The sequence below is a fragment of the Mustela nivalis genome, assembly GCF_964662115.1.
Source record: "Mustela nivalis genome assembly, chromosome: X".
Lineage (NCBI taxonomy): Eukaryota > Metazoa > Chordata > Mammalia > Carnivora > Mustelidae > Mustela > Mustela nivalis.
The window spans coordinates 99,155,339-99,227,132 of record NC_139040.1 but is presented as its reverse complement, the minus strand read 5'-3'; the positions used below and the strand labels follow the sequence as shown (position 1 = coordinate 99,227,132).

The window sequence follows — 71,794 nt, the reverse complement described above, 5'->3', positions numbered from 1 at the left end:
AATACTCAGAAAATGAAATTGTGCAAACAGAAGCACTGTGTCTGGTGTGGAGAAATGAGCCATCCTCTCTCTCTCTTTCCAGGAGCCTATACTAGGGATAGAGCCCTTTCAATGTATGCCTCTCTCCCCAGTGACACTCTGAGAGTCTTTTTTTTTTTAAGATTTTTTTTTTAAATATTTTATTTATTTATTTGACAGAGAGAAATTACAAGTACACTGAGAGGCAGGCAGAGAGAGAGAGAGAAGGAAGCAGACTCCCTGCTGAGCAGAGAGCCCGATGCGGGACTCGATCCCAGGACCCTGAGATCATGACCTGAGCCGAAGGCAGCGGCTTAACCCACTGAGCCACCCAGGCACCCCTTTTTTAAGATTTTTTAAAAATATTTTATTTATTTATTTGGCAGACAGAGATCACAAGTAGGCAGAGAAGCAGGCAGAGAGAGAGGAGGAAGCAGGCTTCCTGCCGAGCAGAGAGCCCGATGCGGGGCTCGATCTCAGGGCCCTGGGATCATGACCTGAGCCGAAGGCAGAGGCTTTAACCCACTGAGCCACCCAGGCGCCCCACTCTGAGAGTCTTAAGACAGAGAATTCTGCCTGCCTCCTCTTTGTATCTCTAAGCAGCACAGATTTATGAATGGGCCACACCTGAGAACTGGGTAGCAAATTGTCTGTTATTTCAGCAAAGATACCTCATGACCGGTGCTGGGCTGGGAATGGCATACTCTGAAACACACACAGCCCTGACCTGGGAGAGAAGTCACAGCACAAGTCTCAGAAGCTGGGCCAGATCCTTTGGACCGTCCAAGCAACCAGACCAGGATGTCTTATGAGAACCTGGGAATCCTGTCTATAGCCAGAGAAACCCTTGTCCTATGTTGGCTCAGCTGTGGTCAGTGCCGGAAGGCAGGAAGGAATAAGCAGAATTCCAGAAAGCTCTTGGGATGGTGGGGACCAAGAATTTGGCAAATGGAGAGCAAATTGTGATAGGAACTAGATCATTCTGTGATCAGGTCGGGGGGTAGGGGGCAGAAGTGTCACTGGTACTGTTAAGACCTCCAACCTTGCTTTTACCATCTGTCCAGCTGCACTGGTGTGGGGGGGCCAGGGGTGGGGCCCAGAACGATCTGCCTATCCCTTAACCCTCAGAATCCAGGCATGTGAGCTTATTCGGGACAAGAATCTCTGCAGACGTAGCTAAGAATCTGGAGAGAAGGTCATCCTGGATGTTCCACGCGGCCCCTGGATCCAATGACGAGTGTCTTTGTAAGAGACACAAGGAAGGACACACATGGAGAGAAAAGGCCACATGACGTCAGAGGCCGAGATTGGAGGGACATGGCCATGAGCCAAGGAACACTGGGAAAGGAGCCACCAGAAGCCGGAAGACATGAGGAGGGATCCTCGCCTAGAACCTTCCGAAGGAGCACAGCCCTGTCTGCCACCTTGATTTCAGACCGCTGGCCTCCAAAATTGAGACACCATCTATTTCTGTCTTCCTAAGCCCCCCCCCCCCCGCCGCCAGTGTGTGGTAACTTATTACATTGGGCCCACGGAGCTCATACAACTGGTCTCATGTCCCTCAAACAAGCCCCCCCACCACACTCCCACCTCCAAGATCTTGTACCCACTGCTCCCTCCGCCTGGAACATTCTCCCAGATGCCAGTGTGGCTTGCCCTCTCACCCCCTTCAGGTCTCGCTTTCTTAGGAAAGCCCCACTGGGCAGCTCCCATCTAAAAACACTGCTCCACGCACCCCCTCCATGCTACCCATGTCCCTGCTTGGCTTAACTCTTTCCTGTTTCCGTAGTGTTTATCACCTTTCAACCTACTAGCAATGGAGCTTACCTATTTTGTTGATCGCCTGTGGTCTCGCCTTTGCAAGGATCTTTTGCTGACTATTCTGTTCACAGCCCTTTTCTGCAGCACTTAGGACAGTGTCTGGCTTGGAGTAGGCGTTCGATAAATGTTTTGCAAATAAATGACTGATCTGAGCGCATTAAGAATATTAAGGGAAATAATGATGCCTATTCCACACAGCTTTATACGGAGCTGCCTGCTTTTATCAACATTGTCTCTTTTGCTTGTCGCAGTGGCTCCGGGAGAGGACACCGAGGCTTTATCTCCCAGAGAAGGGATCTTAAAGAGGCTAAATAACCGACCCGAGGTGATGAAGGCATGGGAGGGAAACTTGACTCAGGTTTCGCCAACTCTACAGCCCTGCCTTCCTTCTAGCGCACGCACAAGCAAAGGCGTCTGCTCAGGAGTTGCCAAGAACACGGGACCTCGCATTGTGAGCAGGGCAGAGCTAATTATGAATCATGTAATACATGTTTAATGCTCAATATTGGGAGGTTGGCATCTGTGTGTGTGTGTGTATGTGCGCATGTTTGTGTGTGTGTGTGTGTGTGTATGTGTATGTGTGTGTGTGTAATTAAGATTGAGGAGGCTTGTTCCCAACGACTATGATCGTTGCCAAAGTCATTATCTCTACGCTATAAGGATGTGACGTTCAGATTCATTCATTCAACAAATGCTCATTCAGCAAACACTGGAGCACACTGACCTGCTCTCACCCCCTTGGCCCAGCCGCAAGGTCACCTGTAGCTCGGTGGATGGTTCCAAATATTCCATGGGCTTCCACTCTCAGACATCTGTCTCTCCACCTTCAGGCCACACCACAGGCAGCGGGAGGCAACACTCCAGGGAAAAGCCTCAGCCTTGAGTGGGGTGGGGAGCTGGAGTTGGTCCCTAATGACCTCAGCTTCTTTGCTCCTCTGTCGAGGACCACTCTGGCCTGTGTGTCACAGTCCTCCAAAAAGCCCCCACCTGCTTCCAGGGCTTTCCTCCCTCCTCTGTCTTGCAGATGTCCCAGATGCACGACTCGTACCCACATCTTTGTCTCAGGGTCTTCTCTGACACCAGGAGAACTAGGACACTCTTGCCATGTGCTGCAGAGCCCATTAGCAGCTGAAGAGTCAGAGCCGAGTGAGCCATGGCGAGGTGCCCAGAGTCACAGAATGATGGTCCCCACAACGGAGGAATCTGGAAAGTTGGCTCCCTCTGAAATGTGGCACTCCCTCTGGCAGTGCATATCAGCTCTGTGAACTCTGGGGACATGCCAGAGGGGTGACATATCCCTAAGTCGTTTTCCGAAAACACCTTCCAGGGCCGTTGACAAGCCAAGCAAGAAAGTCAAGCTCATCCAGCTGTTGGGCTTCTTTGCACCTCATTTTTGATCCTGGAAAGGATTTGATGGTTTCCTGAGCCCCTGGGTCTCTTCCGAGCCTGCTGCTGGGCACGGTGCCACAGTCAGGTGGATCTGGGTTCCCCAGTGTGGCCAACTTCTCACCTGGCCACCAAGGTGTGGCCCATGGGACCAGGATCTGTGGCCTCTGAAGCCACCTGAAAGCACGGGGCACGGGCCCCAAAGGCCCAGGCATGAGACGTGCCCTCAAAGTATTTTTGAGCTACAGTAGCCTGGTGATGCAGCAAATGCCCCCCCGGGGCCTCCCTCAGAGATGAGGCTCAGTAGCAAGAGGCAGTTCTAGAACACTGGGTTTTGGTTGGTTTTTTTTTTTTTTAAGATATTAGAACTTTTTTGAAGATTTCATTTATTTATTTGAAAGAGAGACAGAGATAGTGAAAAAGAGAGAACACAAGCAGGGGGAGGGATAGGCAGAGGGAGAAGCAGACTCCCCGCTGAGCAGGGACCCCCCGACGTGGGGCTCAATCCCTGGACTCGGGGATTAAGACCTGAACTGAAGACAGATGCTCAACCAACTGAGCCACCCAGGCACCCCAAGTTTTGGGGCTTTTTTAAGATTGATTGATTGAGGGACGCCTGGGTGGCTCAGTGGGTTAAGCGGCTGCCTTCAGCTCAGGTCATGATCTCAGCGTCCTGGGAACGAGTCCCACATCGGGCTCCTTGTTTGGCAAGAAGCCTGCTTCTTCCTCTGCCTCTGCCTGCCACTCTGTCTGTGCTCGCTCGCTCTCGTTCTCTCTCTCTCTCTCTCAGACAAAATAAAATAAAAAATTTTTTAAAAAACGATTGATTGATTTTTTCTTTTTTAGATAGAGAAAGAGAGAGCATAAGCAGGAGGGGCAGAGGGAGAAGGAGAGAGAATCTCGGGCAGACTCCCCATGGAGCTCAGAGCATAACTTCGGATTCGATCTCACAACCCTGAGATCATGACCTGAGCTGAAACCAAGACTTGGACACTTAACCAGATGAGCCACCCAGGCGCCCCTAGAATGCTGGGTTTTAATACTAGGTCTTACTAGCTTCAAATTATATCATTACTGATATTAAATCCAATAGAGAAAGAAAAGATGGTGAAGAAATCATCTGTTTCCCCCTGGAAGTTTCTAGAAAAAGGTAAGCCAAGAAGCAAACTGTGGTGGGCTCCTTCTGCCCGAATCCCCGGAAAGATTCCCTCTACTAGGTGCCAGGTAGCTCTGGGCTGGCTGGCTGGAAAGCCACACCTTGCTGAGGCCAGAGGTTGTGCCAGAGGCCCGGCGGACCACAAGTCCTCCTCCCAAGCTTGGCTGAGCCTCTTGGAGATAGCAGGGCCCCTCTGCCTGGCATGCAGGCCTCCTGACATTATCAACATAGAATGTAGGGAGCTCTCTGGGCCCCTGGGTTTTGAGTGAGACAACTTTAATGCCAACCTGGGGGGGGGGGTCGGCGGCCGCAAGAGTTTGTTCTGGGCTTTCCCGCTTAGCCTGCCCAGGGCTAAATGCAATTACCACCAGGAGAGCCCTGATTCTCCCTCCCCTCCTTCCCCCAAGAGGAAAGGAATTTCTGCCCCTCCTGCAGTCACTCCTCCAAAGAAGCTCTGGGGACTCCAGGGAAACGTGACCTCTGTGCCCTCTTGCCAGAAACGGTCCCCAGGAAGAGTCCACAAAGGCCTAAAGTCTCGTCTGGCTTGTTCCCGGCAGCCTGGCAGATGCCTCCCTGCTCCACTTGGACCATTTGACTATTTTCTTACAGAATCCCAAGCTCCTCTCCTTTTGTTTAATTCATCAGGAGCTGGTCGCTGGTGGAACACTCGAGAAGATCAAAGGAAGAGGAAAGGGGCTCCCCGGAAGGCGCATCAGGCCTCTTTGGGAGGGCAACATCTTCTAATCCAGGAAAGAAAAATCCTACGTTTTAGGCAGTGCTTAAAGATGGATATTCTGCATCTCCCAGGATTAGTAGGAGGAAAGTGAGAAATTATTTATTCTAAAAAATGCCACCCAGGGCAGAAAGGGGTAAGGCACACTCTGAAACTCAGTGCAAGGTCAGAGGGCCCCACGGCAGATTGGAGATTCGGGTCTCCTCTAGGGGGGCCACTCCACTACCCCATTTCCAACCCCTTGCCAGGATTTTTAGGGAGTTGGGGTTGGGGGGACAAAAATGAAATAACTCGTTCATTCCTTCATTTGACATACACTGAGCTAGAGCTACCGAGTGCCAGGCCCCAGGGAATACAGAAGCAGCCTCTGCCCTTGCGGGGTTTACCATCAAATAGGGCAGCCATGCATTCAGCAAAGTCTGCTAGATGTGGTCTGAGCTATGCTGGGAACATAGGAGGCCTCAGGAGCCCTAACAAGGAAACATGACCAGGTCTGGGAGAGCATAGGAGTTCACCGGGTACAGTGGGCATCAAGAATATTCCAGGCATACCTTGGGACCTCTGATGTCGTGGATGGAGGCAATGATCGTCCAAACAAAAGGAAAGACTTCATAAAAGGAAGAGAGCCAGCCGGACACCACGGCCCTCCCCATCAAGTTCAGTGTACCTCCGATGACCCTCTCTACCCCCACCCCAGCGCCCCTGGGCTAGATCAAGCCTCTAGCTCTAATATCCCATGGACAGGGCATTCAAGGGCTGGTGGGACGCACCATGACATGACAAAGATGGAATCAGGAAAAATCAGACGAGAATCTCTGTGAGACAAACAGCCTGGTCTTCCTCAACAAATCAGTTGCAGGAGGAAAGGACCTCTCTGTGATCCTTCTTTGGATCCCGATTCAAACAAACAATTTAAAAAATTATGACATTTATGAAGCAATTGGAAACCACATCACTTTCTGGATATTTGTTACTCACAAGAAATTGTGAAAAATCTGTTGATGTGCTAATGGGATTTCAATCCCCTTTTTTAAACGTCCCCGTCTTTTAGAGATAGATGCCATCATCTCCACAGGTAAAATGATGTAAGACTGCAATTTGTTTCAAATTAATAGGGTAGGCGGAAAAGGGCCTGGAAAAGTCCATGGCCCTCACAGATTGGTCACCGGTTGGTCATTGTTACAGCAAGCTGGTGGGTGCGTGGACATTCATTCTATGATTCTTCTCTGTTCTTGTGTGTGTGCTTGAAATTTCCATGACCAGCACTTGTTTGAGAGGCACCCCAGGGCAAATTTGACAGCATATGCAAAGGACCCCCAGCAGGAAAGAACCTGCATATTTCAGGTCCCAAGGAGGGATGGGGGGTGCGGTCATACAAGGGTGAGAGGGCAGGAATAGGAGCCAGCCACATAGTGTAGGGCCTTGGGCCCCCAACTTGCTCCTTTGGGCCTTCCAGAGACCTCCTTTGACCCTCTGGGTGAATACGTGGCCAAGAAGCTGACTGCTCTTTGCAGACCTGAGGATGGCGGAAGGAGGCAATGGACACACAGTGTAAGTACCTCTTGAATAATTAACAAAGGGGTCCCTCTGTGTTGGAGGTGGTCCAGTCACTTTAGGTGATTTCTAAGTTAAGAGGCACTTCGTAAAGCTGCATCAATCCTATGTAGTCCAGTCTTGGGAAAGGAAAGCAAAGATGCGGAAACGCATTGCTTCCTGTGGCACCTGTAAAAATTGCCATGAACTGGATGTCTTAAACAGCAGAAATTTAAAGAAAAAAAAATACTGCAGAAATGTATTCTCTCCTGGTTCTGGAGGCTAGAAATCTGAAATCCGGGTGTCAGCAGGGCCAGGATTGCTCGCTCGCTCTCTCTCTCTGAAGGCTCTGGGAAGACTTCTTCCTTGCATCTCTCCAGCTTCCGAGGTGACCAGTACTCCCTGGGGTCCCTTGGCGTGTAGACCCACTACTCCCATGTCTGCCCACGCCTTCGTGGGGCTCTCTTCTGAACGTCTCCAAATCTCTTTCTCTTTCTAAGGACACTTATCATTTGATTTAAGGGTCACCCCAATCCTGTATGACTTCATCTTACCTGGATCACATCCCTGAAGATTCTACCAGTCACATTTATAAGCGGAAGTTAGGACAACACAACTTTTGAAGGACACAATTCAACCCGCAACACACTGTCAGCCAAGTGGACCTTGGAGCTGGACGTAAAGGGGTTCATTTGGATCTGCTGCCTCCAACCCCGCAGGGGTTTCCCCCTTTCCCAAAGTCATGGGGTGCCGGGGCCCTGGAGCCCTGGAATGTTCCGCTAGACCACCTCTGTAGAATGTCTGATCCGTTCTCAGCTCCTGGGGGACGCCAAGCTCCGTTACAAACCTCATGAAAGCTGGCTATGGCTTCTCTCCCCAGGGGAAAAAAAAAATGCTTCCTTGGAGCTGCTTGTAAATGTTTGGCTAGTACTTTGGGAGGGCCAAAGAGCTATAAAGCCACAAGATCCGTGGAGCATGGGTAGGAGTTGGCAGGTTTAGTCTTTCAAATGACAAACAGGCTGCTAGACAAATAAAACAGATACCTAGGTCTCATAGCCAGCCTGGGGGAGAGCTGGAAGCTGCCTTCCGGAGAAATGGCATCATTCTGGCAAGTTCAATGCCAGCCCAGAAGTACAACGTAGGCACCAGGAGAGAGCCAGAGGGGTGGGAACGAGTCTCACAATGAGGAAGTTACCAAGAGACGGGGACTTCTCTTCATCCTGGGGGTGGGGGAAGCTGAATCATGTCGTCAAATACACTGAATGAAACCTTGCCAAGCACGGAGCCCTGCAGCCTGCTGAGGGCCAAGTGGAAGGTCAGGTTTGCTGGGCACAACAGACAGTAGCCGGCCCTCCTAAATGTCTAAGTCATTGTTTTCTCCAGAAAGAGTTTCATATAACCCAGGTTTGCCCTTGCCTCACTGGCCAGCCTGGAAATATTAAACCACCAAGCCCTCCCTTAAAACATTCAAGCATCCCAGAATGTGTGCCCGTGAGCCCATGGCACTAGTGTTACACTGTTCCTTTCAGGCTCCACAGTGACTTTCATCCCATCTTATTGCTGGGGTCCACGATCAAGGGCAAGACCTCATCCTGGGCTCGGGAGTGGCAGTTGCATCTGGTCCAAGGGACACTCCCAGATGCGACCAGCACACAAGACATGAGCATGAGTTAGCATCAAAATGTAGTTTAATTTTTCTTTCTCTCTATTGTGAGTAGAATCATGTCTCCCGCACTCTCCGAAATCTATGTGAAAGTCTAACCCAAGGTTCCTGTGAATGTGACATTATTGAGAAGTAGGGTCTTAGCCCATGTAATCAAGTGAAGATGAAGTAACACTAAATTATGGGGGAGTCCAGTGAATGCTGTCCCTATAAGAAAAGAGAAATTTAGACGCAGAATCACACAGAAGAGGCCATGTAAGGACAGAGGCAGAGAGTGGAGTGATCTGTCTACCAGCCAAGGATGGCAAGGATTGCCACCAGAAGCTGGAAGAAAGGCCTAGAACAGATTCTCCCTCAGTCTCCAGGAGGAACCAACCCTGCCCATACCTTGATTTCAGACTCCTAGCCTCTAAAACTGTGAAACGGTACATTTCTGTTGCTGCAAGCCACACAATCCATGGTGACTTGTTATAGCGGACCACAGGACCTTTGCATACCCTCATAGCCCCCTCAAAGTGATTCCAGCAGGAGGAGATATCTTGCTGCTCCCAGGACCCAAGACTTTTCTCATTCCTCTTCCACACATTTACTATAGTCACACATGTGCATGCACACACACACACACACACACACACACACGCACGCAGAGGAGTCCCACTCAGGCCCTGGAATGGCGTGATCCTTGGATGAACCAAACAGCTGGCATCCCTTGCTGTCCCACCCATGCTCCTCTCCCAGCCACTGCATGGGTAAGGGCTACCACCAGCCCTAGAGGCTTAGGAAGAGATGGCTTCTTTTTCCTTCCTGGTTAAGAGGCTTCCTCCTGTGCGAGAGGGCGGGGAGGGAGGCGGAGAAAGACATAGAACTCGTTCTGACAGAGTGGTGCCATTATGAGATGGCGTCCTGGACCTACCTGTGCTCAAAGCCTCTTGCTCTTCCATGGGAACCTGGACAGGCCCTCAGAGGCTCCGGCTGCATCTTTGGTGATGGGGCAAGGTGCCTGTCTCTGGGCAGGCACACCTGCTGCCCTCAGGCGGACCCATTCCACACAGACATTTGCTAGTGTTCCCCTCCCCTCAGGAAGAAACCCTTGCCTTAATTTGCATTCTCCCAGAAGGATACGGGGACCAGAATTCTGGGCCAAGTGATTTATTCTGGAGGGGATCCTGGGGAACGCCAGCAGGAGAGGAAGGAGAGCGCATCCTCGTAGTGGTGCCCTAAGCAGGGAACTGCTGGGGGCAACCAGGTTCATACTGCACGGTGGGGGTTGCATGCAGAGCACACATCAGAGTGTCCCCCGCAAGATTGGAAATGGGTTCCCCACCAACTCCCACCCGGTACTGGTTGAGAACTATTCCCAAGGTGCTGTGGCTCCCTAGGACTTTGGGATTGCCCAGCCAGGACCCAAGCACACTCGTAAGTTAAGAGAGTGCCCTCGGGCAGAAAGATCCAGGCATCTAAGGGCTAAGTGGCTGCGGAGGAACGGAGGCCCTGGGCTGCAGCCCTCTTAACTGAATCCCTTTTAGAGATAACCCCAGAGGAGGTCAGCAGTCCTACCCTGGTTGGGCACCCAGTGTTTGAGATGAGCAGTCCAAAATGCAGGAGCAGTTCCCTCGCTCGCTCGCTCTCTCCCTCTCTCTCTCTCTTTCTCAGTCTGCCCCCTCCACTCACCCCCTCTCCCTCAGGCAAACAGCCCTGGCCTCTGAGAGAAGAAAGCCATGCGTCAGATTCCAGTCCACAGAGCCAGATCACAACTGGGGTCAAGGGTCACGGGGCTCTCCAAATGGAGCGCATGCGTCCTTCTTGCTCGGCTCTCAGCGCCCTCCTCGCCACACACACCTGAACCTTCTTTCTTGTGGGAGGCTGTGCTCCCAGCAAGAGAACAGCTCTCTGCAAAGAAATCTGCTCACAGGAAACCCAGTGTCCCCTCTCTTCCCCCTTTCATAGGCTTCTCTGGGTTTAAAGTCCTTTAACCGGTTCTTTGATATTGCCTTTGAAAAATCTGCATTTTGGTCTCCTGTTGGAATTTCGTAGCTATTGTCTTGGGCGCCCCAGGCAAAATGTGCAGTTTCTTGGCCTCGCCCAGGGGCTCAGCCACGGGAGGTGGTGACTGGCCAGCATCCCCACTCCTGCCTCTGGAACTGGGCTCTGCGACAGGGGAGGGTGCCTGCCCTCCTTCGCACCTCAGACCCAGGTCCGACCAGGCAGCCCACTGGTGCCCCACTTGGCATCATCAAACCTTTCAGGAGAACAGCTTCCCTCCCGTCCATCTGCAACCAGTCTCTCTGTAAGCCTCAGTCCAAGTTCAAAGGGCCAACATCAAAGACTACAATGGATTGAATGGTGCCCTCCCCAAAAGGCAGACCCCCTCAGAACCTGTGAATGTGACCTTATTTGGAAAAAGGGCTTTTGCGGGATGCATCAAATTAAGGATCTCGAGGTGAGATCATCCTGGATTACAGCGGGCCTTCCGTCCAATGACGAGCATCCTTAGAAGAGAAGGGGAGAGGACGCGGAGAAGAGAAGGTGACCCAAAGGCGGAGGCAGAGATGGGAGGGATGCGTCTACAAGCCGAGGAAAGCCGAGGATCACCAGCAGCCTCCGGAAGCTAGGAAGGAGGGAGGCATGGAACACTTTCTCCCCCGAAGTCTCCAGAGGGAACCCGCCCTGGATTTCAGACGTCCAGCCTCCAGAACTGTGTGAGGGTCCTCTGAAACCACCAGCTCCTGTGACTTTGTTACAGCAGCCTGGGAAACTCACGGAAGACCAACAGGGGCTGTTTGCCCCAGCCCCTAGCCCTTTCCACCTGTGGCTGAGACAAAGCTAGGTGTTCAACAAACTCTTCTTTAGTTACCGGTTGGGTAGATAGGAATACCACATTTCCCAGAAGCCTTTGCGGGTGGGGTCAATGACGGAGTTCCGAGCAGTAAAATGGGGACAGACTGAGACCTGGTCTGTAAAACTTCCCACACAGTCCTCTGCGTTCTCTGCTGTCCCTCCTCTGCCCACTGGCTGGACGGGATCCAATGGAGGACTCCGAGGTTCTAGAAGGTAAAAGAACCAGAAGATGGGTTCCTGAATCACCTCATGGAAACTCCCTGTGAAACACACTGATATTTAAGGGTTACTTGTTAGAGCAGGCAGACTTCCCTGTGTAGTACACACTTCTGTCATCTTACTTTTACCTGGAAAGAACTATTTGAGGAAGAGCAGTGTGGACACTATTGAGTTTCCACTTTTTATTTCATGCCTGCATTCGTAATTATTAACATCCCTATCTTGGCTTTTTCACTAGGCTATAAACTCCGTGGGGGGAAAGTTACATGCCTGAGGAACTGTCATGTCCTCTGCAGGCATAACACGGTTCCATGCATGTCAGACAAGCTCCATCATCAGCTGCTGGGCGAACCCGATAATCCTCGCTGACATTTATTGAGCAAATACTATGAATTCTGTATTTCTAAAAAGCATTTAACCCACACAGTAACACCATGGAGTTGCTGTTATTAGGGACAATGTAAGAAATTAAGGATCTGGAAGGTTAACCAAGAAAGAACAGTTGGGGGATAGAAACCAAGGCTGTCTGGCTCCTCACGCCCACTGCCTCTGCCTGAACACAACCCACCCCCCGTCTCCAATTTACAGGGTCCCTAAACTAAAAGTCATCCCAACCCAAATCTCTACTGTCCATTTTCCCCGAAGAAGGCTTTGTGCTCACCCAAGCCACTGAACGCCAGGCCTCAGGGCTTTCCCTCCACGGTGGCTAAGCTTGGCACGTGGGCCTCCCACCATGCTGGGTCCCCCCCAGCCACGCAACAGCTGCAACAGGCAGCCTTCCCGGCATGCCTCATTTGGCCAGGCCGCTCCAGCTGCCTCCTGCGCCCCACAGCCAGCCACCCCAGGCCACCTCGCAACCGCAGAGGAAGGCCCACCGAGGCGCACGGGTGTGGTCCCTGGGTCCCGGTCCAACACCACCCACAGCCCTCCCAAGACCTGCTCTGCATTCTGCTATGGTGATAACAGAAACCCATCAAGAGGAAGAGCGAACATGAGACTGTGTGTGTGTGCGCGCGAGTGCCCATGCATGTGTGCACGTGCGTGTGTGCGTGTGTGCGTGTGTGTGTGTGTATGAAGAGATTTGCTTGGAAACACCAAACCCTCACCAAAGATGTTCCCAGCCCTCATTTGTACACACAGTCTTCAAACATCAAAGTGTTTGTTAAGTGTAAATATTTTTATTCGCTCCCCTCCTTCTCCTCCCTCCCCTCTTCCATCCCGGCTTCTAGCTCAGCAGATGCCAGGAGACCCCTCTGAGTCAGAGCCAGCAGGGATGGTTTGGGAAAAGGGCACTTCCCGGTCCCAGCGGGCAGCCGGCAGCTGCGCCTGACAGCCGCCCGGGACTCGGCTCCCAGCCACTGGCTCCTCTCTTGGCGCCTGTTTCCATAGGAACGGGCAGGCCCGGGATTGGCGGCCTGGGGAGCGTTACCCACGCTGGCTGCTTTGCAAGTGGTCCCTCCATGGACCTCCCCTAGCCTGCCCAGCCTGGGCCCGGGCCTGCCCTGGAAAAGGACCAGGAGCCTGGAGAAGTGTCCAAGTACAGGGGAGCTGGGGGTACCCCCCCGGAACACCCCGAAATTCCAAGGCTCGGAGAGTCTGAGACAACACCTTGCTTGGAGCCTGCCTTACCCCACAATCCCTGCCCTCCTCCACTGGATACTCAACAGAGCGCCCGGTTCAGCTTTCCCACAGGGCCCGCCAGCCAGGCAGAGGACACAGAGCTAATTCAGATAGCTCAGACGAGGCACCAGGCCACACAGGGCAGCCACTCCTTCCCCTCCAGAAAAAAAAAAAAAAAGAAAGAAAACCTTATGAAGCACCTCTCTGCTCCACGGTCTCTTGTGCCCTGCAGGTCAAACTGCGCTCTGCCTCTTAGTTTCCCTGCCAGCCCTGTGCTGTACATCTCTCATGATTAAACAGAAAGCCGACAGAGGGCCTTTCTGAGTCCCCAAAGCTAGGACCACAATGGCATTTGCGTCTTCTCTACCAAATTAAGAAAGAGGAAATGTTCTCTGATGGCCAGGACGGTCCTAGCTGTCGCCTTTGAACCCCAGTCTTGCGTCCTAGATCTTTTGCCATCATCAGGCTGGCCTGCAACCTCCTTAGGCCTCCCCACGATGGGTTCTCCTAGGGTGGGAAGCCCCCCCCCCACTCCCCAATCTGCAAAGCTCTAAGGGCGCTCAGGGAGAAGCTGGGGTTTGGCTGATGGGCTCGAGGAGTCTAAAGGCCCCTGCTCAGAGCTAGAGGTTGAAATGCCAACCCAACCCAGCGGCAGGAACTAACCAGCTCTTAAAGCAAGAGGACACTCAGGACTATTGATCAGAATGCACAGTCTACATCTATAATTAGACCCAGAAAGCTGCTTGCGCATCAGAAAGAGCGAGAAAGACATGACCGTGGCTCCGCTAAAGCCAGATACGCATCAGGATTGCACAAAACAAACAAAAACGCCACGGCTGAAAATGCCGCACGTTGTTCCTCCCTCCCTCTACAAGGTTCCCCGTGAGTCACACGTTTCAGCCCTGCAAGAGCAGCCAGATGTGATGGAGCCCCTGTACACAAGGCAGCAACAGCTGACTCTGGGGGTGGGGGGGGCATGGCAGCCAGCCCTCCCATTGCTGCTGTGGCCATGACCTCCCAGATCAGGGCAGCCAAGCACCTGGTGTCCTTGAAGCCCCGGGGAAGCAAAGTTGCCTTGGAGAAGTTTCGTTTGCTTTTTGCATTATTAAAAGTGGCAGGAAAAGGCTCAGTTTCTGGGCATTTTGTGGCGTGCGTTTGTTCTTTCGGATAATGAATCTGATTTGGGAACTGCAGCTAAAATTTGGGGGGGGGGGAGTCCATTAGAAAGAAATACTGTTTGTTGGGGCTGTGGAATGCTGGTGGCAAATTGCCCTTCCTAAGTGCTGTTTTTTTGAAAACTCATTCCTGCGGTAGGAAAATAAAGCAGATTTCAAACACTTAAGAGATCATTTTCAGAATGGTCTAGATGCACGCTGGTATGCTGGCGCATTTGCCTTTCATTGTTTTTTAATCACTATTTTGTCAAGTTTAATTGCTGCCATGCTAACAACCCAAACGGGAGCGAAACAAAATAGGGGATATCTATCATTGGTGAGAGCATTTTGATGGAATCTATATGCATTTGCATCTTCTCCACCAAATTAAGAAAGAGGAAAATAGAAAAGGTTTTTTCCGTTGCCGGTGGAAGGATCTTTTTCATCGGCCTGGGTGGGGAAGTCCCCAGAGCAGCGGGCAAACCAGGCAGCTTCCCACATACCGGCTCAGCCTCCTCTGAACTTACTCGAGCTGGGCTTTTCTTGCCTGGATTTTCCTTCTAGGGATATTGTGAATTCTCACAAGTTCTTGCTGGCCGATGGGAGCCTTGAAGGCAGAGAGAGACTTTGCCTCAAGGATGCACACCGGTCCCAAGTCTGCTTCTCTTTCTCCTCCAGGGCTCGTGGCAGACACACGGAGGCATTGCTGAGAACCTTCACGAAGGGACTCTGCCCGGCTTCCCCAGAGTGTGGTAAGCTGCCTCCAGCTGTTAGCCTTGGCAGGTTCGGCCACATCTTTGGAGCTGAGGTCACATCCATCTCCGAGTGGCCCCCACCAACAGCTGAGCAAGGTGGTGGCCCTCCGGACTGGCCCTCCACTGGGCTGGTGGAGACGGATCAGAACTGTGTGGCCTCCTGCCGCCGCCCCCTGCCCCATCCCGCCTCCCCCTTGCTTTCATGGGCTCTTCTCCTGGGTTATTATTTTAAGTCAGCTCTCAAAAATCACTAACTCTGTCTCGGCAGCTGCTCCCCGGACCACTCAACCTGAGACCACCCTTTTGGCCACAAAATGGCTTTTTCAAGCTCAACAGACCACCCTCGTGCCTATTTGGTGATTATTTAATGCAAATATATACCAGGTGCTCTGCTGAAGACCAGGAACGTCAGGGACCAGCTCTATTGAACGATTGGGGCTGAACCCCGGGGAAGGTGGGAAGCTCTTTCAAAAGGGGGTTCCTAAATGGTCAGTGCAGACATAGCATCTGGCAACTCGAAGAAGCACCTCAAGGAACCCATGGTTCCCAGATGCAGCTATTGTGGAATTAGGGGCTGTGTCCCTACAGGCCTGGGGCTTGTTACCCCGCCCTCGGCTCCCCAAGTAGACTGCCTCAGCTCCTTGAAGGCCAGGACATGCCTGTCTTACTCACCACTCTGTCGACAGACTCTAAAACTAAGCATGGCGCACGCTTACTGATCAGTGAGTGCTTGAATGAATGACTGATCGCGCCTCTTTCACGGCATTTCATTACAATTCCCCCAGGGCTCCCCCACTGCCCTGAGGACGGGGTCCAAAGCCATTCGCATGGTAGAGGAGAATATTCAAGGTCTGGCCTCCCGGAACCCTCTTTCCAGCCGAAACTCAGAGAATTAGCCAAGCCCCCACCCTCACTCAGCCTCGCTCAGCAGCGGCTGCCTCCCCTACTACTTTTTGGGCAGCCCCATGCCTACTAATGCTGAGAAGACTGCCTCATGCCTTTTCCCTCTTCCTCTGCTCTGACATCCAACTCCCGGACGACAGGACCCCCAAGGGCCATGCCGGTGTAGGACATTTGAATTACAGGGCTCCCGGCCAAAAATAGTGAACCCAATGGTCTCCTGGGCCAACTCCCAGGAAGGGGTTAGCTGAGGAAGGTCATTAGCATGAGTTCTCATGCTGCACTGAAAGGACACCTCATGTTCTAATACACAACGGGCTACATTCCAGACACCGTTCCAAACACCTCGTATGTGTGGACTACTTGGGGGCCCTGCGCCCCCTCCAACGAGGTGGGTGTTGTTCATACCTTCACTTTCCAGGTGAGGGTGCTGATGCACGAAGGGGTTCTGGAACTTGCTCAGAGTCACTACAGATGGCCGAGCTGGGATTGGCACCCAGGCAGGCCGACTCCCAATGTTATGCTACAACCAGGTACCTTGTCCCCCTGCCTGCGTGGCTTGTGGCTGTCCTCAGGCCTGGTTGTTGGAAGGGATTCTGAGCCAGCTGGGGCCGTTGGGATAAAAGCACCACTAGACCTGGGGCACCAAAGTGGCCCCTTTGGACCTCACCAACAGGAGGAATGAATAGCCTCCCCACAGCCCACCCCTCCTCCCTTATCTCCTTCGCATCCCCCTCACACCTCCCCCCACATGTCCCAATGGTCTGCCCCACCTGACCCTCTCCCAACCACCCCCAGCCCATGTCACTGCCTTTGGGAACCCTCTGCCAACTCTGGGGTCCCAGCTGGGCAGCGGCCCTGGCAGGGCTGGGTGTGGGCCAAGTTAGGGGGTGGGGGGCTCCCATGAGGGGTCTGCCCTTGTCCTGTGAATAAACTCCTCCCCAAGGGAGCGTGATGTTATGCAGCTGATGAAAATGCCGTGATGGGGGGAAGAGAGGGATGCTGTCGAAGAGAGTAAAAAAAACTGTTTTCTACTTTTGGAAGAAGGGCCCCCCATTTTCTTTTTGCAGGGTGCCTGGCAAATTATGTAGCTGGCTCTGCTCCCCCAATTCGGAAGGCCCTGAGACAGAGGAGCCCAGGGAGGCAGGCAGGGAGTTAAGCTGTTAGCATGTGAATTATGCTCCCCAGAGCAGCAGGTGAGCTCAGATATCTGGACCAGATGTGGGTGGGGCATCCACAGGGGCTGCGGCTGGGGGCCTCCCCCTTCTCGAAGCAGCTGCCTTAAACACCTTTACGCTGCCATCCCGTGGCCTGATGGGTGTTGGTTTCCACCAACCTGATTCTGAGTCCCACCGCCCATCTAAGCAGGACTTGCGATTCTCTGTGAGGCCTGAGAGTCAGAGAAGAACAGAGAGGGAAAATGCCATATAGGCCTGAGTTCATCTCCCATGACTTGGTTCTTATTAACCTCAGCCATAAGGCTCATCCCCTCTCCACTGCACAAAGCCATTGCTTATGCCTCTGTTTGATGGCGCTTTGGAAGCAGGTAACTTCATGGGCCACTGGCCAGTCTGTGACTTGGTCATCCTTGGGCAACTATCCATTCACGCCCCCCAGTCCAGTCGGTACATGCAAGGGTGACAGTATTCCGTGGCACTGGCCTGGAGACATGTCACAAGAAATGTTCTGGGACCTGGGATGCCGGATTCTCTCGGGAGAATGCCGTGGATGGGTCAGGGATTCTGAGCCTTGGTCTTGCTAGTGGTATCAACAGCTGATGTCAAAAGGATCAGAAAATGAAACATACTCTTCAAATATTGAGAAGCAGACATTTTGATGACTCAGAAGGCATTAGGAGGTAGGGCAGTAAAGTAAAGCAATTCTACAGGTACTCAGGTCTCAAACCAACCCACTGATTTAAGAAGGAATTTGCTCAGACTCTCCAGGATTAACTAAGACTTCAGCTGGCTAAACAACTCAAGAACACTAGTGGTCCTAACCCGGATCTATTGCAAAGAAATTTCAGATCCACCCAATGTGGGCTCATCCAGGTTCAAGCATTCTGCTTTACTGGGTATAATCGTCAGCTATGTCTACAATAATGCTACGTAACAAGCCATCCCCAAACTCAGTAGTTTACCAAACAAACGTTTATTTATCCTGCTGCTGGGTCTACAGGTCATGTGGGAAGTTCTGCTTCAGGCTCCTGAGTGGGTTGGGGGCCATGGGGGCCGGCACTCAATATGCTCTCACTCTCCTTGGACCCGTAGCTAGTGGGGACAGACCTGTAGACAGCAGAAGTACAAAGGTTTGAGAAGAAACACAAGACTGGCCCCCTGTCACTCCTGCCTACATACCATTGAACAAAGTAGGCCACTGGCTAAGCCCTGCATGGGCTTACCAAGACGCAGGGAAGTACGTGGCTCCCTGATCTTGTGAGGGGTACCAAAAAGTCACATGCCAGCCTCCTGCTTTGAAGAGTGATTGCCTCAACTCTTCTGACCCTTAGGATGGTAACTCACACAGTGAGTATCATATCGAGTGCCTACTTCTCATTAATTTCTTCCATCTTCACTATTTTGTTACTAAATGTAGAATTAAATAAGCGTTGAAGTGTCCTATGTATGTTTTGCTCTTGGAACACAGCGTTAAGGGCACGCTGCTTATTACTTATGAAGCGGATGAATTAGAGGGCCACACTGGAGCATAATTAATGATAAGAAAATTCCTCATTAGGTTGTGTTATAATAACTAATGACAACTACTGAGATTATTTTATCCATTTTAATAGGATTTTTGTATTGTTTTAGCCTAAGGTGGTTTTAGTTTAGGGGCTCAGGAATGCCCCCGATTTTTTTTTTCCTTTTGTAACTATGACTTAGGCTGATGAGAAGTCACCCTATGAGGTTTTCCAGGAATAGAATTCTTATATTAGGCAGAGGAAGGCAGTACAGGTGGCTGGGGGTTGAGGGGGAGGAGTAGGGGAGGAAGTCGTCTGGTAAAGGGGCAGAAGCACAGATGCTTGTCACTCCTGACATACAGACAGGCCGGTGAAAGTAAAACGAAACAGTGTTCTAAGAGGAACCTGCCCGCTCCCTAACCCGACCCTAGGCTGGATGGAAGGCATTTTGCTCCGTCTCAATCAGGAGCCCTGCCCGCCTCTTGTAAGTGTCCTACCTGCCGGCCCCCCAGTTCATGTGGATTAGAAAATAGCATCCCCACCAGCTGTCCACTTGACCAGTCTTTCTCAAGTCTGGGTGGGTGCTGGGACCTGGGGTGAGCAAACATCAGGAGTTTGGGGTCCTTAGCCACTGGGACTGTTTGGACAGACTTCATGTCGGGCAGCCACTGAGAGGCACCATGGCTTTGGAGCAGGGGAATTCAATTCCCGGCTCCTCCACTTACTAGCTGGGAATGTGAATAGTCACATTCCCATGGCAGGTTGTTGAACTCTTTGGGCCTCAGTTTCATCATCCATAGAGTGGGAATAGGATCACTATACTGTGTGCATGTGCACACATGCAGAGTTGTTGATAATATCCAATAGGATGCCCTTTAGAAAAAGGTTGGCCCTGCTCTTAGCACTTGGCTTTAACTCAAAAGATGGGAATTAATGTGGGTCCACAATCACAGGAACCAACAGGTTCAGAATTCTGAATTTGTCATTTTTTAGGAAGGTCTTATGATGCGTTCACCATATAGTACATGAAACCCCATATACCCCACACTCAAACACACTAATGTTCCTTGCAGCAAAGTGTATGAATAGTCACCTTCCCTGGGATGGAATAAGGCTCTAAACAGCCTCACGTGTGTTTGGCCCAGGTTTTGCCATCAAATGAGTTTTTGCCCAACCTTTGTGTTCAGAGCTTTGGGAACATTAGTACTGAGGATAAATGGGTATATTAGCAAGTTACAAGCATTCAGACCACAAGAGAAGAGACGGAGGCCACCGGAGTAAGAGAGGGGGTGAGGGGGACAGTGGGGGGTTGCCCAGAGGCCTCTTCCTTTTGGGGCTTAACGACCACCCTCCAGGGGCAGAGAGAGGATGAAGGCAAGTCGGAAACCGGCTGCCAGGCAGAGGATGGTGGGAAAGGAAGACAGACGGTTCCTGCATTTTGAGTAGCGTCATTTGGCTCCCCAGACGCCTAGAAAATATTCATTCCCAGACCCCCTCTCTCAGCCACTATATAGCTGAATAAAAGAATGCAAGGCAATGAATAAATAAACAAACAGAGAGGAGAGAGGACAGCGGCTGGGGTCCACACCCGAGGAGAGGTAGATGGGTCAGACACCCCTTTCTCCCAGGCATTCCAGAAGGTGCCCTTGAAGGACCACTGGTGATGTCCGGGCTGGAGGTGCCTGGTCAAGTTGAGTGTTCACCTGGCTGTCAACTGCAGGCCAGAGGGGAGCAGAGCTAGGGTGGGGTGACCCCTTTGCCAAGGACATCGGCATCTGGGGGGAGCAACCCAGCCCTTTCTCTCAGGACTTTCATAAGCCCCAGGAAGCAGATAATGTTATTATCCTGGGTTTTGTTCCCGGGTTCCTGATGGCAGCCTCTGGTGCATCGTTAGTAGCAACGCTGTGTGTGTGTGTGTGTGTGTGTGTGTGTGTGTGTGTGTGTTGCCTATGTAACAACAGAGACACACAGAGAAAACAATGGTTTTCTCTAAGCCCCAAAGGGAGCAGCCCCGGTGCTTGGGAGCTGAGCTGAGGGAGAGAGAGTTGCATGTTCTCCTCCCCGTGTCTTTTCTTATTTTGCATTTCTCATTACATCCGCATGTCACGGGGCTGCTGGCTGATTTATAATTTATTGGTTTAGTGTCTCGCGGCAGGGAAAGGATGCTACGCTATATTTTTCAGGGACACTCAATTCAACTTTGGTGAAGCAGCCAGGGCCACAGCTGTGAGGGACACAGAAGGAAGATGGGTGAGAGGAGGCAGCCAGCGAGCCCCACACGGCTCGGCCAGTCCTGGCCCAATGCCACCTGCCACACGGAGACGCTAGCCTGCTCCGGCTTTTGATTGAAGTGGGGGCTTTCTAATCCAATTTCGGAAATTCCATCTCAAGCAGGCATGTAAAATGCATCGACAAGTCGGGGCATTGGGTTCCAAGGACCTGGTGCGTTCCTGCCTTCCAGGGCCTTCCATGGCCGACCCTGGGATGACGATTCATGGGAGAGGGATTTCACGAACAAATTCCACCAGCAGAAAGGGGTAAAGGAGTCCATTCATTCGTTAGGACTGCTGTCACAAAGAACCACCCACTGAGAGGCTTAAACAACAGAAAGGCGCTGTCTCATGGTTCTGGAGGCCAGAAGTCCAAGATCAAGGTGTTGGAGGGTTGCTTCCTTCTGAGGGCCGTGAGCAGGGCAGCTGTTCCAGGCCTCTCCCCGAGCTTCTTGTGGTTTTCTGGTGGTCTTGGGTGTACTTCAGCTTGTGGCATCATCACCCCCATGTCTGCCTTCATGTCCGTGCAGTCTTCCTGAGTCCACACCTGTGTCTGAATTTTGTCTCTTTGTAAGGACTCTGGCCATATTGGACCAGGATCCCTGAAACCTGCTTACTTCTTTAAAGATCCTATATCTCTATACTTTTTCATTCTCAGGCACTGGGGTTAAGACTTCAGTGTAGGAATTTGGGGGGCAGGGGTGGTCACAGTGCAACCCCTAATGGGAGGTGGGGAAGTGAAGAAGAAAGGAAGAAGACCAAGGCAGGGTGAAGTGCCACAAGGGGTCCCCCAGCAGGGAACTTGGGCTCAACTATATAAGGCATTCCTGGGGACCAGAGAGGGAGGTCACCTTCAGACATGCCCGACCGACCAGTAGACAAAGGAGTCAGAGTATCTGTGAAAGGAAACCCCCAGAAGGCTGTTGGTTCGTAGGCACTCCCAGCCCTCCCTGAGCCCAGAGCCCAAGGATGCTGGCTGTCGGGAAGCAAGGCCCCTGGAAAGTGGGGTGCCCGGGAACAGAAGAAGGATTTCGCGGAGGCATGGGGAGCACTGGGAGCACCTGTCGTGAGCCTTCAAGTTCCTTCTCTGCCAGAAGTCACTCATCGCCTCTTTGTTGTGCTGCCTCTCGCAGATGGCGGACACATGCCCATCCACCCCAGGGCCTGAAGGGGAGACAAATCCTGAGAGATGAGAGCATTCACTCCCAGAAAAGCCTAGATCGATGCTGAAAAGCCAGTTGTGTCTGCTAGCTTTTCGCCAGCGGTGGCTTGGAGCACCAGGGAGCGGGGGTGGGGCGGGAAGGGGGGGTTAATCTACAGACAGGCAAGGGGACTGGCCGTTCTGGTGTCAAACAGGAAGAAGGAAATACACTTCGGGAAAAGTGGTAATGATCGACTCTTGGGGTTAGAATCACGGTCTTTGATTGAATAACATGGCAGGGTTCTGATTCAATAGTAATCTGATTTGGTGGCACACCAATAATAAATTCTCCAGCAAACTGAAAAATTCTGTAGGGTAATGGAAAGCATTCAAACCCCATGGTTTTCATTGAATTAAATATGAAAATGTATCATACAATCGATATTGCAATATTTGATTCAATCAGCATTTGGGGATGGGAACCGTTTTCTCCCATTTGTTCTTATGCTGTCGCAAAATATTTCAATTTGCTTCAGAATTTATTATTGACAAATCACCCTAACGGCCGTTGGGGGTTGGGGTGAGGAGCTTGTCACAGAGGATTGGCAGCTGAGAAATGTTGGGGCCAACCCTGGGCCTGGAGAAACAGCCAGGGACTGTGGAAAGCTCAGGTGAAATTCCAGAAGGGAGCTGATTATGCATGGCAAGGGGAGACAGGAGGACATTAGTCATTGGGAGACGGAGTCAGGACAGGTTGCCCGCCTTTCCTCCCAATGGGGGCTACTGTCCTGAAGCATCAGCTTGCCCTGGACCAAATTAAAAGGTAGGCAGAGGGGACACCCCACCTCCTCTGCTCTCTGAGACTCTGGCCCCTCCACCAGGAAAGGGCTTTCATCCACAAACCAGCAGTGAGTGCCTTAAAGCAGCGATGGTCCTGGTGGCCATTTCTTTAGGGCTGGACTGGAAACCGCAGATCTTGGCTAGGTTCATGAGGGCTTGTGGGGTCAAGGGTCAGCTCCAGGCTGGCTAGTCCAGAGCGGCCCTGCTGACATGTCCGAAGGCTGGCTGGCCTTGGCAATGACTGTGACAGGACTATGTATCTCTCAGCTCCCAGTGGACTCTCCCAAGCCCAGAACACAGTGGCATCCAGGTGTAGCAGGAGGACAAGCCTCAGTGTGCAAATGTCATTCGAGTTCGTGCTTGCGACACATTTGCTGAGCCCCCATCGGCCGCAGCGAGATACAAGGACAGCTCAGATTCAAGTGGTGGAGGAAAGCTTCACCTCCTGATCCGTGAATTCGCAGTGCAAGGACATAGACTCAAGGAGGGGAGGTATCTGTGGCCACTTTTGCAAATGGCCATCATTAGCATCATTTCTTTTCAGTTGCTTATCATAGCCCACCTTCTGTAAAACTAGGGACAGGAAGCTGCTCTCTCACTAGCCCAGAGCTCCTGCAGGGCAGGCTATCTTTGCTTTTTTTTTTTTTTTTTTTTTTTTTTTTGGTACCCAGCAAGCTCGAAAAAATACTTTCTGGATGAACTATGTAAGTATAATTATATAATTTTACAAGAAGGAATACTTCTAGAAATACATTCATACTAACGAGTTAAATAATCAAAATGGCATGCCTTACAAGAGTATTTGCATTTTTAAGCTAATGGTAGGCAAAGGGTACAGCTTAGCATAAACAGAAGTTCTGGGTAGAATTTTAGGAATCCCTGATGGGTGGCTATTTTAGAAAAGAGCGTCTATCCCATATTCTTCAAATTGTACCGTTAGACAAATTTCTACTCCACTTCTAAGTATGGCTGCCTATCTGAGGCTCCTGGTGTGGGTGGGAGGCTTGATGGGCATTGCCCCGTTTCCCAGGTCTTTAAATTAGTCACCCATGGAGTTCTGGACTGCCCCCAAACCCCGGCTCCAAGCACGCTTAGGAAAAGATAGAAAGAGCTAGCAGGAGTTCGCTGGAATTGGGCGAGACCAGCTGAGACCAACAAACTGGACCCAAGAAGCCCGTAATCAGTCAACCAATTGGACACATCCCAAACTTATTATGCGTCCGTAACTGCCTCAGACACTAGGGATAGATCAGTGAGCAAGACAGACCAAGTCTGTTCTTGTGGTGCTCCCATTCTAACGTCTGAGCCAAAGACACTGAAGCCAGAGAAAGCAGGAGCCAAGAGCTATCCCAGAGGAGAGTTTGGAAAGCATTCAAATCCTGAGCACTGAGGTGGGTGGCGTGAAGTCTTCCAGCTCAGCTCCCCGCAGTCCCCAGCGCTCTCTCCACACACGGCGGCTCACAGCAATGTGGAAGGCAGAACAGCACAGGCGTCAGGCTCCTGGGAAAGGAACCCAAGACAGGCAAGGCGGATGTGCGTGCCATGCCCAGGACTTTCGAAGCATACATCCTCATCACTGTTCTGAGCATTTCACGTGTATGAACTCATTTAATCTTCACAACAACACCGTGACTGTATCAGCCAGCTTTGGCGGCGTAACAATCACAAAACTGTAGTAACATACAACAATTAACACTCTTTCTGTATTTACAGGATTCAGCTGATGCGGGCGGGGCTGGGCAACTTGGCTGATCTTGCCTGCACTTGCCTGTGCGCCTGGGGCAGGGACGAGGCAGGGGTGAGCCAATCTAGGCTGACCTCCGCTCTGAGGGGGCAACTCAGCCCTGCTCCACCTATCCCATTGTCCAGCAGGTGTGTCTTTATGGCAGTGACAGAGGCATAAGAAAGCAAGCCCCCAGCCCAAACTTCCAGCATCAGCTGCTTCACATCTGCTAACTTCCCGCTGGCCAAAGATGTCACATAGCTGAGCCCAGAATCAAGGAGGTGAGGGTGGCGTTGGGGGAGGGGGGTACAGGGAGGCATTAGCAGAGCAATCTGCTACAGCAGGAAGGCAGTGGAAATTACAAGACAAAGGGCATAGATTTAGGGAGGACAGAAGAATCAAGACCAATAAGGTAATCTACCGCAAGGAAGCAGGTACGACCATTAAGCCCATTTTACAGATAAGAAAGCTGAACCCAGAAAGTGCAAGATACTTGCCCAAGGCAGCCCAGGTAGTAACTGGTGTATCCAGAACTTGACCTCAGAACATCTGCTCTTACCAGCTCCCCTTCACCATTTCACTTCTTAGCTCTAGCTTAATCCAAAGATAAATCTAAGAGTATGGGATATATGGACTGTGTCTCCTGCAGGAAATCCTCCATAAATACTTTTTTCTTCCAGCCTTTGGCAGGCATTAAGCCACAGTGCATTCAAGGTTAGACTCCCAGTCAAATACCCAGAGTTTGGGAATTAAGTGTTATTTGGATGTGGAGCCACATGTTTTAACAATTAGCCGCACTGGGTTTTGACATGTGAGGAAGCTGAAGAACCTGGTGAGGACACAGCTTGATGGGAAGGTTTCTCTCCCTGCTGTGGGGGTTGGGGATTGCTGAGGAGGGGTACAAAGCAGCACCCCAGGCGGGGCTGAGTTTCACACAGAAAATCGGTTTGGTCCTTTAAGTGCAGAGGAGAAGCAGCAATCCAGAGTTGCCTAACATGGAGTAGGGCCTCTTAAACTTTTTGGGGTCACAGACCTTTGGAGGACTGATGAAAATGAAGGACACTCCTACCAGTCCCATCTGCAGTAAGGTCGGGCTATAACAACTTAGGCTGGACAGTTTCCAAAGCAGATGTCCATTTCAGGTCTGCAAATTTCAGTAAGGAGCTCATAGGCTGTTTAACTTGAACCACGCAAATTTCTGGCATCCCCTTCCAGAACAACTTGAGGCAAAATACACCCCTGGCTGGATTCCAAGTCAAGGGGGTAGGGAGTCTTCTTTAAAGACGAAGCCTCTGCCCCTCTATTCCAGCCTCGTCCTAGCGACTCCAGCGATGTGACCGGAAGCCCACACTTCTATCCCTCCACTCCCACAGCCGGCTAGAGGGGACCAGCCGTGGTAATGTCAGTTGCCCCAGGAAGCCACAGACTTCGAAAGATTCATTTCTGGCCTGAGTCCAATTGGGAAAGTCTTAGGACATTTCTATGGCGAGAAGCGGTCAGGTATAATCGTTAAGACTGTAGATTCTGGAGCCAGGAGCCGAAAAATGATCAAATCAATCTTTTCTCCCTTGCATTTCTCTCTCTCAATCTCCCTATCCCTCCTGCCTCTCAGCTTGCTAGAAGAAAAGAAGAAAACTCCTCTCCATTCTCCACTGGCATTCATTTCTCAAATCTTACGAAGGACTTCTGATTGGCCCTGGTTGGGTCATATGATCCCCTCGGTTCGATCGCTTGGGCCTGATGATTGGCCAGGCCACGGTCACCTGACTGCTCCGTGGCCCAAGCACTGGTGGGGCCTTGGGACCTATCATCTCCTCCCAAATGGCCCGGGGATGGTAGAGCAGGTGTTGTGCAACTTAGAGAGTGGAGCGCGACAGGCTGACCCAGCAGGGTCCAATTATTGAGCACTGTGACCAGACAGAGCGCCCTGTGAAGCTCGCTGCTGTGCTGGCTGCTGGGACGGGATGTTGTGGGAACATGGCTTATTGGGCTGGAGTGTTTCTCAAACTCCCAAATCACCTGGAGGGCTTATTTAAACTTGAGTTGCTGGGCCCCACCCCCAGAGTACAAATGGCAGAATGTGCATTTCTAACAAGTTCGCCTAGCAAGGAGCTGCTGCTGGTGGTCCAGACTTTGAGGCATACAGGCAAATTGCCTAGTGCGCCCTCTAAAAAGACCCCAGAGAAATCTCTGTCTGGTCTCCGTATTAATCTACAATGAGTGTTGCTTCTGACCAATTGCTTTCTTTTGATTTGTACAGACACTGAATCTTATCCATCATGTCTCCTGCTTTGGGCTGGCCTCTGGAAAGCTCAGGGCTAACCATGTGGCCCCGTTCTGTCATATGTCTACAGAGCCACAGAGCCTCAAGTTCATCCACTAACCTTAACCTTAGCTTCATTTTTTACTCTCATTTCTGTTTTCCCTTCAATCTAAAAAATGATTTGGTTGAAAGTGACGGAAACCAACTTGACCTATGTTGAGCAAAAAAAGAAAGATTGATGACAAGAATACCGGAGTGTCCCGTGAAAGAGGAATGTGGTAAGATCCAGAAACAGCTGGAGCGAGGGACCACTCGCGATCCCCCCACTTGTCACTTTGGCTTCCCACTTCCTTTTCATTGCCCTCTCTCACTACAGCCTGGCTTTCTCCCCTGGGTGGAAACATGGTTACCAGAGACTCCTGGGCTTTACCTCTTCTTCTCAGTCTGCTGCTCTGATGCTTTTCCTCCTCCAGGTTAAAAACAGCTCTGCTTGACCCCGTCAAGTCAGGTGCCTATCCCCCAGCCAATTGGCTGTGGCAGGGGTAGGGTCATCTTATGCAGAATGCCGGCCCTGCTATAGGATGAGCTTGAATTTTGGGGGACTGTGACTCTCATACGAGGAATTGACTGGTGTGATTATGGAGACTAACTAGTCGAATCTGTAAGGTGAAGCCACAGGCAGACCTGGAGAGAGACAGTGTTCCAGTCTGAAGGCCATCAGGCAGGAAAAGCCAGTGTTGCAGATGAAGTTCAAGACCACCTTCTATAAAATCCTCTCTTGCTCGAGGAAATGAATCTTCTTCTATTCAGAATTTCAACTATTTTGGTACAGCCCACCCACAGTGGGAGGAATAATCTGCTTTGGCCAAAATTTACTGCTTTAAATGTCACTCTCATCCAGAAACAACCTCACAGAGACACCCAGAGTAATGTTTGGCCACATTTGGGGGCATCCTGTGGTCATTCAAGTTGACACCTACAATTAACCATTAGAGATACCTTCTTTAAATGGTGTAAATTACATTTTCTTTCATTTCTGAATCCTCAGCACCTAGCCCAGTGCCTGTCATATGATAAGAACTTAGTCAATGTCGCATGAATAAATGCACAATTGTATTTTTAATGGAGGGTGGGAAAAGGGGGAGTGGTAAGCTTCGTCATTTAAAGGAATTCTGAGATTAGACCGGCTACACTGGAATGTGAGGAATTATACCCTAATTCACTCAACTGATAGGTTCTGACTTTAATTTATTGGATCTCCTTAAAGCCCTCTGTAAAGAGGTTTGGTGGTTTTAAGTTTCCTCCTTCCTCAAAGACCAGGGTGGTGATGGAGACACATACTTTTGTGACAGAGACGAGAATTTAGCACTCTGTTCAGCCATCGGCCCCTGAACTTCCGGCTCAGTGCGATTCTGCCCAGGTGGTCTGAGGAAACGGAACCCAGTCTCCCACATCTGAACTCAAGAGGTGGGCAGCACCTTTTCACAGCTTAAGGGGCCATGTGACAGGAAACGCATCCTGCAGTATGTTCCAGCAAAGTCATCAAGTCGAAGGTGGCCACTTCCCATTCCCAGAGCTGCCCCTCCCCCTATGTCCGGCCAGCGTGCAAGGGTGAGGAGCCCCTGTGTCTACAAATGCATTGTCAAGTTGCATTTTTTTTTCTCCAGTTGAGAGCCTCTCGTAGCAAAAGTTGCTGCCAGCTAGCTACATTGGAAGGTGGTTCCAATGCCACATTGGAGTGGAAAGCAGTTGCTGGGATCCTTTGTTCACATCTTACACCGAAATTTTCGAAACATGTAGAGAGTCTATGCTGGAGGTTGAAGAGGGGCTCAGGAAATCAGCTGGCTTCTGGTTTACTCACTGGGCCTCAGTTGCCCCATCTACAAAATGGGCATGATAATAATGCATAATGTTGCTGTGATCGTTCAATAATATAGGTTATTAAATCTCTCTTGAACATGGTTTATTGAATACCCATTATACGTCCACTACATAGACAGGGTCCTCCCCCCCTTATGGACATTTAAGGAAAATGAGCTGGGCAGCCCTGAGCTGTGCCTCAAGTTGTAGGTCAGGGCAGTGGCTGCCATCACGGCACAAGAGGTAGCAAGTGTCCCCATGAGATCTGAGACACATGGGTACAGGCAGGGGGTTACCTTTAAGGGGACACAGGGGCAAAAACTCCACCCGACATGCACAGCAGGCATAACCACATTAAAATCCATTATATAAAAGAAATTCAACATTAAAATATTTTAGGAAAAATGATTTAAGTTCTAGAGGAACATAAAGAACATTATCACGGTTGCTCACAAACACACCAACAACAGAGATGGACGCACGGTCGAGGCTCAATAAATGTACGTGTCTAGGTATCAGTTTGGGGGCAAGCAGAGTGATGACAATGTGGAAGACTTAAAACTTGCCTTCTGAGTCTCAGATTCCAATCCCACATTTGCAGTTCACTGACTGTACCTGTACCTTCATCAGCACATCCAGTAATGATTTTGTGAGCACCTACTATGTGCCAGGCATCCTTCTAGCCTCGGGATACAGCTGTGGGGAAAAAATAGACCAAAAAAATCGCTTACCCTGGAGTTGCATTCTAGTGGGTAATAGACAGATGATAAACCAATAAAAGATACAATGTCAGTTACAGGTAAGTGTCATGAAAGAAAAATTTTAAATAGAGAGAAGCCATAGGGACTGGAGGAGGGAGTTGCTGTTGGAAAAATCGCTTCATCTTTCGAAGCCTCGACTTTCTCCTCTGTGAAGTGGGGAATAATCTCCCTCTCATCGGATTCCCTTGATAAATTACTCTAGATAGTCTAGCTAAAGTGACTAATAACACCTGGGAGGACCTCAGTGGATGTGCCCTCCACAGTCCCTGCCTGTACCAACAAAAACCACCCAGTCAGTGAATGCTCAGAAGAAGCATCTTCCTTGTGGCTCCTCAGTAATGCCCCTGGTCTTCTTGGTCTGTATCTATCTCAAGAACATCATCTTACCGTAGAAGATTCCAGGCCTTTGTTGTAATCTAGGCGGAGGCACCCCGTATTGTGGGAAATGCAGACTTAGGTACTAGACAGACGTGAATTTCAATCCCGACTCTGGCTCTACCAGTTGTCAGACCTGGATTGTTATTAAACCAGAAATTACAGGGGCGCCTGTGTGGCTCAGTGCAGAAGCGTCCAACTCTTGGTTTGCACTCAGGTCATGATCTCAGGGTCATGGATTCAAGTCCCACATTGGGCTCTGCGCTCAGTGGGGAGACTGTTAGAGACCTTCTCCCTCTCCCTCTGCTCCTCCCCTTGCATTCATGCTCTCTCGCACTCTCTCTGGCTCTCGAATAAATAAATAAAATCTTTGCACAGTACCTACAATGGTGGAGTAGGGAAAGGGCTGAAGGACACCAGCACTGAGAACATTCCCCATAGGTAGTGGGTGCTGTGCCTATCCCAGCTCCTTTTCTTCTCCTTCAAGCAGTGGAGGAATGGATTGTCATCTCCAGAAGGCCAGCTGTTTATGCCCTCCCTGGTATCTGTCAGGTGCCAGGAGATAACCTTCACCCCCGGAGAGGCTGATGAACAGACTTCAATGCAGACGACACGTGCAGAGATGCTGACAGGTGGCAGGAACCACACAGGGATACCGAGGCACTCTGAAACTAGGAGCAGTTGGAAGCCGTTAGCACCCTTAGGGACAAGGAGAGGGAATGGCGTGATAGGAGAGTCCGGTGGGGAGGTGGAACCTTGAACCGGGTGGTGGGGGGGTCCTCGAGCAGGAGCTGCAGCTCCGGGGATGGGAGGATGGGATGGAGGACCCAGGCTTCTTTGTAGCAGGGAGGGGCTGAAGGAGAAACACCCTGACCTCTTCCTCCTCCCACCTGCCATCTGTGGCTTGGGACAGGCCAAGACCAAAGGAAAGTCAGCGGGCAAGAAGCCCGATGATGTCAGTCCACAGAGCTGGGTCTCTGGAACGCAGAACGTCATGGAAAGTGGTGAAGAGTGGATCTAGGAAGGCAAAGAGCACACACCTGTACCATGATGTTGGCTCCTAAGATCCTGCTAAGCACCAGCTGTTTCTGGACAGATGCGCTTCTCCCATCAGAGCGGACCTGCAGATCCACCCCTAAGAGTGGCCAGGGTGGGGCCTGAGAATCAGCATTTCTGACCAGTTCCCACGTGGGGTTGATGCTGCCCATTTGAGGACCGTACTTGGAAGTCCGCTGCTTTACAGCACAGCCTCTCTGGCGAGCAGCTGCCCCTTTTGCCTGTACTTAACATTGAACTGGCTCTTACTGGGCCCTGGGACAGCTCCAAGGGCCCGCAGGACCCTGGACAGCCATCTGCAGCTGCCGTCAGCTGACAGCCGGAGGGCCCCAACCCTGTCAGTTCTCACACACGTGGGCGTGCACAGACACACACGCACGCGAACGCACACACACACACACACACACACACACACTGATTAGCTGCACCTGGATGCCTGGCCCGTTTCCTAGGGGAAGATGAGTCAACCACTCCTCGGGGCCAGGCGACATCCTGTGCTCGGGCCAGGAGGTCACAACTCCTGGTCACGCGACATTGCCTCTCTGCAGGCAGCCCTGCCAGCCTGCAGCTTCCCCTGACATCTTTGTTTTAGAGGAAATGAACACAGAAGGCGGCTGGGTCCCTGCCAAACTGGGTCAACCATGCCCCCTTCATGGGTCCCCCGATAGGCTGGGACCCATCAGAGAGCTGCCCCCCCACTTCCCGTTCTCACCCGGCTCCTTTTCTGACCCGTCCCTTATCTCAGCTTCCTGCTTGGAGAGTGTCACTCTGGCTAGAGTCACATATGAGGCACCCCACAGAGTGTCAGCGGTGGGAAAGGCCTCCCGGGAACACATGCTTTTGCCAGGTGTGGGGGGGAGCTCCTTCTGGTGGTCCTCACCCCCACACTCTACCATTACAGTTTGGCTCTTGAGCTCACCTTCCTGTGCCCCCTCCCTAACCCCAGCCTCAGAACCACAAGAGACCAAGTCCTGGCCAATCAGCACAGCCATTCCCCCTGGACACGGAGCTCAGTCCTGGGCTGGGTCTGAACTCCAGACAGGGGCAATCAGACTGATCTCCTGGAACGGGTGTGCAGAGCCCAGAGCAGCAGCTTAGGAGAGCCAAAGACACGCAACTCTCGCGTGACTTGAAATTGCCCACCCGTGGGAATACTGGTACCATGGAGAAATTGGCAAATGCTACAAATCCAAGCTTTTTTATTCCAAGAGCCAGTTGTGAGACATTTACCAACATACAACTGCTGGGGAAGGAGCTCTGTTTCCATGAGATGGCTAAATGGGGAGGCTGTGAAGGCAAGAACTTCCTGTTTTACCCAGAGAGTGCTGTGAGCTACAGCAGAGAATGACCACAATGTAGGGAGAAGCAGAGGCAAGAATAATGGGAGAGAGAGAATGATGCAGAGAAAGAGAGAGCTGACATTACAGTGTGTGCCCCTGGATGCAGCCATGCCTAAACCCCAAACTACCCCAGGTATATAAAACTAAAATTGCATTAGCTCGTTTGACTTGGGTTTTTCCCTCAAGCAACCCGAGGAGCCCTGCCTGAAATGGGGCTTGGGAGAAATTATCTTCCACTTGGGAATTCCTAAGATGGTCACCAACAAAAGGACAAGCTTTCTCCATCCAAAAGGGAGTCAGTCTTCTCATGGTTCCCGGATGGAAGGGCACGGAGCCCGATCAGCCCCTGCCAAGCAGAATGTGTGGCATCTAGGATATGTCTCTCCAGGGTTGTGTCATGACTCCAGCCGGTGGGGGCAGGGGCACCCCAAGGGTTGGGCGACAAGCTCAGAGAATTCCCCACCCCCACTGTCACTATCATAAAGCTGCGGCTGGACCCCTCTGGCTTCCATTATGTTGAATTTTAGGACGCAAGTGTTTACAGTTGGCCCTCTGGGGGAGCAGAAACTGCCACCCCAAAATATTTCTCTTTGGCATCAGGATTAATTGTAGGCTGATGATTTTTAAGGAGCAATAGACACAGGAGAAGCTCTAAAAACCAGGTAGAAGCTACCTTTTTGTAGAGACATTTCCTAGTACAAGGGAACTTTGCATTCGTTAAGAGTATCTCCTTTTCTGTACCAGGAAGAGGATGATGACAGGGAAATCTCTAGAAACTCTTATCGATGATGAAGGCAACAACGTAAATCTGTGTAACACCTTTACTCTTGATTATTGTGCTTTGCCGGAAAACCTCCCAGAACCTGCCTCCCCTCCCCCAACATCTTCTCTGGTCTTTAGCTGGAGATGGTATTTAAGGGGGTGGCTTGGGCCAGTTTGAACTTACTCAGTTTTCCGGGGTGTCTCCCATGTACCTTGGAGGTATGCATATTATCAAATGTCTGTTTTTCTCCTGCTAGTCTTCTATTTCGGGTGGCGGTGGGGAGGATCTCAGCCGAGAGAAGGATTAGAGGGAAAATAATGTTTCCTCTCCTATAGCTCCCTTCCAGCCTGGAGGTCTCCAAATGAACCCATCCTGCCAGTGCTGCTGGCCCAGGTCAGCTGGGCACACCAGCCCTCTGGGGAGGAGCAGGGCCAGCAAGTCACAGAAGACCCCCATATTGTCTGTAGCTGAGAAAGGGCATGACAGTGCCTGCATCCCAGGGGACATTACGGTGCACTTCCAGCTACCCGCAGCCACCGCACCGCACTGGAGAGCCCACCTGTTAAGCCCCTCCCTCCAGGGCATCCTTCGTAGTCCCAACCCCAAAGGCGGGTAGCATTAGACCCTTGAGAACCTCTGACCCTTTCTGAAGTGTCTACTTGTGTTCGGAGTCACTCCCCCAATCTTTTTCCTGATCGTGACTGTCCCCCTCGTTTGCCACACATTAGTTATCACCCCTCCCCTCCCAACTTTTCTCCCATTTCTGATGGCCACGAAACCCTGACAGCAGACGTTCTAGGAGGGAGGAGAAAGAGGAGAGACTGTGGTTTCATCCTGAACCCTGGGCTGGGCGGGATAAGGAGGGTGACCCAGCACAGGGACAGGGCAGTGGGCTGAGCCCTAGGAGGATGGGAGAGAGAGAGAGAGAGACAGACACATGGCATGACAGATGGCCCTCTGGTAGACAGAAAGGGGTCCTGAGGCAAGAGGGTGGCCTGCCGAGGAGGGCCCAAGGGTTCAACCCCCTCATCGGAGCCTGCCTAACCTCTGCTTGCCCAGACCCAGCCTGGGTGCACGCACATGCACACCCCCCACACACTTGCACACTCCACAGAAACACATACTGCAGAGACACCGTGCACAAACACATACCGGGCACACTACACAGGCAGACACGCAAACACCTGCACCAGCACACACACATATAAAGGCACACACTCGCAATTACATATGCACACACAGCCTGCCTGTGTGCACACGCTCACACACCTGCCTACCGCTCCTGCAAAACCCCAGCTCCTAAAGCAACCGCAGGGACGCTTCCTGGACCAAACCCCTTCCCTGTGCCCAGACTCAATGTCATCTTCCGTGTCCCCACGACCACCCCAGCATTTCCCACTTGTCCCCCAACCCCACGCTTGTTTTCCTTTCCTGTGCGATTTTTAGTTTCCATCTGTCATCCTAGGTCATTAATCCCAAAACAGAAGGCCAAAGAAGCGTACCCCTCATAGCCAAGCCATTAACTAATTGCAAAAGGTACGGATCCCATCGCCATAATCCCATGGCGGCCACCCGCCCCGCCCCGTGCCTGGCTTCAGTTGTGCTGATAAAAAGGACGAGGCGAGGCGCCTGCTGCTCGCCTGGATGGCCCTGCCGTGATGGATGGCCTGCGTCCGGAAGGGGGGTGGGTCAGGCTGAAGATAGGGGCTGGCAGGTGCACAGGAGCAGGAGCGAGCGGCTAGCTGCTAGGACAACTGTTTCTCCAGCTGAGAAAGGGCCAAGACTCCCTGTGGCCCCAGGGAGAGCAGGCCTCTGAGGACAGACCCAGGTGAGAGAGCCTGCACGAATCCCAGCCCCCTCCTTCGAACGAAATGTTTTCTCACTTGTCAGCAAGTTCAAGGAGACTGGCTCTCGATGGGCCACCCACGGTCTGCAGGCACAAACCTTCTCTCTGACGGTGGTCCTTGAGGGCAGGAGGTGTCCCCGAGCTTCCCTTCACCACCACGGGAGGCTCAGAAGGCCACCCTGGCCGCGTGCGGGGACTCTGTGATGGCCTACTTCCCTGCAGGGGTGGTCGGCGAGTCTGTGTGCGTGCGTGCGCGCGTGTACATTCTGCTTCTCCACTTCCAGGAGCAGAATAAATTGCCGGATTGACAAACCTCCTCCGTCGTTGTTGCGCACAGGGCCCGTGGGGCGGCTGTGGCTACGGTTGCAGTCAGCTGACCTAATCCATTTATCTTATTTATACCGTGTTCCATTTTCCATATGCGGAGCAGGGGGCCTCCTGGATCTGGTATGCAAATTAGACACAATGATTTGCAAATGAGCAGAGGCCTGACACTTTTAAAAATTATCATTAAGAACCCCGCCACCCTGCCACTGGGTGGGAGGAGGGAGGCTGAAACCAGAAAGCCTGGGATGCGCAGCCTCCTTCTCCCCGCCTTCCTGAAGCCTTGCTGACCCCTGGCCCCTTACATATCCACTCCATTGCTCCGGGGGTGATGGGCACAGGCATCACCAGGGAGGACGAGGCTGTCAGAAGATTCACAGAGAATAACAAGACCAGAGAGGGAATTCCAAAGGACGCCTAGCACACGCATGCTTCGGAGTCCCACAGCCCGCTTCTCAGTGAACAGAAGACACAGGTTCTCTAACCCAGTTTTTATTTGTGGGAGAAGGTTGAGGAAGTGAGGTTCATGAATGACGAATCCTTAGGGCCTTTCTTTAGGGCAAGCAGGGACCTGTAGACCTCCCAAGAAGATAATCACTGCTCAAATGGTTCTCAAACAAGCCTTCTAGGACCAGCTCTGAACTCATATTGGAACAGTGGGTACTACATTATAACCCATGAGATAGATAGATAGATAGATAGATAGATAGATATCATGACCCAACATTCTAGAATCTTCTTTCTCCTTCATTCTCCTTTCCAAACCCCCTTCAGGCAGATGTGTCTGTTCAAAATGACGGCACCTGGGCCTTGCTTAGTCTTTCCCGGTGGCCCATACCTAAGAAAGTGACAAGTGATTGAGGCAAAAGAAGACAGAGTATCTGATTCTGAATCTTCCTCAGGAACTCCAAGAGGTACATTGACTGTGAGGCACTGGGTATGGTCTCCCAAAACATCCTGGAGAGTGAGTCACCTCTGATGGGCTGACAGAGACCAGTGCCTGGGAACCCGGGGTTGAGAAATGGGACGGTATGGCACCATGCAAAACTTTTCCTTCTCCTTGCAGGAACTACGGCCCTTCTGATTTCCCCTACTCTGGCCTCCAGCAGCCTGCTGTGTTGTTTTCTAGTGTTTCCATTTGAGAAAGGAACCTCATTTTAGTTCAAAGTTCTGTGGATTAATTTGAAGCCGGCATCTTACTTTTTTTTTTAATACGCTGGAGAAAAGAGCATGTTGCCCTTTTTCCCCCCAAGTGTCCGTGTTTATTGTTCTGTTTCTCAGAATATACAGAGGAGACATCTCCAAGGCAGCCAGAATGCTTCCATCAGGAATTTCCAAGATGGCGATGAAACCATGTTGCCAATAGTCAGACACATGTGAGCCGATCCCCAACATGCAAATTATGATACCTGATATACGGAATGCGTGGCAAGTTGTCTCTGACAAATAAGACAACACACGCGGAGATTTTAGGGAAATTAAGTACAAGATCCTGAAGACGATAATGCCGCATTTAACCCCACAGCGCCTGGTTTGCATTAAGAACCCACTCAACCCCCTTGCTAGCTCTCAACACAAACTTAAATCTCCTTTGAATCTTGTCTTGATGTGATTCATTAAGGGCAAGCCACCATTGGTGACCAGGCGATGTTTTTAATTACCGTGTTCCCGTTCCCTTTCTGTACGGTCTTGTTGTTATCATTCCAGCAGATACTTACAAATATGACTTCTATGGGGGTTCCCTGTGATCTCTATGAGGACTGGAGCTGCTAATGAGAGCCAGCCAGGCCCCTAGCCAAGGGGGCTGCTGATTATCAAGCCAAGAAACATCCAGACTCAGAAACTAATGAGCTGGCAGAGAGACCGACACAGACGAAGAATGTGGAGCGCAGCACTGGGGAGAGAGGCCACCAAGACGAACTAGGAGCGCTATCAAGAAGAGGGATTGACTTTAATACTATCCAAAGATTTGCAATTGCTTACAGGTGAGAGAGCTGCTCATTTGGAGGTCTTGGAGGTTATAGCTGCTGCCCTTTGGGGAGAGAACAGGCAGGCCATAGAGGGTTAGATCTGTGCCCTGCAGGCTCTGCTTACTCAGGGAGCCCATCTTTGGAAATCAGCTGTCCCAGCTGTCCATGATGATGCCTCCCAGCCACCCGCACACCGCTCTGCCACACCCAGGCCCTTGCCGACTCCTGGCCCTCTGTGGGACTGCCCTGACCCACAGCGGTTTCATTCACCCAGCATTTATTCCCTTCCGTATTATTCCCCATGCATGGCCCTGGTGAGGAGCTGGGGAGACAAGTCTCTGCCGGTCACTGCCCTGAAAGGGGAGCCAGGGACAGCGGTATGGACAGTGGCTCCTCCACTCGCGGAGAAAGTAGCCGTGTTCTGCCGTGTGACCTGGCCCACAGTGTTGTCTTGATCTGAGATTTCACTCTGCGATCGTTTCAGGCAGATGTCTTGGGACAGAGACGTGCCAGATGGCCCCCAAACCTGGTTCCTCTTCCTGGGCACACGGTTAAACTAATTTTGAAGCCATCTTTCATCTGGATGAGAGACTAGCTTTCACCCATCCCATGTGAGCAGAGGGGCTGAAATAGTTCAGAATGACAGTGTCTTCTCTCTCGCTCACTCACTCATTCTCTCTCTCGCTCTCGCTCTCTCTCCCATCTGTTAACCAGTGATGCTGGACTAACCTGGAAGGCAGGCTTTGCAGATGGCACAGCTACACGTTAGGAGTAGGTCAGTTTCCCTAAAAGCAGAGGTCCATATGACAGCTCCCGTGCATGGGATTTAGTGACAGAAAGCTCCTGGGTGAAACCCGCAGAGGAGTGAGAGGAGCAGGAGAAGGCAAGGAAGAATCTAAGCAAATGGGTCCTTTGAGATGAGCTTAAGTCTCCGATCCCCTGGGGAGCTCTGGAGTACTCACGGCCTCAAAAAGCTGTGTCCACTGGAGGCCAAGGAGCCAGGCATCTGTGCTCTGGGCTGGTTGGTCATTGGCTGGGGGCTCCCCCTGGGGCTGCCTATCCTTTCTGAGTAGAGTGGCTGCCTGTCCGCCCGGGGCAAACAGCTGGATCGTGGCTTGAGGGTAAGCAATTAGCAGCCAACATTTACAACAGGTGCGAGATGGGACAGAGAAAGGACCTACTACTGTAGCATCCACTACAATGGGTCTCTGCTTGATTGCGTGGGGCACAGCCCCTCCCCGCCAGACTCATTGGCTGTGACCTAAACAAGAAGTTATCCTTTATTGTTCCAACCACAAAGCCCCTAAAGCCTTGGATTTGTTTGTTACAGGGACTACTATCTGATTAGCTGCACGCCTAGCCTCCTGAGCCAGAAGCCCTTGATCTTGCTCTGCGGAGGACTGGACCTTAAAAATTGTCACCTTCTTGGGCTGCATGATCTCTGTCCCTACCATCGGCCAGATTGGCCTCGTGCGCCGTGGTTTGCCAATTGTTGTCGTAAACTACAGCCCCCAAGAGTTGGAAAGTAAGCTGGAGAGTGCTTTCTTTTCCACCTAAAGCCTAGGACAGAACTTTGCTGGTACTAGGCAACCCTTTAAAGCCCAGGTGATCGACCTGAAATTTTAAAAATCAAAGTAAGGTTTGGGTCATCATCGTTGCTTAGTTTTATTTCACTTTTCACAGGAGCACTGACTTCCCAGGTCAGGCGGATAATGTTCTGGATTCTGTGCTGGCTCCTTATGAGTTCCTACAGCAGACGGCTGGACCTCCTGCCTCCCACCTCTGTCAACAGCAAGAGCAGAGACCCAAGGTGGAAATAACACAAATGCCTAGCAACAGATGGATAAAATACCCTGTGGTACATCCACACAATGGGATATTATCCAGCCATAAAAAGGGGGAAAAGCCTGATATGTGTTACAGCACAGAAGAAGCTTGAAAACATTATACCTCATAAAAGAAACCAGACACAAAGACCACGTACTGTATAATTTCACTTACGTGAAACATCCAGAAAAGGAAAACTCTATAGAGACAGGCAGCAGATTAATGATTGTCCGGGCCAGGGGCGGGAATGGGCAGTAACTGCTGATGGACGCAAGGTGTTTCTTGGGGTGATGGAAATGTTTTAGAGTTGGATCGTGGTGACGGTTGCACAACTGTGCGAATTTATGAGAAATCTTTGAACTGTATGCTTCAAGCAGGTGAACTTTACCGAATGTAAATAGTAGTTCAATAAAGCTTATTGAATTAAAAAAAAAAAAAAAACCCTTCTGCTACGTATCTCCATCTCAAGCTGTGTTTCCCTGAAACCAAATCAAAGACAACACATGCTGCATTTGAACAGAAATGCCTATTACTTTTTGTCCCTGGCCAAATTTGGGAAAATTGTAGTTTCAAGGTGAAAAGCCCCAAAGAGTGCCCAAGTGTGTGCACACACACGTGCACACATATACACACACAAACATACCCCTTTCAAGTTCTTCGCCTTTATTGCCCAGTCGTCACCACCACCACCTTCGCCGACATGGGTTCTAGGACCCAGCACTGACTAGAACTCCTTCCCATAAGGAAAAATGCCTGAATTCCTACCCACATGGAGCAGACTTATGGAGGCACATCTTTCCATTTCTCATCCTTTTTAATGATAAATTCTCTTTTAATCAATGTTTCTGCTCCATGCCATTTTGCATAATTCTTTTGCCTGAAAAGCCCAGATACCTTGAGGTATAAACACTGGTTGTATAAATTGCCCGCTTTGGGTGGGGAGCGAGGGTCAGCGGGTTGGCAGGAATGAGCCCGTGAGACAGACCAGGAAACAGAGAAGGAAAGGGGAAAAAAAGACGAGTTGATAAATAAGGACTCCGAGTTCATCCCCACAAGGCTGGCTGCTCATTGCTCAATGTTGCGAGACACTGACTTCTTAGAGGTTTGCGGTAACAGCTCGCTCGACCTGGAAATTGCTGTGAATGTGCATTCCACCCGAGGCTGAGCTTGTATAAAGAGTTCTCTGGCATCCTTGCCTCACTGACAGGTCTGGGACAGCAGGTGCTCTGCTGGGGGTGGCTGACCCTGAGCCCCAGTGACCCTGCCCCCAAGCTCTTGACCGCTAGGCTGAGCTGATGAGGTTTTTGATAAGAACTGTCCCATCTCACTCCCAAGCTTCCCTAGCTCTTGCTTCTTCCATCGAGGTCCCAGTCCCACCCTTCCCACTGCCTGGAACGCCAGGCCCTCATTCATTCTCCAGACATTTGCTGAGCATCTACCATGTGCCAATGGAACTACCTCTGGTCTAAGCTCTGGCTGAAACAAGCCATGAATAACATTGTCCCCACCGAAAGGAGCTTGCAGATGTCAAAACCAGGTGTGCTCTGTGCCGTGACAGATTCATAAGAGAGAAACAATGGGGGACAGAAAGATGGCTTTGGACCAGTCCATCTAGAAGGAAATGTCTGGGGAGGCTTCCAAAGGAGGACAGATGCTTGCATGGTCTCTTAAAAGAAGGGTGGCTGCTTGCAGGCAAGGTGTGAGATTTCATCCACGGAAGAAAGAGTGTCAGTTTCAGCAAAACCCCAAAGCAGTGCCGTCCACTTGAACTTTCTGTGATGATGGTAATTTTCCATATCTGCACTGTCCCAAATGGAAGTCAATCACTAATGAGCACTTATGCAACTGAGAAACAGAATTTTAAGGTTTATTTCATGTTGAGTCATTTTAACTTAAACTTAAATATGCACGCACAGCCAGCAGCCAGTGGAGTAGAACAGAACAGCTCCCGAGGCACAAAGCAACCCAGAAGTGCCAGTGGTCATGGGAAGCAGAAGCTTAAGGTGCCTGAAACAGCTACTGGAAAGAGTCAAGTAAAAAAAAGACCAGCTCACAGAGGAGCTCGTGAGCATGGCTGGGTCACTCACCCCCCACAGCGACACAGACACCCCCACCCCCGCAGTGAAGTCACTCATCTCATCTCTGCCCCTCCATTGTTCTTGATTCCAAGAGTTGCAAACCTAAATGCTGCTGGCTGCTGGGAGAATAGGGGTGAGAAAGGACATGGACACAGGTCATGGGCACCTGGAGCACTGTGTCTAGCCAGACAACACGAGTCCCATCGAAACGGGGCAGCCACAACCCAGCATCGGTCGCGATACTGTTGTCTCCAAATTGCCTGATCTTCAAATGATTCCAGAGAAGCCAAGAAGCATGACTTATTCTGTGAAATCCTTCAGTGTCTAAATGTTGGATACATTTTTTTAAATGACCTGCGGGCCAAAGAAAGCCAGTCTTCAGGCTGGGATTTGGTCCTCGAACTATTGTTTTTGTTGCTTGCAAAACCAATATTCCTTTGTCCACGTCTTCTGTAGCTCCTGTCATGCTACGTAGCATGTTTCTACCACCCGCTTCTTGTCACTGGGCTCCCCATTCCTCAAGGACTTCAAGGGACCAAAGTGGCATTCATCTATTGTTCCAGGAACCTAGTACCCCCTTGTACATTGTTTTGCAGATGTTGGTTCAATGAACGAATGAATGAGCGTTCTCGCTCATTTGTGAAATGATTTTGCCAGCCAAGGCAGTGGCTCCAAGAGACAGCAGCAAAGGAGTTAAAAGGCAGGAAATGAACTAGGCTTTGGGATAAAGCCCCATTAATTGCCATCTTACCAGAAATCCTCTTCCCTGCAAATCCGCAGGCTGTAAATTAAGATCTGAATTGTTGTTTTGAACGCAGCTTTCTCCAAACCACAGATTTGCAAACATTTCTCTTCCCGGTAGCTTGAGGCCCCACAAGAGTCTTGTGCTATTAAATCTTGCTGAAAGGTGGGCTGAGACCACTAGGTCTCTTGTGAAAATTACCAGACTTGTGGACGGCTGGTGTGGGATTTAGCAAGAAGCCTCTGCCCCCGTCACCAGGGAGAGCCAGCCACCAAGAGGCACCTCAGGGAGGAGAATCTCTGACCTCAGATGACCACCCCCCACCCCCAAAGCTGCAGGGAGCATGGAGGGGAGGGGGGGATAGGTAGAGGAGGGGGTCAAGGACTGGAGGCAGCAGGTGGCCTCCCAGAGTGGAGAATCCAGGTCCACGATCCTCTTGCTTGTTCCGCTCCACATTCCCGCAGCAGCTTAGGGGAAGTCATTTAAACTCTGCGCTCCACTTGCTCCAAGCAATGACTGGGAATAAATGTGCTCTGCTTCCTAAGGCCAGGTGGATCGTTGTCGCACAGTGATTTCAAACTCCCGGCAGGAAGAGCAAGTCCTGAGCCAAGAAAAGGCACAGCGAACCTCCCAAAAGGTGTGCCAGAGTGGACACAGAAGTGTCGGCTCCCGACATACCCACGCCCACCCTCCCCATAGAAACAAGAGACCTCGTCCCTGTGATTTTTCCTCTGGGGCCATTTTGAAGATATTTTGAGCACCTGAAATCCATCCTTGTAGAATCAAGAGTGAAAAGCAGCAAGAGAACTTTGAGCAGAGCCCCCTCCCAGGCTTGTTGTACAGACGAGAAAACCAAGGTTCACGTTTCTTCCCTGCTGAGTTCAAGGGCACACTGCTAGACTCCCTGTGCACAGCCCAGCACTCTCTTCTTCTTTCACAACACAGTGCCCCTCGCTAATCCATATATCTGTGCACACCACGATGTCCTCTCTGAGTCACTGATGACAAATCCATTTTTCATGGGAGGATATAATCTGCTAAAATCTTCTCCTGCATTCCAGGGTAAGAGCTCCCATATTTCACAGAGTGGGTTAATCACAAATATCAATGGATGAGGTGGGAAGAAGGGCAGAGATGAGAAGGAAGCCTCGGTCCGGGGAAACTTTTGGAATGGAACCTGTTTTGCCTCCCCTGCTCGTGCAAAAATAAAAACATCCCAAAGGTTTGTAACATTCGGCAAAATTCTTTTTGATACCTGGATACAAAATAATATTCTCTTTAAAGGACAGACGATTTCTTTAGAAAAGTCTCCAGTGTCCAGTGCTGCCATCATTGAGATGAAGTGCTCAGGACAGAGTGAAATCCCTTAATTACTCTCGCATGTGTTGTGCGTTGTGGGGAAAGAAAACATAATGCAAAGTGCTTATGTATTTCAGCAACATAATAGCTTGATGAAGATTTCTAAATTTTTCAAAATGTCATTTCTTTCCGAAAGATGGATTATTTCTGTTGGGATTTAGTCTACCTAATTATTCCTGCCTTGATTACTTAACTACTCCAGATATTTCATTCCTCCACACTCTTATCATATTGGGCCTGTTAGAACTGAGGCAGCTTATTAGTACAAAGTAGATGGTCCTGTTTCCAGCCAGTGAGTGTGGGAGGAGGGGTTACCAAATGGAGCGCTAGGAACCTGCAGGGGAGGAAAAATTTCTTCTCTACCCTTCTCAGTTCTTTGGTTGGTGAACTGATACAAAACGGATTAACAGGAGGAAAACAAATTTGATTATGTACATATGGGAATCTCTTAAGACTATGAGACCTAAGGACAGATGATGTTCCTTTTCCATTCTGAGTCAAGGCATAGGGTAGGGGTCTGGGGTCTTCAAAGGCAAAGAGGGTAATTCACAAGATGATAAGAAAAGCAGATGTTTGATAATTTAGATGTTTACCCTGCTGTACCGATGGGTCATTCAGATAAAAGTTTTCTCTGGTAATAGCCCTCTCTTTCTCTGTGAGCCAGGGCCCCTAAATTATTTTAGATAGTTAGGGGAGAGGTAAAAGCTTTTCTTGAGTCTGCTGGGTCTCGATTGCCTTTGGCTCAAAACAATCCACATACCAAAGTAGCATATTTGGGGCGGTCATGTGTTTTGCTCCCCCTCAGTCCCAACTTTGAAATTTCCCTAAGAAGTTCCATGGCCCAGAAATGGGAGTTGGTAGATTTCTCCATCTCACTGAACCAGTTGCTTAGTGCTGAGAATAGATCGGTTCAGTTAAACAGTTGTGTCTTACTTCAGGAATGGTGATGCTTTCAAAGTTAGGCCTATGGTGCAAGCAATGAGATATTTAATAGAAAACATTTTATGGACAAAGAAAAACAATGGTTAATGATTGGAGCAGCTCGTATCTGAGCTGCGAACGCAGACAGTCGGGAACACATGTAGATGTCCAGTTTGAAGCATCTTCAGATGGACTGAGGGCGGGCCATGGCTGTCTGACAGTGTGATTTTTGCTCTGCAGTGTGAGCATCTCTAGAGATCTTTCTGCATGGCCCAAACAGCAACCGACACCAAGACTGTCCATACATGAACATTTGTGGTGATTTCACTTAAGTTTATCTCAAGTTGTCTAATGTTAGCTTACATGGCTTCAAAAGAAGGGCAGTTTTAGTTCTCAGTGATTTCAAATCGGAGGGGTGGGAGGAAATTGGAAATGTTAGCTTGAAGAGTCATAGCCAAATATTGGAGGAAACTAGAAGAATTCAAGATCTAGCCCAGTTTACCAGTAAAAAAACAAAACCTCAAAGACACAGAACACTGGAATTTGATAGCCACAAAGGTATATTACTGAGTCATTTTTTTTCTGTCTGTAATTAACCCCCCTTTATTTTTCCAAAGAGAACCACAACAAGATTAATTTGCCTGAAAACCAAGTCTAGCTTCGATAAAGTTGGCCTGATTATATGCCCAAGTGCAGCAAGAACAGTGATGGACCATATAGTTTCTTTAAGTCTGTGCTGTTGGACTTTTTCATAAGGAATCTCAGATTAAACTTTCAAAAGCCTCTCGAGGCCAAGAAACCACACCAAGGACTTGCCAATAGCCTTTCCCTGCAATATCTATAGATTTGGGTAAATGCCTCTCTTCTCAAGATCCCCCAAATATCCTGAAGTTCATGAGACTACCAGGAAGTGACCTTTCTTGCTCATGGGGTAAGGCTGCCAAGAACCCTGAAGACCAAGGTATCAGGCTGCGATTTCCAAGGGGTTTTAATGGCTCCATTAAGTCAACCTTAGTTTCTAAAAGCTGTCTGGTCATATCTGAGTCTGTGCACATTCTCGAATATGACATTCCAGTCAAAGCCTTGGCAATATAAGCAATGCGTCCAATTGTGTCCTGTTACAAGGAGGAGAACAGATTTTTATTGTACTTATGCAAATAACTATATTGCCAGGAAAGTAAGAATGCTCACTGAGTTTCCCAATTCTAAAGGGATCAGGTAGGGAGAAAAAGTAATTGTTTCATCCTTGTTCACGAAGGTATATCTTACCAAATTTTTTGATAGCTTAAGAGAAAAGATGAAAAGGCTTGCTTAAATCTGGAACTTCGAAATAGACCCAGCAATATTCTAAACCAAAAGTCATAAAAATAGCAATCAACCTCATCAGTTTGTTCTGTTCCATGTTTAATTCTTGCTCTGCTTGAAGCCAGTTTTTTCATTAGTTCTAGAAATTCCTACCCAGTTCAGGTAGTTTTTCCTTTTTTATCTTAAAGTTATCAGAAATCTGTATTCAAGAGCACTTTCCATGAATCTCCTTGAAGAGTAAACACTACTATAAACACTTTTGCAAAAGCATTCAGTGAAACAATAACTGTAAATGACGAAAGACTTAAAAATGGCCATGGTTATTTAAAGATGTGCCGGGAGGGGCGCCTGCGTGGCTCAGTGAGTTGGGGCCCCTGCCTTCGGCTCAGATCATGATCCCAGGATCCTGGGATGGAGGCCCGAGTCGGGCTCTCTGCTCTGCGGGGAGCCTGCCTCCCCCTCTCTCTCTCTGCCTGCCTCTCCACCTACTTGTGATTTCTATTTGCCAGATAAGTAAATAAAATCTTAAAAAAAAAAAAAAAAAAGGATGTGTCAGGAACTCATTACAGTGCAATTGACAGGGAAATTTGGTTATCTTTGTGCTGATGACATCTAGCACAGATGACTAGAGGACACTTTTTTTGTTTGTTTAACATACGTTCCATGCCCAGTTAGGAGCCAATGTGGGACTTGAACTCATGACCCTGAAATCAAGACCTGAGCTGAGATCAAGAGTCAGATACTTAACCTGAGCCATCCAGGTGCCCCTTTGTGACATACATTTTAAGATGGTAACTAGAATTATGATTGCTAATATTAAACCAAGACACACTAGATTTTTAGGAATTTCATACAATTTGTAGAACAGTTACATCATGTACCTAGACAATACAACATGAAGAAGACTTGGTATTATTTCTTATTTGACAAAGCTTCCCACATAATTTAGCCTATCAAATAAGCCTAATTAGTTTAACATCTCCCGTACTTTATATATAAAGAGAGAGAACAAATCTTTGGCAATGTTCCAGGGACCTCTGGAAAATTCCAGAATTAGTTTGAGGTGAAAAGACTTTGCTTAGAATTTGATTTGGGGGAAACTTGTCAAAAATGTCAAGAGGTTTTAAAACACTTGGTCAAATAGGATCTTGGGTCGTTGTGAAACTATTGTTATTCATGTAACCATAGTAACAATTAAAGACTTCCCAGGCTAATACAGAAAGTTACATAGTTGTTAAAAAAAAAAAAATGTTAGTTCTTTTGATAGGGAAGACCCAGCATTCTTAAGTAATCAAAGACTTGGTATGAAACATGGGAAATTATTTTGACAAGACATAAAATCTTTCTTTTCTAGGCACATTATTTAAAAGATAAACCAAAATTTTTGTTTATAATTTCTTACTAAGAGCAGACCCACAATTGAAGAAAACTTGTCCTTTCAGCAGATGAAAGCAAATTAAGTTCACTTTACATCATAAACAATTCAGTTTTAGGTAGCTTGATTATACAAGGGAAAATTCTCTCTCTCTGCCCGCACTTCTATACTAGTTTTAGTTTAAGGCAAATTCACTTTTTTTCCCTTAACAAAAATGCATCTTCATATCTCATACCCCTTTTTACAAAAACAATTCCTTGCCTACAGAATTGTTACACTTATTATTTCTAATACTTTAAATTTCACTGATTAGAATGCTTAATTCTTAGAAGCCTTAATTTCCAGTGAGAACTAAAAAGTAAAAAGGGGACATCTGGCTGACTCAGTTGGAAGAACGTGTGACTCGATCTGGCCGGTCGTGAGTTCGAGCCCCACGTTGTGCGTACAGATTACTGAAAAACAAAGAAAATTTAAAAAAAAATGAACACTTACAACCTGTTACATCCACATCTTTTAGATTGGCAAATTAATAAGTACACTTCACACAATTTTCTAGAAGCATATGCCTTTATCAATTTTCCAATCAATGCAGCACTGATGCATCCAAGTGCCTTATAGGTTCTCTGCAATAAGTAGCCAAAAGTAGATAAACCTGTGTTCAGTAATTGATGCTTCGATATTGTCTCTTATTTGGAAACAATCTAGGTATTTAATGACTACCCAACACCTAATTCAACTTAGCAAAACTCTAAGGTTTTAATTTAGCAAAAGTGTTTGGAGACACTAATTTAGGTAGACATACAATAAAACATAAATATTATTGAAAAGTTTATTTATAAACTTTTATCTTACTTGCATCTGTTTAATTCGCTTGGTCTCAATAGTTATGTTTAGATTAGTCATGAAAATTTCACGAGGTATTAAATATCTAACCATTATCTGAAGTTCTCTTTCTTGCTGACAAACCCTGTAACAGATTAACACAAACTTAGTTGACATTTAGTGCTGGTGACTCCAAAGTCATGTTTATTTTACTTAAACGAACCTTAAATTCGCTTTTATTTGCACAAGATTATCCCACATCTTGTGAACTGAATAAGGAGTTGGGTTAGTTTTTATTCTATTTCTGAATATTCCGTATTTAGAAGCACTTAATTTTTAAGCCAATGAAATAGAGCTCTCTTATGCATGAGTTCATTCCGGCGATTCCGTCCTGTGGTGGAAAACACCGTGCACGCACAATATAAATATACAGACACACACAAACATCCAGACAGACACAGAGACCTTATGGTTTCATTTTACAATGTTTGTCATGAGAAAGGTATGACAATGGGAAATTCACTAGTTTTAAAACAACAGTTGGAGTAAGTTCAGTTTATCTGCTCAGACAGCTAAAGCTTTTGGCACAATTATTTGTGCAGAAAACACATGATTTTTCATTAGCCTAAATTTCAAATGCGTTCTCTCCCTTTTTGTTTTTCTTCTGATAAGAACTGCTTTCCTGAAAATTTTACTTGAATATTTACATGTCGAAAGCACAGGGAAGAATGGAAGTTACAAGCCTTTTGGGACTGAACTAAAAAACAAAAACAAAAACAAAAAAACAAGAATAGGTGAACTCTGAACAGCCTCTCCAGCTGCGTGCTTAGTTTGGTAAAGATTTGTAAGATAAGGACAGTTGCTCTCGATTCCCGAAAGAACTGAATCACAGCCAAAATGACATTATAGTTTAATCTACCCATTTCACACACAGACACAAATGTGCGTGTGTGTATGTGTATGTGCGTTTATGAATACTTTTACAAAAATCCAGATTTTATTTTCTTTCCCTCTAGGTACATAGTTTTATTTTTTAGGGGAGGACTCCCAAAAATAATTCCTACAGGTTGTGAGTATCAGCTTCCAATCCAACCAATCTCTCTGACCACAGAGCTATTGCAAATCCTTGTAAATATCTTGTCAGTTTTCAGTTGGGACACACAGCAAACTTTTTCAGGGTTTAATGCAGTATGTCTTTGTAAAGTATCAAGCTTTCTGATAAAAAGCCTTCTTTCTGAGTATGCAGTTCAATTTTGGATCAATTTACCTTAGAGGGGAAAAGCCACTGTGTCAGCCCCTGAACAGCAGCCCTCAGCTGATCATTTGTAGAAGGGCCTAGGAAAAATTCTGGTCGTTTCCTCTCTGAAGGGAGGTTTTCAGGGAATTGTTCGGCTTGTCTGATAACTACGATATAATCATGGGTGAGAAGAATACCCCTTAGCAGCCAAATGAGGTCCTCATGAATGGGGTTGTAAGTGACAATTCATCTTTTTAAATTCCTCTCTAAATTTGATAGGATCCTCTGAAAGGTAAAGAGGACTTTATAATTTTAAAAATCTGCTGCTGTCCGGGGGACATGAATTCTCTGGGTGGGGGGTGTTGGATATGGCTGCAAAGGATGTTGCATAGGAAGGCCTGAAGTTGGCAGTGCCTGATTATGCAGCCCAGCAAAATGAACCTTATTGTCCATCCCAGGTGCTTCTGTTAAATTTACTTCCTGGCTTTTAGCACTTCCATGAGTAACCTGTATACCCTGGGCCTGGAGATTAGGTTGGAGGGCTCTCTGTAAATCTTGTAGGGACAGGGAAGTTAAAACAAGCAGCTGAGTGTGTAAGGGATTTTCTGGGGAAAGTGCAGGAGTTTGGGGAGCTAAGGGAATTTGCTAAGGAGGGGCTGGATTTCAAGCGGGGGAATTTACATTGGATATGAACTTTAATTTTGTTCTAAGTTTAATTTCTGTTCTTTCATCTTGCTGTGGGAGTCCCTGAGGTTAGCTGTTACACTTCTACGTATCCACTTTTCAATTAGGTCTTTCTATAAGTACCAGTAAGACAATTGTTTAGAATAGGAACTCCCTTAAAAAAAAAAAAAAAAGAGTGCCCAAATATAGCAACTTTTCCAATGCAAAATATCTATCATCTGGAAATTAACAAGCAGGATCTATCCATCTCAATAGTAACTCAAACTGGTACACTTTTTTATGGCTTAGCCTCCGACATAAGAGGTGTCCCACAAAAGAGCACAAAATATGGGGCCCTCACAAGATCCAGTCTCTCGTGGAACAGGAGGCACCTCTAGTCATAGACCCGCTAACCTGTGACACCGGGCAGGCACTATGTGAATGGGACTTTTCCAGCACTAATGATTCAATGAAGGTTGACACAACAAAGGTTCCTTATGGACTGGGACCCCTTCTGAAAAACTTTTCTGAGAGCTGACACAGCTGGATACAGAGGATGCTGATTCTTGTCCTTGAATCCCAGGCTATTGGACTAGCTATCAGATGTATCTTCCGAATGGTGGAGACTAAGGTATTCTCACTGATCACAAAGCCAAACTCTCAGGACACAGAACAAGATGAAAGGAAAACCTCACCCAGTTTTTACACAGGGAAACTTAAAGTGTGTCTAAACAGATGCCGGATGGGTGAGAACCAAGAGTTCACCAGGCTGTGAGGTGGGTTCAAACTACAGGCCTACTGGGCCTATGCCTGCGGTCTACCCTATGGTTTCCTTCTCATGGTAAAAGACTCAAAAGACACAGAGGCAAAACAAAATAATGGGTATTTCTGGGAGGAACAGGATCAGTAGAAATTAAAAGTATTCATAATAAATCTTTAGCAAAGTTGCTATACCCGAGGAAATAATTCACCCAAATATTTTCTCCTGCTAATTTAAATTTAAAACTTTAAAAAAAAAAAAAAAAAAGGACTCTCACTTTCACCAAACCCTGCAGATAGAGATCCAGGAGACTGACATGGTAAGAATTCTTGCCTTCTGCTGTCTTTTGTCAAAGACCCCAGGATTTCTCAGCTGCAACTGCCCCAGAGCCAGCAGTGTAGGGGAGGAAACAGTTTTTCTCTACCCTTCTAGATTCATTGGCAGGTAAACCAATATAAAACAGACTGACAGGGTAAAAATGAATTTAATTATGTAAGTACAGGAGCCACATAAGAATATTAGCGCAAAGGACAAGTCAGTTGGGTCTCATACGCCATCCTCAGGAATGGAATAGGAGCCTGGGGGCTTCAGAGGGGAGGAAGGTAATTCACACGATGATAAGAAGAGCAGGTGTTTGCTAATTAGATGTTTGCCCTGACATAAAGATAGGTCTTTCTGATAAAAAGTTACCTTTGGTAATAGCATTCTTTTCTGGGCCAAGACCCCTATCTAAATTCCTTTAGGTAGTTAAGAAAAAGATAAAAGTTTTTATAAAAGTCTGCCGGGTGTTGATTGCCTTCGGCTGGAAATAATCTACATGCCAAAGCGGCATTCTTGAGGTTATGCCTCAAACCACTCCAATGAAGCAATGACCTCACTGCAGCTTCTGCTCACGTGTGGCCTGGGATGGTCTGCACAGGCAGCCAGACCTTAGGCCGCCTTCTAGGCTGTTGTCCCTCCTTCCCTCCAACCCAGGAGAGAGCGTGTTTGCTCTCCCGCTCTGCTTTGTACACTCTATAGATCTTGGGTATGGGCTCTGCGTTTCTTTCTCTAGAGGGCTGCTTCTCAAACTGCAGCCTGGAGGGCTTAATAAACCAGAGCTTGCCAAGCCCCACCCTCAGAAAGTTTGATTGGGCAGCTCTAGGTTAAGGTCCCACAATCTGCATTTCTAAGGAGGTCCCAGACCCTGCCAAGCCTGCTTATCCCAGGACCACACTTTGAAAACACTGCTCTAAGACCATTTTTTTCTTTAAAAAAAATTTTACAAATTGGATGTTGGGGTTAGTGTCTGTACCAGGTTGGAAAGTGGAACCTAATGGCATTTGTTTACTTGATTTTAAAAGCTTCTGTCCAGTGTCCAGCTCTGGAGTCGATGAGCATGATAACGATTCCAGTTACGGGTAAAAGGCCTTAAAGTGGGAGGGAAAGGAGGGAAGAAAGGGAGGAAGGAACGTGGCTAGAACAGGCAGCTTCCAGAACATCTCTGGAAGGTGTGATTGTAAATCTATGCTCTGAAAAGTCTGGGAGTAGGCACAGCTCCGCTGGACTAAAAAGGAACATGCCTTTTCTCTGTGTTTTCCTATTACATGGGATCGGTTACCCTACCAACGGCGAGTCATTCTTCACTCATGCAGGGGGGTGGGCAAAGGGCGAGCCCAGTGCCTGCCCCGGGGCGCACCTGTCACGCCAAGAGAAGGAGGCCTGCGCCCTTTGGCTGATCCCACAGCCTGGAAAAAAGCCAGACTCCGCTGCCTTTGAAAGCCTGTTCCTTGGAGCAATCCTGGCTCGCTAGGTTTAATTGTTTCGTCTCCCTCTTTTTTTTTTTTTTTTTTTCTGGTTTATGAAGCCGCCCCGCCTAAAGTCCGCCCCTTGCGCAGAGGCCCGGAAAGGTGGGAGGAGCGCAGGCAGCGCTCCCAGCTCGGGCAGAGCGGGTTTCTATTTCTCGATTATAAAGAAACATTTGTTGGGAGCCGATGAATTGCGGCGGGGCTGGGCCCGGGGCCGGAAGCGCACCTGTGATGCTCCGCGCCTGCCGGAGACTGTTTATGCATCAAATGTGGCCACAGATATTCCCTTGGCGCTTGGGGAGGGCGGGTGAGGAGGAAGGAAGGCGTGAGGGCAGCCCCTGCCCCCCTCGCGCTCCCCCACCCCCCAGTTTGAAAACCTCTGCTACTCAAAATGTGGTCCCTGGACCAACTACATTAGCCAGGAGCTTGTTAACAATGCAAATCTCACGTCCCACCCGGACCTACTGAATCAGAATCTGCTTTGTAATGAGATTCTGGGGTAATGCCCTGTCTATGTTTAAGTTTGAGAAGTGGGATCCAGGGGTGCTTGGCACAGAAAAGGTTAAGAGCTGCTCTCAGTTAAGGAAAGGGAGGGCCCCCATTCGTAAGGGGGAGTGGGGGGTTAACCCTGACGTTTTCCCCTGGAGTAGAGGACAGAGAAATTTCCATATGGCTTGAGTTAGTTGGGACACAAACGAGCTGAGACCCAAGCAGGACATTTTAGCACGTGCCCAGGGTCCACGAGAAAACAGCAGCAGGGGCCGGAGCTGAGGTGGGAGCACCTGGGAGATTCTTAATAAGCAGGCTGACATGTGGAGAATAAAATTTTAATCCTGGAAGAAAGAGAAAGCACACAATCATAAAACGTGCTCCCAGCACCAATGCGTCCGGACCAAGAGGACACGCCTGGCAGGCAGGGCCCGCGGAGCTGGCAGGGGCAAGGCTCGACCACCATCCCCATGAAGGGCTGGCAGCAACTCATGTCTGGACCCAGGAGCCAACCTGCTGTCCATTTTCTGCACTAGTGGAGGGGAGAAGAGGTACTGAGCACGTTAAAGAGTAGGCCATCCAAAAAGAAATGGTTTGGATTTGATGTAAGGGCAGGGACTGATACACACCAGCCCTCCCCGGCCCCCATCTGACCCTCTCTCTCCCTTGCCTACTGTCAGCCCTGCTCCAGCCAGGTGGTGTGGTGATGGAAGAAGGCTTGAGTTCAATCTCATAAACTCCGAAGTAGGTGATACACTTTCACACTCCCCTCCAGGCCCCTTCAACAATTTTATGCAGGGAGCAGGTGGACCAATGAAAGACACAGACCTATCAAATTCCAGGCTGCCCCCAAGCTGGTGCGGTAGTTTAAAGACTGGATAATCCACTTGGATTCCAATCATGTTTCAACGGACTGTTGCAAGAGAGTGAGTCTGTCAAAATAGTAAGCTCTTCACTTACTATTTCTATGTCCCCTCAACCTCTTCCATGAAGGGTTTCTGGTGGTTTGCAGAACTCAAAGTCAGGTCCATTCAAATATGAAAATGAAATGGTAAGAATCAGGTTCCGTTCTAGTATAAACTAGGACTGGAAGTCAACGCCTGGGCAAATGGTGACATTTCATAGGGGAAAAAAAGAAGAAGAAGAATCATAAAGTTCTGTCCAGATCTAGAAAGCAGGGGCCCTGGTATACGGTGTGAGAAATGTTGCTTTAGCAAAAATAAATGTAGTGGGCAGTAAGCTCACTTTGAATAAACAAATTTAAAAGCATCCTGACCGGGGCACCTGGATGGCTCAGTGGGTTAAGCCTCTGCCTTCGGCTCAGGTCATGATCTCAGGGTCCTGGGATCGAGTCCCACATTGGGCTCTCTGCTCAGCGGGGAGCCTGCTTCCTGCCCCCCGCTGCCCCCCGCTTGCCTCTCTGCCTACTTGTGATCTCTCTCTGTCAAATAAATAAATTAAATCTTAAAAAAAAAAAATCCTGCCCTCACTCCTGTCAAGACCACTCCTGGTACATTCAGCTTAGTTCTGAAAATCAGACTTTGAGAGATCATTGGCAAATGGGACATTCGGAAGAGAACAATCTGGATAGTCAAAGATCATGAAGCCTAAAACATACATAGTAGGCTATGGGCCAGTCCCTCGATCAGGTACCGAAAGCATAAAGTCACAGAAGGCATGGTCCCACCCTTCAGAAACTTACAGCCCAGTGAGCACATCAGATAAACACACAAACCAGAGAAAGAGAGGTGGCTAAATCAGGATGTGGAATCTTGGAAGAAGTTATGGAAATTATGAACTGTTTTGGACTGGGTGACATCCAGCATTCAACACTGTCTGCAGCTGGGGAAATGAGTGCCTCCATCTTAAAGGAAGAATCAAGCAGTGCATTCTCTTCGTGCTACATGTATCAAAAAACTTCATTATGGTGGCTTAAACAAGTAAGATTCGTTTTGCTCACGGGACAAGAAAGGAGGTAGGCAAAGAAGGGTCTGAAAATGTCAGCCCCTTAGTCTTCAATTCTCTTGGCCCTACCCTCACGGTTACAAGATGGCTGCTACTGCTCTTGCCTTCATGTCTACATTCCTCATCCCCTTTACCCAGTCTGGCAGGGGCTGGGAGGGGAGCAGGAGCCATTGGATAAGTGCCCCAGCGTTCTCTTTCCTGAGCTGGATCCCACGCAGGTTCTCAGAGGACCTCCTGAGGGGACTGAGCTCCAGTTGCCCACTGCAGCAACCCAGTGTACTGGCTTTGTCCCCTTCCCACCTCACTCCTCCCTACTCCCCTGTATTTCCTGGCACCAGCTCCCACATTAGCTACCTGCTCCGAGTTCCCATCTCCCAGTCTGCTTCGGGGAAACCTAGAGCCAGAAATAACACCAAATGGAGCAGGACGGCCAGGGAAGGTCATGGCCAGGTCAGTCCGCAGAAACCCCTCTGGTAGACATCATAAAATATCCCAGAGCCCGTAGTGTAAGTGACCATAAAGGGAGAATGGTTTGGAGCAGGCACATCAAGAACTGTAAGATCTAGGGTCCAGAGGGAACACTCTGGCTTTCTGGGGAGCAGAGTCACCTTATGGGATAGTTAAAGCTGTTTTGGGGTGTTGGCATGACCATGGATATAGAAGGCAGTGAGCTCACCATTCATTATCTGGAAGATTCTCTCAGTTCCCATGGAGTGCTTGGCCCATTGAATTGTGGGCATGCCTCAGTTGATCCTGCAGTGTCTTGGGGAGCCACCCACTACTGGTATCAACGTCTTGTTCCAATCCTTTGCATGGTTTAGGCATTGCTTTAGAAGTCAACCAAACTGGGGCGCCTGGGTGGCTCAGTGGGTTAAAGCCTCTGCCTTCGGCTCAGGTCATGATCTCAGGGTCCTGGGATGGGGCCCCGCATCGGGCTCTCTGCTCAGCAGGGAACCTGCTTCCCCCTCACCTCTGCCTGCCTCTCTGCCTACTCGTGATCTCTGTCTGTCAAATAAATAAATAAAATCTTTAAAAGAAAAAAAAATGGAAGTCAACCAAACTAAAAGCAACCTTGACCTGGGTCCCAGTCATCACTTTCACCCATCCCCAAACTGGGACCGAACTGTGTGGGCTGACCCAGCACAGATATCTAAATACATGAGGCAAGTACAGACACGTGAAGCTAGGCTTTGGCAAAGGGAATTAACAATGACCTTGGACTGAGCAGTTTCTGAGAGGGGATGGTGGCTGAGGCTGCGTGTCCAGGAGATAAAAAGTGAAGAGCAGAGAAGGAAGTAGAGTCGACGGGCGCAGACTACACTTTGAAGACTCTGGTCATTGAGGGGCAAGAGAGATACAGGTTCTTAGCTAGAGTGCGATGTAGAGTCAAGGGAAGCTGTTTCGTTTGTATGATCTTGTCCTGCTTTGTTTTTTTACTTAAGAAGGAGGTGAGTTGACAGGAAGACTGTCCTAGAAAGAATGTACTGGTGGGACAGGTAAGCGGATGGTTGGGTGAGGTGGGTCTCCCCTCACCCAAGAGCCACCCCCTCACCGGGAGGGGTGGCTTGGTGGAAAAGGGCAATCTCCTCACCAGCTTGCAGGTGAGGGGAAAAGACCAAGAGATGGAAGGTCACCCTGCAGTCAGTGAGGAAAGAAAAGGCATTCTTCCCTCCTAGCCATAATTTCACACTCAAGAAGGGAGTCAGGAGAGAAATGAGTTCCTGTTCCAACAAGAGGCACACAGAAGGATGTTCCTGGAAGCTTTAGTCATATAGCCCCAAACTGGAAACAATCGAAATGTCTGTCAGTCAGACAATGGACGAATTCTGGTGTTGGTCACGTAATAGACTACTATCAAGCAAGGCCAAAGATCAAGCTCTTCTCAACAATAGGGTCACAGATACGCTGTTGAGCGGAAGAAGTCAGATACACGAGTATACACTTGATGATTCCACTTGTATGAAGTTTCAGAATGGACAAAACCTGGGCTCCTGGGTGGCTTACCTGGGTCAGTTCAATGTCTGCCCTCAGCTCAGGTCTGATCCCAACCCTTTGATTCCAGAGTCCTGGGATCGAGCCCCGCATCAGGTTCCCTGCTCAGCGGAATGTTGGCTTCTCTTCCCCCTGCCCCCTGCCACTTGTATGCGCTCTCTCTATCTCCCAAATAAATAACTTAAATCTTTTTAAAAATGTGTTTAAAATATGAATATTGGGAAAAGAGTATGCTCTTTTAGAGATGCATACTGAAATATTCATATGTAAGTGATAGGACATTAGAGATTTGCTTCAGAACATTCTGGGGCAGGGGGGTGCAAATGGGCTAGAAATGAAACCAAACGGAACTGACATGAATTCATAACTGCTACAGCTAGGTAATGGGTACATGGGGTTCACTTCCCTAGCCTGTCTACTTATGTGTATGTTTGACATTCTTTTTTTTTTTTTTAAGATTTTTTTTATTTGTCAGAGGGAGAGAAAGATTGAGAGAGACAGAACAAGCAGGGAGAGCTGCAGGCAGAGGGAGAAGCAGTCTGCCCGCTGAGCATGGAGCCTGATGCAGGGCTCGATCCCAGGACCCCGGGATCATGAGCCGCAGGCAGACACTTAACTGACTGAGCCACCCTGGTGCCCTATTTGAAATTCTTAGTAAGAGATGGGTAGGAGGGAGCAAAAGAAGGATGGAGGGAGGGTGGGGGGGAGGGAAGAGAGAAAGGCCAGGGAATCACACAATTTTCTCCCCAACCTAAAACAATCACAATAAAAAGTAAGAAGCCCATGGCACGCAGTGCCCTCCTACGTTCACAGCCACCACTGTGGCAAAAGGAAAGATCCAAGTTGCTCCCCGCCTCTCAGTTCCACTGAGAGCACCTCCCCTTCTCAAATACCCCTCAGTCAGCCTTATTTATGTCCCCGTCCAGGGCCAGAAAGTGGCTCCTCCCCGACAGCTGAAAATAAAGGCAGTAAGCCTGCCCCTGAGGAGTAAACTAGGCCATCAACACTGTACACAGGACAGCAAAGTGACCTTGGAGGGATGGAGTGCCCCGGCCAGCGAGACTTGGCAGCAGCCTAATTTAAGTTGTTAGGAAATTAGAATGTGTCCATCAGACAGTGAGCTGCGAGGGCCGAGCTGGGCACCTTGTGTTTTCCCCTCTGGAATCATTCTCTCCCTCCCACCTGCGCTGGCCCCAGGCAGGCTGAGCTCTGTGGTTTCCACTGGACTTGGGCCAATGGAAACCCCTGAAGGTGATCCGAAGGGGAGTGGGGTGAACTTACTTTTTCGCCTGGCTCCCTATTTCAGGGGCACCTCAGGCTGACCACACCCAAAGGCCACTCATGGCCCCTCCATAAGGCTCCTTCTCCAGCCAGGTTCGAAATGTTCTGAGTCATTCCTCTGTGAACAGGGCCTTTGAAGTAATCCTTCCTCAAAATATCTTACTCTGAGTATGCCCACCACTTGCTGTTTGAACCCTGAGGGAAACTGAGGCACAAACAGGAATCAGGAGTGTCCATGGGAGCACTTTTCAGGGAAAATGTCACCCTCCACCAGGCCACCTCAAATAGCCACATCTTTGACAGGTGTGGCCCACTCCAGGGTTACGAAGGGGCCATGGGAGCACGTTTAGAGTCTGTGCCTCCACTCAAACCCCAGAAAACTGGACAGCCCTGTGACTAATGTCCAGGGTCAGAGGCCAGCTAACGGCAGCATTCAGCCAACCAGTTTCTGGTTGTCAAAGACGGCATTAACCTTCTGGCTCCGTCTAACATCGTCGTGTGAACTTGGTTCCAGAGGTGACTCACACAGACAAACGTGAGACTGGGTTTCTGAGCCTACGAAGCTCAGAGCCATGCCTTGACCTCACACAGGATCCCAGACTCACAGAGCCGGGCGGAGGCTTAGACACAAGGCAGCCTGATCCGGACTCCTCAGCTGAAGGGAGAGTGGAATAGAGCTCAGAGACACTGGATAACTCTGTGGCCCAGGGTGTTCAGAGAGTGGATGGCTCATGGCAGCTTCCCCAGGGCAAGGCCCAGTTTGTTTGTTTGTTTTAATTTCAGCTTTATTGAGTGTAATTGAGAAACAAAATTGTTAGATCTTTAATGCACATGCTGGTGACCCCACACATGTGTATATATTATATACACGTTGTAAAAGGGTCCCTCCCCCTTCTAGTTCATTAACATTTGTGTCAACTGACATATCTAGCCCCTTCTTCCCCCCACCCCTTTTTTGGGTGAGAACATCAGAATTCCACCCTCCTGGAAAACTTCAACCATGCAACACAGAGCTACCATGTTTGTTATACATCAGATCATCCTCCGACCTTATTCATCTCACAGCTCAAAGTTGGGACCCTTCTACCAGCCCCTCCCTAGCTCCCCCACCTCCACACAACCATTTTCATACTCTCTGTCTCTATGAGTTTGCCTTCTTTCTTTTTTTAGATTCCACCTAGGAATGATACCGTGCAGTGTTTATCTTTTCCCATCTGACTTATTTCACTCAGTGTAATGCCTTCAAGGTCCATCCAGGTTGTCGCAAATGACAGAATTCCCTTCTTCCTATTGGCTGGATGATATCCCATGGTATATATACCGCATCCCCTTTATCTGTTCATCTGCTGATGGACACGGGTTATTCCCATATCTTGGCTGTTGTGAATAAGGCTGCAATGCACAGGAACATGTAGATATCTCTTCCAGATACTGATTTCATCCCCTTCAGTATATACCCAAAAGTGGGACTGCTGGCTCACATGGTAGTTCTATTTTTAATATTTTGAGGAGCCTCTCCACTGTTTCCCGGAGTGGCTGTACCGATTTACTACCCCCGGGGCAACATCATTTGGACCACAGACAGCGTCACACATCTACGCAGTCACAATGCAATTTGGGGATCCTGGAACTATCATCCAGCAGAAGTCCCAGTCCACCCAGTTCCAAGCCATCCTCAGAGCCGATAAGGGTGACTTTGTTGGGAGGAGCAGTGGAACACCAGACATACCAAGACAACCCTGTGTGTGACCCTCTGGAATTTTCTTAACCTCTCTGAGCCTTTTCTTCATCTGCACCTGGCTCAGTTGGTTAAGCAGCCAACTCTGGGTTCTGGCTCAGGTCACCATCTCAGGATTGTGAGATCGATCTCCGAGTCGGACTCCACACTCATCACAGAGTTTGCTTGACATTCTCTCTCTGCCCCTGCTCCCTACTTGTACACACACACACACACACACACACACTCTCTCTCTCTCTAAATTAAAACAAAGAAAAAACGGCACTCAACTCATCTCTTCTTTCACAAGGTTGCCGTGAGGATCAAGTATGAGACTGTAGAGGACAACTCATAGTCTGGTGCCCGGTATGAAGTAGGGGCCCAGTAACTACTACACAAAATTGAGAGTCTGAAATTGTTCACTCCGTCCAGGCTGAGGACCGCACCCTCCATGGTGACCTTCCCACCTTCCACCAGGTTGACGTCAGCGCCTTCCTCAACACACGTTAATGTCAAGGAAAATGTCACAGATGCTGTCAGCGCCTTGCCTGTATCCCCTCAGCCTACCCCAGGGGTCACACACCAGCTGCTTTTTTCGTCCCTCTGTCCGAGGCCAGTCTCTGGCTGCAGGGGTGTGCTCTCACCAGGTCCCGGCAGGCTGGAAGAGCCAAGGAATCAGCTCCTTCCGGAACAGCCGTCCGACAGTGGGGGCCGGGAGAAATGCCCAGCTTCCTTACCTCTCCATTGGGCAGTTCTGAGCCGTGTTCCAGACAGTCTCTGAGAAGGTTCCCTGCGGCACTGAACTCCCCCTGAACTAGCCATGGTGGAAACGCGCTCAAGGAAGCACCTTCATTGGCCTTCCTTCCTGCCTTGTCTCACTTCCTCTCACTGTGCCTCTTGGGCTCACTTCCCATGTCAACGACCAGGGCTGAAATCCTTCTCTGGGGTGTCTGCTTTTAGGGGAACTCAACCTAAGACCATGAGCAACAGGCAGAGGGAAATCCCACCAGGCTTGGTGGGGTCCACACTGGGGTTCTTGGTGCCTGGGCACCCCCAGGGGGTTGGAGAACTTTGGGCCTCCCCCTCCCACCCCATGTCTCCAGTGCTTCTGGAAAGAGTCAGCCTTGGGTACTGACAAGCAACAGCCTGACCCCACACCACAGAACTGCATCCGAGGACAGAGCAATTTGTCACTAAAATCCTCCTCCTCCTCCTCCCCAGCCCAGCGGGGTTCTGTGTGCACCCATGGGCAAAAAGATTTAGAGAACGGTGAGGAAAATCTTAAACACCGAAGCAATAAAGCACCTCACCACTCCCCTCCCCTGTCGTGAAGGCAGAGAGGGACCCAGCCCCCCTCCCCTGACCTGGACGCCATGAGGCTGCCATTAGTGGCAGAACATTTTCAGCCCCATCATCCCAGCAGCTGCTGTAGAGAGACATGGGGATGCTCTGCAGCCTTTGGCCTCCCCAAACACCTGCCTCCCCTTCACACCCATGGGGATGGTCATTATAAAAGAAACAAACAAAGAAAACAAAACAAAAAAAAAAAAAAACAAGAACTAACAATTGTTGCAAGGATGGGGAGAGATGGGCACTCTTACACTGGGGGTGCAGAGGTAAAGGGGCACAACCACTGGGACAAACAGCTAAAAAACACATAAAAAATTACCAGAGGATCCAGTAAGTTCTACTTCTGAGGGCTGGCCCTAAAGAATTGCAGGGGATCAAACAGTTATGCGCACACACATAATTGCCAAAAGGTAGAAACGACCCAAGGCTTTGTCCATGGGTGAATAGATAAACAAAATGGGGTCTCTCCATACGATAGTGCTCAGCCTTCAAAAGGAAGGAAATTCCAACACAGGCTACAACACAAATGAACCTTGAGGACATTATGCTGGGTGACATAAGTCAGTCACAAAAGGACAAACGCTGTGAGTCTATCTACTTGAAGTCTCTAGAGACAGAAAGCAGAATGGTGGTTGCCAGGCGCTGGGGAAATTGGGGAGAATGGGGAGCTGTTGTATAATGGGTCTAGAGTTCTACTTAGGGAGGATGAGAAAGTTCTAGAGGTGCGTGGTGGTGATAAGGTTGTGCAATGACATGAACATACCTGATGCCACTGTCCTGTATATTAACAGTGGTCCATTCTAGGTGACGTACATTTTGCCAGAATTTAAATAAATGCCTCCAGCACCTGTCCCCTCTTCTCCTTCCCCTCCCACCTCTCCCAGCGTCTGGTGTTCCTGCTGGCTGGAAGGCGGCCGGCTCTACACCTGTTTTCCCGCTCCTCTCCAGGCACCCATGGATTGACAGCTAGTTTGCTATCACGATTTTGACTTTTAATACCAGTCTTGGGTCAAGTTCCCTTGAGGCGGAAGCTGAGACAGGGGTTTAGGCAAGTGAACGAATGAGGACAATCTCTAAGGGAGTAAGAGAAGGGGGAGAACGGAGCTGTGGATTCAGGTGAAGTCTCACCTGGGTTTAGCTCTACAGGGAGCTCCGCATTGTGAGGGGACCAACCAGACTTTCTCACCATAGTTGGCCATTGGCGGCTGGACACCCTAGGGTATGGGGGACCTCCCAGGCATTTCGGATGGGTGGCCCCCATCTAGCTGGAGGCAACTGTCAGGAGAAGGGGCAGCCGGCAACTCTCACAGCAACTAGGGAGAGGGGTTCACCGGCCCCGGAAAGGGAGCCTGGGCCGTGAGTAGCTTCTTCGCTAACACCCTTCTAGAAAACCAGCTCCAGTCTCTGTCTTCTTTCTCCAATCCTGCACACCTCTGTTTGGCAGAAGCGACAGTGTGGGGGCCGAATCCTGGCTCTGCAGCATACCAGGTAATATCATCTGGGCGACTTCATTTACCGCTTTCAGACTCAGTTTCCACATCAATAAAATGGGAATGGAAACGTGGTTGTGATTGTTTGGGATTAATCAGAACTCTGCACTCCAGGTCTCTTCTTCTGGTAACAAGCTCCACCCACTTCTGACTCAGCCTCAGGGCATGTGACACAGGGTAGCCAATGAGAATATCCTACTCACTTGCCCACTCAGGAACAGCACTGAGATGATTAGGCCAATTAGAGGCCTTCTGAAACTAGCAGGGATGGTCCATTGCCTGATGTCCATGGTATTAGAAGGCCATAAGGCAGACACCCAGCTGTGGCCATATTCCCCACCATGTGTGGGATGTCTGTCTACTGGAGAAAAGGGAGGCCCGTGAGAAGAACAGAGAGAGAAAGAATGAGAAGGACTCTGACCCATATCATTTGTGTCCCTAGACCCCCATTTATGCCTCCCATCAGCCCCATTGCCCAGCTTCCCAGGTACAGGAATCAATCCATTCTCTTTGCGTCTAAGTTGGTGTGAGCTGGATTTCTCCCACTTGCGAAGAGCAGAAAGCCACGGGGTACAAGGAATGCCTACCTTGCAGTGTTGCTTCGAGGACTAAATGAGGTAGTGTCTGCCCAGAAAGGTGTCTAGTAATGGCCACTTCCTTGTCATGTGTGAACCTCGGCTCATCAGAACCCCCCCCCCCGCCGCCCCAGCACTGAGCAGAAGCTTTTCTAGTTCACCTTCTGACTCAGAATTTAACTTAAAAAAACCCTCACGGATGCCCCGAGATTGTTGAAACCCCAGTCCGCTCTGTCGCCTGCCTGCCACCACGCTCAACTGTTCTTGCAACTGTTTTTGTGTTCATTGTTGGCTCTACGCCAGCTCTTCTGTGCGATTCCTAAAAATCGTACTCACCAGGGCTCCGAGCCTAACCCCAGCTCCTAGTCAGATGCACTGTTCCTTTCTCCTTAGACTCCTTGGTGGTGATGGACTTGGAATTTTGTTTTTTGCCTTCTTCCGACCTTCTGGATGGTCCGTATAAACATCGAAAGCTGTGACTCCCTACATCTGTTTTCTCTAAAGCACTATTCTTCAAAGGGTCCTCTGCGCAACCCCTGCCCCCAGTTTGCAGTAAGAACCCCTGAGAAGCCTGGTCTCGCTCCCAAGTGACCCAATCAGAAACCTGGAGGCAGAGCCCAGAGTCGGGGGTGGGAACCGTATCAGCCCTTGGGGATATGCATGGATCCAGAGCCCCGTAACCCCTGCTCCAAGCCTTCTGAAGTCTGAGCAGCCCACTCTTGATGACCCCCTTCGGAGAGAACAGACTCACCTCCCAAGTCCCCATCCGCTCTCTCACCAGCAGCTCCTCCTTCCTGGTTTGAATTAACTCCCGAGTAGCGATCCTTCCTGTCACTGTTCAATCTTACAAGAGGTGAACCGGCCAGCCAGGCAAGTCAGGAGTTGGTTCAGAAGTTCTGTGCGGCCGTCCAGCTGGTGGCGCCCCCCATCGGTGGGTGTCTCGCCTTCAGGCCCCTTGTGTGGTCTCGGCCAGGAACCCATCATCAACGTCCCCCATCTGGTTTGGCAGCCTGTAATATGCTCCTAGAACAATATGACTTCTGTTCCCCTTGCCTTTGATCTCCACCCACATGGTTTCCAGCCCAGCCCCACCCTCCGCACTGTGGATTTCCATGTGGGTGTAAATCTTTTTATCGTGAGCCGATGTGCCACCTCTCCTTGCTTTCTAACAAGAGAAACCTTCCCAGGTCGGCCCCAAGGACAGTTCTGCCCCCCTCATGCTTTAAGTGACTTTGGCCAATGGCAACGGGGAAGCAGCGACTGCCGGATGCCTTGTCAAGCAAGTTACCACTGTGGGTAACTGGAGCTCAGCCCCACTGGAGAATGGTCTAGAAGACAAGCCCTGGGGTTTTCCCACCAAGGGGGCAAAAAAATCAGGGTCTTTCCACACTCATTCTCATCTGTCCCCGGGGGTTCATGGGCTTAGCCACTGCTGGCCAGCCACCCATGCCGACGCTCAGCTGAGTCCATGCCAGAGAAGCCCCCAGACAGACAGATGTGGGGGCTGCCGGTTGGAAATGCAGCCGGCAGGCACTGAAACAATAAAGACCATAGACAGGGTGCTGCCAACATCTGCTTTAACCAGGCATGAGCCTTCTGACTGAAGGAAACACACAGCTGTGTCAGAGTCACCAGAAACCTCAACCAAGAGTCACCAAACTGGATATAGTCCTTTAGCGTGTCTGTTTGGATTCAGACAGGTCCCACAGAACTGGAATGGAGCAACCTTTTTCAGCTATAGGTGCGCTGATGAGTACACTGAAAAATCTACCTACAGAGCTAAGTGGGAAAAGGAAGAAATTAGAGAATGTTAGGCCCCCAAGGAGAAAAAGAGTCTGGCTAACCTGGACCCTGTCAGCTTGTTGGCAATACCAGCCCCCAAACCAGTTTGTGGTCCCGTAAGATGCCCTGCATGTCTTTATTAATGTTCTCTGTAGGGGCGCCTGGGTGGCTGTCGGCAAAGCGTCCAACTCTTGGTTTCAGCTCAGGCCATGATCTCAGGGGCATGGTGTCCAGCACCGGGTGAAGCTCTGTGCTTGGCTGGGAGTCTGCTTGAGATTCTCCCTCTCCGCCTGCACCACCTCCCCCGACGCCCCACTCGCATTCTCGTTCTAAAATAAATAAATAAATCTTTAAAAAAACAGATCTCTTTAATTGAGCCAGCGTAATTAGGCTTATATTCTGCCCAACAAAAAAACTTTGACTAAGGCTACCTATGAGGTCTTCTGTCAACATCCCAAATTTATTTTGTTTGGGCTCATGCTCGGCACACCAGAGTATGGATTTCCAAGACAGTAGGACTGTTCCGAAAGCCCTTCATTTCATTTTGACCCTGATCAACAGGTATCACTGCAAATGTACTTCTTCTCTGTCCTTATGAGAAGCATTGTCTGGGTACGTGGGCAGCTTGCAAGAAGGATTCTGGTACCAATTCATATGGGGGGGCATTTTCCCCCCACACTATCAAACAATGCCAGCTGGGTGTCCTACAATTTAACTCCATTCTGACACAGTCTACATGAAGAGAGTGTCAGATCCCGCAAGAAAAGAGCTCAGTCTTACAAGACTGCTCCCCGCTCCCCCAATACACACACACACACACACACACACACACACACACACGAGCTTCAGAGGCCAGTTGAAAGTCCGAATTGTCACCTGTGTTCCTGATAAACTGGCCATGAATCAGAGGTTCCCACCACCTCTTCCATAAGTTCAATTCATTTGTTAGAGTGGTTCACAAAACTCAGAGAAACATACTTACTAGATCACTGGTTTATCATAAAAGGACATCACTCAGGAACCTCCAGATAGAAGACAGGCACAGGGCAAGATCTGGGGAAAGGATGAAAAGCTTCCATGCCCTCTCCAGTTCCGCCATCTTCATGAGCTCACCAACCCAGAAGCTCTCCCAACGCAGTCTTTTTGGGGGGTTATGGAGGTTTCATTAAAGGAACGTGATTGATTACATCATTGGCCAGCCTCCATCTCTCTCCCCTCCCCAGAAATCGGGGGGGTAACCCTGAAAATTTCAAACCCTCTATTCATGGTTGGTTTCCCTGGCAACAGCCCCCAACCTTAGGCATTTTCCAATAGTCATCCCTTAACATACACCCAGCAGTGATGGAAAGGGATTTACTGTGAATAACCAGGCACTCATTTACTTTTATGGCTCTGAAGCACTTTCAAGAACTGAGGACAAAACACCAAATATGACACAAGGTGCCCCAGTTGCTCTTATCACACAGGAAAGGCCAAGGGCTTTAGGAGCTGTAAACCAGGAACAATGGATGAAGACCAAATATCTATGAGAAATATATTTTGGGGATGCCTGGGTGGCTCAGTCTGTGAAGCGTCTGCCTTCAGCTCAGGTCATGATCTCAGGGATCGAGCCCCATTTCAGGCTCCCTGCTGAGCGGGAAGTCTGCTTCTCCCTCTCCCTCTGCCTCTGTGATCTCTCACACACACTCTCTCTCTCTGGTCCCTCAAATGACCAAAATCTATTGCTTATAAATCACAATAGGCAAAGCACCGTAAAGCCAAGATACTCATCATACAATGCATCATCTATGAGACATCCACTACAGACTCTGATCCTGGAATGTTTTCCACAGCCTAAACCAAGGGTTAGCTTCCTACTGCCTCTCTGCAATGAGCGTGTGATAGGCAGGCTGATGGCACAGTCTTCAGCTGCCATTTGGTCACGTGGTTAACCAACCCACTCGAGGACTGGATTAGGCCATCAGAGCTTGGCAGCATAGCTTCCCACAGGCTCTTTACTGCGTTGCTTTGTTGGGTCCTGGGACTCAAATCCAAGGGGACCCTAAAGCTTGTGGTCCAGTTTCTCAGGCCCTGGCAGCCATGGGCTTGAACAGCAGCTAATGCCAACTATCCGGGGCCTCGTTCTGTTTGAGATCTTCATCTCCCAGTTCAGACAACCTGATCCTAGTCTCGATTCAGACTGTGTTTGGTGGATCTAGGAGCCCTCGATGGAGTTGGATTTTTGTGCTGTTTTATTTTTTCAATTTGCAAATGTAACACCATGATAATACAAGGTCTTTTATTTGGCCAGAAATTCTGCCTCAGCAGCGTTTAATTAATGCATTACCTTAGGAGTTTCAAATATTTCTTGGAAGTTGGTGGGAAATTAATACAAAACTAAATAAATAAGCATTTTCTTTCTTTAAAGCCAGTATTTTTGACATGCAGCAAATGCTTACCAGATTAAAAACTCAATTCACTGGCGCCTACGCTGATGAAAATCCTGAAGTAATGGGATGTATTTTGGACACTGAGCTTTTAAGAAAAAAAAAGAATACAGATGAAATAAACAGCACAGTTCCTGGAGCCAGGCTTGGACTCTTGAACCATTTGGTGATGGGCTTCAATTTTTAGATTTTAGTACTATTTTAATTATAAAATTAACAGATAATCATGATAGAAACCTGATATAAACAATAAATTAAAGTTCTTCCTACCCCTATCCCACCTCTCATCCAAAGCCCAGAGATATCCTTATTAAGTTTCTTTGGGGTTCTTCTAGAATTTTCCATGGACATACGAGCATATATACAGCATAAGCTTAATTAATCTAATAGTCATACTTAGCATACTGCTCTAACATTTGCATTTTAAGCATAATAATATGTAGATTAGCTTTTCTAAAAAAGAAATAAGGTACTTTCTGGACACTTAATAAATTCAGCCTCTGTCTTTTAAATCTATACTCCTGAACGGAAAGAATTTATATTCAGTCTATAAGTCCCAGAATTACAAAATGCCGGTTCACCAAACATTCAGTTATGTTTAGCATCCTGTAACGGTTAGCTTTTTCTGAGTAACAAATTACCCCATAACTCAAGAGCTTAGAACAAGAACAGCTTGTTTAGCTCAAGGATCAGTGGGCTGGCGGTGTGTGCTGTGCCTAGCTGGGCAATTCTTCTGACCTTGGGCAGGCTCACTCCCACACCTGTGGTCAGCTGCCAAGAGAGCTGAGGTCTCAGGGGTGACTAGGCCACTAGTCTCTCATTACCCAGCAGGCTAGTCTGGGGTTTACTTATGTGATGGTGGCTGCAGGTCTCCCTGCCTCAACCCCGAGAGTGTAAGAGGATGAGCCCCAGCACGGAAGCATTTTATAAGCTTCTGCTGTATCACATTTGCTAAGATCCTGTTGGTCAAAGCAAACCACACATTCAAGGTCAGCGTAGAAAGGCAGAGAAAGTGTCTCTACCTCCCCTTCTGAAGGGAAGGGAAGAATTTGTGTTGATTTTTACAATCTACATATATGTGGCAGGGAGGGGGAATGACATTTAAAAAATTCAAATTAACAAAATCTTACCCCTGTCCCTGCCCTATGTTTTTTGAATTGTTCAAGTGTTATATAAAATGAAGAAACAAGGGGAGCCTGGGTGGCTCAGTCGGTTAAGCACCTGCCTTTGGCTTAGGTCGTGATTCTGGGGTCCTGGGATCGAGTCCTGCATCAGGGTCCCTGCCTAGAGTAAGCCCGCTTATCCCTCTCCCACTCGCCCTGCTTATGTTCCCTCTCTCACTCTCTCTCTCTCTCTCTCTGTGTCAAACAAACAAATAAATAAAAACCGTTACTTAAAAAAAAGAAAAGTAGAAAAAAGAATGCTGTGTGTCATACAGAGCTGATCCAATGTGGCACCAGAGGTGTGACCCTGAGCTGTGCCTCATGGATGCTAACAATCCTGGGTGATACGCATATTAGAAGCAGGAAAGACAGCAAAACACCGCAGTCTTCTAGCAGATTCTTTCTGTTGATGTCCACAGAGAAAGGTAGGTACAATAAACACATGGAGCCTACCTAGAAACAGCACCCGCCAGCCACTTTCTTTTAAGCTTTGGTCATTTGGTTGATAATTAGAATAGAAAACCATGGTGATGGTATAATATCACACTCCTAATAACAGGATTTTTTTTTCCTTACATTTTTCCTCTTGCCTCTACAAGCCTTTTGTGCATGATGGCAGTGGCATTCATGGCGTGTGTGTGTGTGTGTGTGTGTGTGTGTGTGTGTGTGGTGAGAATACAGCTGAAAACAAAGAAGCCATTGGAGTTCCTGCATAGACTTTTAGAAAACTCAGAGCAGAGGCCAAAGTTGGAAAGGCAGGGCTTTCAGTGACAAGCACAGAGAGAGAGAGAGAGAGAGAGAGCAGGGGTGTCTGTGTGCCAAAAGAATAAGAGCCTGAGGGGCCTGGAACAGACACCGGAGCTCCAAGCAGCAGAGCAGGAAGGAAGGCGTGTTCCAGCCTCAACGTAGATCAAGGTTAAGCCAGCTGGCCAGAGGAGAGAATTGGCCGGGAAGAGATTCACACTTAGATACTGGTGAGCCCAGCATCGAAACGGCACCCCTAGCTTAAGGCACCCACACCTAAGCCCAGCTGATGACCCCTGGCACCGGCATCAGAGGAACGCCAAGGGAAAGGGTAGATGAGTTTGGTGGAATCCCTGAGCAGAGGAGTCTTTCAGAGCAGCCCTCCATGGAGCCAAGACAGTGCCCAAGGGCTATAGCACGTGTGTGTGGATCGCCTATCTTGGGGCTTGCAACAAGAATGATGTCAGAGAGACGTGCCCAGCTCAGCTTGGCCCAGATGGCTTGAGAGGCAGTCAGAAAGGCATGCAGAGCTTCCCCTGCCTGAAAAGGAAGCCTGTACAGACAGCAGGTGCAGAAGGGATACCGGTATTTTCCACGTACAGGTGGTGGGGTAGGTGCTGGTGATCAAATACACACAGCCTGGCCAACAACCAGGGCAAGACAAAAACTAGCCTCCTACCAGAGGCCATGCTCCCCTGCCAAGAAAAATGGTCAACCCACCAGAGCTTAGAAGCCCTGGAAGTTGGGGGCAGCAGCCTGAGCTGACTGAGCTTTTTAACAATCTCTAAGTGACTCCTATTATATGGAGGCCTAGGTCAAGTTTTCTGCAATTTGGTCAAAGGGAGTGCCAGGTCAATTTCAGTTCAATTTCATAGAAATCAAACTGTTTACACTTAAACTTGGTGATTGTAAAATTTACACTAAAATTGGTCTCATTTCCTAATTCCCTCTTCACTGTTAAGACATGGGAGAGGGACGATTTGCTACTCGTTGGGGGATAAATAGGTATTTACTAACTATAACTGTGATTATAAGCAATGGAAATAAAAGTCATTCTGATTACCAACATGGTGGGCATATTTGGCCATTGCCTCAAGAACACTCATGCAGACAATATCCCCGTACTCTGGGCTCAATCTTGCATCTCCTAACCTGGGGTGATGATCCCGCCAGCAGGACCCTGGAGACCAGGTGGCTGGAGCAGAGCTGTGTCTTAGGAGTCGGGCAGGGAAAGAGGAACAGTGCCACAGAGCTCCACATGCCCATAAATTCAAGTGTAACTGCTTTGTTGGTGGAAGAGGGGTAACTGTGGTTCTCAATCATTTATATCATGACTGCCTTCCCAGCATGCACAGGGACAGCCAGGAGCCAACTGTTCCCACATCACCATTGGCTCTTTTTTGTACATCACAGTCAGATTTTACTTGGTCTCCTATCTCTCTGTATTAGTTAAGGGGATCAGGATTGGGTTTACTTTAAGCAAAACTCAACATAATACATAGCAAAAATTTTTTATTTCTTGCTAACGTAAAAGAAATCCTTAGTAGTCATTTCATGAATGGTGTCGAACTCCATGTGGTCAGTGACTCAAGTTATTTCTATTTTATTACTTTGCCATAAATGACTTCCAGTGCCACTTCAGAGTCAAAGATGCACATCTGGTCAGCTAGAAGGGATGAAGTTTGCACCTCATCCCTTGAGGACATTTCCCAGAAGTTACTCACGCTGTTCTTACTGAAACCTTATTGGCTAAAACGTGATCACATGGCCACACCTAGATGTGAGGGAAGCTGGGAAATGCAGTCTTTATTCTGGGAGAGCCGTATACCCTGCTAAAAATCATGGCTGCTATGACTGAGGAAGAAGAAGAGAACAGACAACTGGGGACAAGCAGTCTTTGTCATACTCACCAAAGGAAGGTTGCCCTAAGGGACACCTCCAAGGAGCCATTATACTCTGCAAGTTTTTGAAAACCAGTGTCCGTAGGTAAAATTCCAATATCATTATCCTGGTACCCAAGGTTTCTCATCCCATGAAGCCAAATTCTTTTTCTGGTCTCATCTCCAAGGGCCCCACTCATGAGCCTTCCATGCCTACCTGCAGACATTGTACCCACCAGTATACCAACTCACTCTCATAGAAGGATCTAACTCATCTTGCTCCCTCAGACTGAAATGGCACCTCCTCTCTAAATCCTACCTGACCTTTATGTGATCATAACGGGCATTCTACAATGTCTCTTCGCATCCCAAGACATGATAGAGAAAGGAGGCCAGAAGATGGTGGAATCAGTTGAATTCCTACTGTTTAAAATACCAGAACAATGGATCCCTGGCAACCCAGAAGGCAGTCTCTAGCAGTGAGATGTAGCACTCTAGCTACCTTTGAGAAGTCAATTCATTGACACCAAAATGAACCCCGGTGACGCCATGATGAAATGTGCGGATATGAGGCTTGAAAGTAAAGGAGGTATAGATTCCTTCTTACTTAAATATTTTGGGGCCCAATTCTGTCAAGATAAAAATTTAATAGGAATACACATACTGCCCTGCACTGTGGTCTAAAAGGTCAGTGGCACAGGTCCAGAGCTCAGCAAGCATATGTAAAAACATTTTCAGTTTCTACTTGACAGCGAGTTCAGTGTAAGCTATCAGTGTGGCTACCTGAAAAGGTTATTAAATCTTAACTTGAACTGATAGAAACATGGTGTCCAGGAAAAGAGAGGGAATAATCTAGCTCTGCGTTGACCTGACCAGATCAAATCTACAATAGGCTGTATTAATGGCCCCAATTCTTCGGCCATCCCTTTGTCCCTGCCCTTTGCCATATCACTTTAAAGTTCCTCCCACAAAGGAGCCAGAGTTCCGCTCCTCTCTTGATTTCAGGTTTGGTCATGTGACTTGTTCAGTTAACGAGCTGGACACGACAAAGTTCTG

General features: G+C 49.0%; 1 long non-coding RNA gene across 1 annotated transcript; it reads right to left on the bottom strand.

The window, feature by feature from the left end:
- Window positions 1–28,972: 28,972 nt before the first annotated feature.
- On the bottom strand, window positions 28,973–63,750 carry LOC309856539. Its single transcript, XR_014307265.1, has 3 exons — window positions 63,495–63,750; window positions 30,091–30,380; window positions 28,973–29,269 (listed from the first exon to the last, which is right to left on the bottom strand). It is a non-coding gene; the product is annotated as an uncharacterized lncRNA (long non-coding RNA).
- Window positions 63,751–71,794: the final 8,044 nt, after the last annotated feature.